General features: G+C 42.4%; 4 protein-coding genes across 10 annotated transcripts in view; 1 reads left to right on the forward strand and 3 right to left on the reverse strand.

Annotated features, from left to right (window-relative positions):
* Window positions 1–10,508: 10,508 nt before the first annotated feature.
* Window positions 10,509–21,001, reverse strand: tmem192 (transmembrane protein 192). The gene is made up of 6 exons (XM_030094609.1): window positions 20,869–21,001; window positions 19,619–19,774; window positions 18,726–18,987; window positions 18,490–18,612; window positions 12,835–12,940; window positions 10,509–11,157 (listed from the first exon to the last, which is right to left on the reverse strand). The coding sequence occupies exons 1-6, from the start codon at window positions 20,896–20,898 to the stop codon at window positions 11,043–11,045; spliced, it is 792 nt and encodes a 263-aa protein (XP_029950469.1). The 5' UTR covers window positions 20,899–21,001; the 3' UTR covers window positions 10,509–11,042.
* Window positions 21,002–21,519: 518 nt separating this feature from the next.
* On the reverse strand, window positions 21,520–48,943 carry LOC115389743 (LIM and calponin homology domains-containing protein 1-like). Of its 7 annotated transcripts, none has more exons than XM_030093291.1 (24): window positions 48,632–48,943; window positions 40,874–40,944; window positions 40,719–40,788; window positions 40,527–40,633; window positions 40,397–40,427; window positions 40,167–40,277; window positions 38,569–38,696; window positions 38,351–38,421; window positions 37,211–37,412; window positions 29,582–29,620; window positions 28,686–28,815; window positions 28,405–28,550; window positions 27,655–28,291; window positions 26,779–27,129; window positions 26,196–26,295; window positions 25,943–25,968; window positions 25,637–25,750; window positions 25,404–25,496; window positions 25,095–25,287; window positions 24,879–24,978; window positions 24,678–24,752; window positions 24,452–24,560; window positions 23,663–23,765; window positions 21,520–22,938 (listed from the first exon to the last, which is right to left on the reverse strand). In XM_030093291.1, exons 1-24 carry the CDS (start codon window positions 48,728–48,730, stop codon window positions 22,913–22,915), a joined length of 3,132 nt encoding a protein of 1,043 aa, XP_029949151.1. In that variant the 5' UTR covers window positions 48,731–48,943; the 3' UTR covers window positions 21,520–22,912. The 7 variants fall into 7 exon arrangements, with proteins under 7 accessions (XP_029949151.1, XP_029949152.1, XP_029949153.1 ...); XM_030093292.1 differs by having other exon boundaries at window positions 26,779–27,114; window positions 48,632–48,884; XM_030093293.1 differs by lacking the exon at window positions 29,582–29,620.
* Window positions 48,944–51,812: 2,869 nt separating this feature from the next.
* uchl1 (ubiquitin carboxyl-terminal esterase L1 (ubiquitin thiolesterase)) lies at window positions 51,813–56,521 on the reverse strand. Its single transcript, XM_030093295.1, has 9 exons — window positions 56,428–56,521; window positions 56,333–56,344; window positions 55,796–55,924; window positions 55,288–55,429; window positions 54,593–54,678; window positions 54,275–54,322; window positions 53,985–54,054; window positions 53,853–53,911; window positions 51,813–52,763 (listed from the first exon to the last, which is right to left on the reverse strand). Exons 1-9 carry the CDS (start codon window positions 56,458–56,460, stop codon window positions 52,680–52,682), a joined length of 663 nt encoding a protein of 220 aa, XP_029949155.1. The 5' UTR covers window positions 56,461–56,521; the 3' UTR covers window positions 51,813–52,679.
* An 8,748-nt stretch (window positions 56,522–65,269) lies between these two features.
* The window catches only part of anxa5b (annexin A5b), a 9,236-nt gene continuing 3,174 nt past the window's right edge, over window positions 65,270–71,331 (forward strand). Inside the window, exons 1-5 of the mRNA XM_030094581.1 lie at window positions 65,270–65,493; window positions 65,749–65,792; window positions 69,552–69,636; window positions 69,988–70,082; window positions 70,547–70,660. Coding sequence (XP_029950441.1) covers window positions 65,790–65,792; window positions 69,552–69,636; window positions 69,988–70,082; window positions 70,547–70,660 — 297 coding nt within the window. The 5' untranslated portion in view covers window positions 65,270–65,493; window positions 65,749–65,789. The remainder of the gene's footprint in view (window positions 65,494–65,748; window positions 65,793–69,551; window positions 69,637–69,987; window positions 70,083–70,546; window positions 70,661–71,331) is intronic.

The raw sequence follows: 71,331 nt of genomic DNA on the forward strand, positions 1-71,331 counted from the left end.
ATTTTTGAAGGTTTCACTGACTCACCAGTGGCTCCGAGGTTAGATTTTGGGTAGTACCGCTAGCGGCTAGCATAGTGTTTAGCATACTGTTTAACTTCCCTCCAAAGAGTTCAGATCAAGTGCAAAAGAAAAAAACTCGTTCATGCCGCACAGCCAATCAGCGCTGGCTTACAGCTCTGATGCATTCACGGACAGTCGTAATGTAAGAATTGGCAAATTGGAGGCCACAATCATATGCTTATACCTTCTCGCACACACTGCACATTTTATTATAATAATTTATTTACGAGTAAATGTGAACACATCACATGAAACGGGGCCCTATGACCTTGTGGGCCCTGGGGCGACCGCCCCCTTGCCCCCACTCTGGCTCTGCTACAGGGCACAAGTTTTATTTATGTAATGTCAAAAAAAAAAAAAAAAAATTCTCCAATATAACTGTATTCTTTCTAATAATTGTGCAATCTGTGTTTTCTCTGGTCTCTTATCAGCCACAGTGTGAGTTTAATGAGCAGTAGTAATGGATTTATTTTACAACCAATTGCCGCTCTGATTTTTAATTCCTACAGACCATAACAGAGATTAAAACACAATTTGATGCATTCAATAAACTTCTGAATTTGCTATCGTGTAAATACTTGAATAATAACTTGATAAGAAATAAAAAAATATGATGAAATTACACTGGTATCTGTGCTGCAGAAAGTGTGTCTCAACCTTTTTTAACACAGTAGGTGAGCAGAACACCTCTGTTACAATAAAGGTAGAGTTAGACTATAAAATGACCAAACTATAAAATACCTGAATAAGCCCTTCGAAGAGTCGACTCAGGAGCACAGGCCTTAGCTTGTAGCTGACACCAGCTTTTGAGAAGCTTTACCGCCACCTGCTGCTCTGGAGTGAGAGCCATAGTTCCCAAACCGACCAAACACAACAGATATATTCTTAATTCCCACCCTGATAACTCCTCATTACATTTAGTATTTTTTTTACATTTAGTCTCAGTCCTGAGAATGTGCTCCCTCCATGTCTACCTCTCATCGAGCCACACCCCCAAGAAGTTAAAAAACTTTAACTACATGGTTAACTGCCCTTCAATACCGATTTTCCTAGAAAAAACAGCACGTTGGTCTTTTCGACTGAAAGCCTAAACTCCGGTGACCAAGAACATTTTTCCACCATGTTATTTGCTTCTTACATTTTTGCCACCATGTGTTTAATGTTCCTTCTCCTTTTCCACAAAGCTGCATCATCAGCAAATGACAATTGACCAAAATTCCATTTAACTTATGAAAACACAACGTTAATCATTGTAGAAAACCATACAAGACTAATGACACTCCCCTGACGGCTACATTTTCCACTATATATCTTCTTGATAAACCTGTCCCAGTTTTAACTTGAAAATGTCCTTTAGATAAAAAGTCTTTCATCCAATTATACGTTCTACCTACTACCACTATAGTCTCCTCCCTCCTCTCAAAATATCCTGGATATTTTGCTCTTTCTCACTGTTCACTCAAATTATCAAAACTATGGATTTTTACAAGAGTTTTATCTAGACTTTCATCTTTCTCTTGATCAGAATCTGCTGTTACCTCTCCCATCTTTAACACTGGGTACATCCACTCCTTTCTAATTCCTCTCATGCTTCTAATCATATTCCAGACATCTCCTACCACTGTTAATCTCCCTCTTTTATTACAGAAGATTTACCAACTCTGCCTTTTCCCTTTACGTTGGTTGAAACCGGCCTTTTACAGGCACCAAGTCTCCTCCAGTTCTTCAAATTCTTACTTAAGGTGATGAAAGATTTTATTTTATTTTATTTTATTAAACAATAGCTACAGGAAACTAACCAGAAAACTCCCACTCACATTTCCCTACCAATACTGGTTCCACCCACAGTCCAAAACATGTGAATTTGTATGTGTCTCTGTGTGTGTTTCTGTCGCACCCTGAGCACCTTGGTGACCTGTCAGGTGCTCCCTGTCCATATTTAGCTGGAATCAAAAGTTCGAACGCTGAATCATTTGTCTCTTTAAGTGAAGTTGGTCTTGGTGTAACCACTTGCTCTGTGCTGTCAGGTGTGTAGATGGACCTTCCGTTCTCCAGCTTTGAGTTGACCTTCATCATCATTGCCTTTGTGGTCTTCTCCCTCTTCAGTGTGATTTCGGTCTGCATCCAGCCTCAAGCAGACGAGCCCGGTACGTAGACGTCCTCTACTGTCTCACACACACAAACACACACACACACACCGACACACCTCAGAGTTCTAATGCTGCCGGATGTTTGGTCTCTTCCAGGAGACAATATTAAGGAGAACAAGTGGAGACAGCGGTTCAAGAGGAAGCAGAGAGTGATCAACAGACAAGCCCGACAGGAGCCGTGAATGAAACAAGCGTCCATCTGCCCGATTTCACCAGTCTGAGACAATCCCACGTGTGAACTATTAGTAGTTTTCTACTACTTGATCTTCAGTAAGACTTTGGTGCCTGTGCTGCAAAGTGTTGACGATGCTTCCAACACTGCGTAGTTCGAATGCAATCAGAGCAACTACAAAATTGCTCCTTATGAACTATAAAGTCTCATGAACAACGTTAAAAAAATACCTTGACTGTTTAACGTGACACTTAAGTATTACTTCCTCTCAGACTGTAAAGATTACAAAATGAAGAAAGTGCAAAATAAACTTAATGCTGTAACTATGTACATAATTAGGAGATTTTTAGGTTTTTCTACTATGTAACTGTTTGCTACAGTTAGTTGAATTTACAACGGGGTTGACTGAGTTATTTTAGAATACAGTAAACTAAATGATAAAATGACTTTGCAATCCAAACTGGAATGGAAATCAATGAAGCTCAAACTCATTTCTCTCTGCATCTTCTCTGAATGTGTTGACTGATCCTCCGCACTCTCCACTTTAAAATAACAAACGGAAACTCAAACCTAAGAGGCCGTCACGTCTGAGTTGGGATTTACCAAACCAACTGACTTTTGGCCTTCGGAGACCCTGCCTGGTGACCCCCTGTGGGGAGGGGGCGGACGACCCTCCCGGTTGAGTTTGCCCCTTGACCCCTGAGCCCTCAGTCACTCCATCGCAGTCAGCTGTGTTGTTTTTCAAACAGATGATGGGAGCGGGAATAAAGATGAAGTCTGACTGAACCGGATTCTGACTTCTTTTGAGAGAAAAAAACACAAAAAGGCTCATTGGTGCCAAGACTCGGCTTCACGGTGACGGTCCATGCATGCCGTGTGTATTCAGAGCAAACCGCCGCTGGTGTGTATATGCGTCCACTGGAGTCTTGGGTAATTAGAAAGACGGGGTTTCAGCGGTCATTAAGATGCGAGCTGGCTGTAGTCCTCATTAACACTGATGACCTTGTGGCATGACAACAGGCCCCCTATCACTCTAACGATGGACGGCGGACTGACCCATCACATCACAATCAACACACAGACGACTACACCCCAGACATTTCAGACGCCACGGCACATTTCATCTCTGCCACCCGGGTGAGAGCCTGGGTTTTAAATTAGCTTCAGAAGTTATGTGAATTTATGTATTTGTAAAGGTGCCTATCAGAATTTGGAGCCGTGTTGCTTCCTTTGCTTCTGGGGGCATCAAATATGTCAAAATCCAATGCTTACTGAAGATAATTCAGGGATAAATGTGTCATCCAGTCTCAGCAGGATCAGGAGCCAAAGCAAACATTCAGCAAAACTACAAAAGGAGGGAACTAAACCTTTCCTGAAATCTGTCACTTCAGAGGAAACAGAGTGCAACAAACAAAATCAAATAACGGCTGCTGAAATCAACCATGCCATCAATTATGTTTTTGTTTTGAGGTGTCAGACACTGAGGACCTGCCAGACAACTCGGCTCTGTGCATCTTCTTCGTCTGCAGTGTTCTGGCCGACGCTGTTGAAGCTTTTCATTAGCATCTACGAGGGAGTGAGAATATTAGAAAACACATTTTTTCCAGCTCACCACTTAGTCAAACACTCAACTTTAAGCTGAAAATGTGTGTTTTTGTGAAGACAGAGTCTATTGCAGAATAATGTGAGTATTCTTTCCTGTGTGGATCTACGCTACAAGAATTTCTCGCTATGTGTAATGGAGTCTTTCTATTCTATTACATTTTATTTTTATTCTTTATGATCGGGAGTCGTACAAAGAAAGCAGCTGGGGGCCGCTGTTCATGCTCGCTGTAGACTGTTCCTGTGATCCCAAAGTGCAAGAGAATGTGCACGTCCCAAATGCATATTCACCTCAGTGGGAAAGAAGTCAGAGCTGATCTTCTGTTCTTCTTATCCAGTTTTACGACAGAGGAAGCTCCTTATCTGTAGATCCTGTTTGGATATGAAAAGCAAGGAGCAGGAGGAGGTGAAAATGTAAGAAAAGAGAAAGGGGGAGTGAAAAAACTCCGAGATACAAACGTGATCATACAGCAACATTTGCAACTCTATTGTGTTTGTTCAGGAAACAAAAGAAAGCAGGGAGTCGCTAAGTATTCTTCAGAACGATCTTCTCCACTCTGGAGTTGAATAAATGGGTTGTTATCAGACTCTCAAAAAGTTCAATGGAAAGATCCCATGGAGCTGGGTTGGGGAACATAACTTTAAGCACATCCTTCGAATAAAATATGATTATTATTATTGGTTGCTCGGCAGAAGATATCTTGAAAATCTCCAGGGAAGTAGGCATGAGTGGAGTTGTTATTCGGTTGTATTTCACAGAAATCATTAACTTCTGATTATTTAAAAAATTAATTTAAAAAGACACTAAATTAGTTCATTTAGTGTCTTAAAATGGTTAAATAAATAAATAAAATTAAAAAACGCTGAAAAGTAGACTCTCCTCACTGCTGCAACAGGAAAGGCTGGGATTCTAAGCTGCTTTAGATTCTAGAACGTTTCTTATGACTTTTTGGATATCTGTAGAACTAATTTTGAAAACTTCAGGGTAGTTGAAGACCAAAAAGACTCAAAACAGAGTCCTGTGCCACAAGTTAAAAGCCTCTTCTACGTGTAGAAGTATGAAGGAGAGGTCGTTTCTCTTGCTTTTAAAGGCATAAAGATGTGTTTCAAATGTTAAATGTCTGCAAACAGACATTTATGGCATTATGGCATTCAGATTGTATCGACCAAAAAGGTTGACTCAAATCTGAAACCTTCTGATAAAATAACACACTTCTGGGAGCCACTTGTCACAAAGTACAAGAGATGTGTGGCTGAGGTAATTAGGGAAAGAAAATCAACTGCAGGGAGTAAATTTCTTTGATTGGCTTTGCAGAGAGAAAACAATTATTTATATTTTGGAAAATTATCGCGATTGTTTAGGGCCAAATCTACACATGGAAACTTCCTTTTAATTAGTTGAGCAGAGTTGAAAAGGTCTGCAGCCCCACCGCCATGGCACTGAAGCAATTTATTAGGATGTTACCCTTTGTGTGTGTGTGTGTGTGTGTGTGTGTGTGTGTGTGTGTGTGTGTGTGTGTGTGTGTGTGTGTGTGTGTGTGTGTGTGTGTGTGTCTCCCTCGTAGGGGAGCATTTGAGGGCTGGGTAATCCTTGTAAAGACGTATAATCCCCAGGAAGAGCAAATATTACAACACGTTCCAATCAGCCACACAGCGGTGGGAGAATCCGGTCAGATTCCCTTGTTTCTGTGTGGAAAGGCAGAGAGAAGGAGACCCGGGGAAGCAGAGGTTTGGCCGCGGTGAGCAGGCCGCGGATACCAGGTGGCTCCGAATGACAATTGGTTTCAAATTAGCATATTCAAATTGGGAAAATAAAAGTTTTTTGAAAGACAATGGAGGCTGATATGCGAACGCAGCCCTCCACTGAAACAAACTGCCGACCTCAGCTGAGTGTTTGCAACAGAGTGAATGTGTGTGTGTGTGCGCGCACACACAGGCCAAATCCATGAGGAATCTCGGCCATTCCAAGCAGCATTTCTGCAAACACCATAAAGCAATAAAGGCAATACAGGGACATCCGTGCATGGGGACACAAACGTCTCTATAACAAAAAATAACCAGGACAAGCAGGAGCTGTGAATTCCTTTGTCTAGTTTTGAGTGCTCAAACTGAGCTGCCGGTCCAGGCGCTTGTTCAAAGTCTCTGTAACTATTTTGAGCCCTGCAGTCCATTAGTGTCCTGCTGCTTCTCTAATCCTCATTCACATGTAATGGCTGACATTTCATCTTAATGTGTCAATTCATTAGCCGCGTGCTGAATGGAGGGTCTCAGTCCTCAGAGACGACCGTAAGCAGACGCTCGCAGACTAATGAGTCCCCCACACGACAGAGCCGGACCCTGGAGAGGTGGCTACCTGCAGTTAGAAAAGCCCCCCGTATGCTGCCGGCCGGCCGGCATCCTGGAACAGCAGCACACCTCTGTATGGTGGACTACATTTTTGGGGGGATTTTAGAGCTGAAAAGACTTTTTCCTTTTTTAATATGTCCCTTTGAAGGGGTTTTCCTTCTACATCCTTTATTAAGAATTACAGATATGAAGGTATTGCAGCTAAAATCACTCATTTTATTTTTAAGGGATGGCTTCAATTTGCATATGAAAGTGTATGAATTTCACACACACCTCTCATTACACATCCATCGATCAGTTAATCCATGTAAACATATTTGATGTCAGTTTTATTCCTTTGTTGGAGGCTGGAGGCCGTCACCATCACATACTGATGTAAAAAAAGACAATCCAGAGGGAAAAAAGCTTCTGTTTTCTCTACTAGGTGGTCAAATAGTCTGTTTAAACACCTTCTTATGATATGTTTAAATATACTTTTTATTACATTAATATCTTTGAAAACTCCAGGCATAGTCAAATTCATTAACATATTTACATATTTGACACTAATGAGAAGAGCACACAGAAAACATCCAAACTAACAGAACTCTGTTTCTTGTTCTGCTTGTTTGTGAAACCATGTGAATATCTGCTCACACGAAACACAGAAACTTTGGATTTTTGGCACAAAACTGTCAATCAAGCAGCCGAAGTTCCACAAAACGAGCCCAGGCCTCATGCTTCCAGCCTGAGACAGCAGGCGACGTGTCTCCACCCAAAATCAGCTTTCTGGGACCACAAGTCCAACACATCACCATATTTCAATCAAGCCCACAAAACCTGACGCAAACAGTCACCCCTCCTTCTCCTTACAGCACAACCCCAAAGCCCAGCGTGTCTTCAGCGGTGCGGGGGCAGGGGGCGAGCAGGAGGAGGAGGGTCCAGGTCCTCAGAGGACCTGCTAGTCTCGGTTACAGCTTCTTAAATCTTGGCTCTAATGTTGTCGGTGATAAATCAGCTCTGGCTGCTTCTTCCGCTCTCTTTAAATGTGTCTGTCACTCATGCGTTGCACACACAGAGTGTAGCAGGAGCGTGTGTGTTCTAGGGGCATTTGGGGTGTATGTGGAGGGGGGGGGGGTTTCCTGCCATTTAAATTACCCTCTACATGTGGGGTCAATGTGCAATGCTTAAATGTGTGTGCGTGTGTGTGTCAGGGGTAAGGTGGAGACTGCATTGGGAGCAACACCCCCTCTTACCCCCCACCCACCAGAAGGGCCACATAAAAGAGGTGGGGGGAGAAGCATCTTTGTCACTTTGCTCTCAGACACAGAGACAATCACACTCTGACTGGACACACAAACACTGCGGACACACACATTCTTCTGGGACTCACTGGAAAAAAGGCACTTGTGTGTACTGGATTTTTTTCTTTTTTTCCTACAACTGGTGGCTCTTCTGGACTGAAAAGCTCAAAGGAGGAGGAGGAGACCTGGAACCCAGGTCAGCTGTGATCAGGGACGAGAGAGACCATCCAGACTTTTTGAGAAAGTATCAGTAGCCAAGCTCACCAGGAGAAAGCTGCTGCTGCTGCTGCTCAGCCATGAAGATCTTCAACCTGCTTTACCTGCTGCTGCTCCTGCTGCTGCTCACAGCTGCTGCAACATCTGTCAGAGTCAGACCGGGTAAGAATCAACACACTTTACCATAAAATACCAAAAAATCTCAAAATAATAATAAAACTACAAACTGAATTCAAATGTAATAGAAGAGTAGGAACAATTATTTTAACACATGTAAGACAATAGGCAAAATCTTCTTAAATAGAAAATAAAAATTGAAAAACTACAATTAGAAAAAAAAAAAATTGTTTGCATGTTCATGAAACAGTATAAGCAGGGTATATCTTACTTTGAAAAGTAAAGTTAATTGTATTACTGAGCCAGTTTGATCAATATAGTGACAAACGGTTAATGTAAAAAGCATCTGAGCTTATCTGAAATGTAATTGGGCGTGATGGCATATTTCTCTGTGGTACTGTAAAATCAAGCCTCTGTGAGGCTGAATAAAGCCGCGCAAGAAAAAAAAAGTAAATTAGTGTTGTAAATTCATCTAGCATGATAGATACACAAAATATCTCCTTCGTGGCCCATTGTCTGAGTTAACTTCCCTCCAAAAAAGTTCAGACTTTGAGCTGGAGTCGTGCGTCGTACAACAGGTGCGCGTTTTTGCGCAAATCCGCGCTGGTTTGCAGCCATGTTCTGCGCAAACAGCTGGCGTTACAGAAGGGGGCTTCGACTGGAGGTCGTGATCGGGGGGGTGGGGGGTGGTAATGGTGATGGAGAGGAGAGGATGAAGGGGAGGAGGTGCCGCCGCCGGGGATCGCACACAGGCCCCGGTGCGCGCCCTTTGTGCGCCTCGCTGGAAGCCGCTCCTTTGTTAATCACGGCGCTAAAACGCCATGCAAATACCCCGAGCTCTATTAACATGACATGGAGCAGCGGTGCCAAGAGTAAAGAAGCCTACCTTCAGGGGTGGGGGGCGATTTCTTTCAGAGGTGCTCCAGGAGAGGAGGAGGAGGAGGAGGAGGAGGAGGAGGAGGAGGAGGAGGAGGAGGAGAAGAAGGCCACCGGAGTCATAAAGTCATCTGGCAGTTTATCTCTTCCTGGGCTTGGCCGGCGGTCTGTGAACCACGGGAGTCAACGTGGATTTATTAGGGAGGTTTTAAAAGTAATCATGTGTTAGGTCCTGGTTTGTCCCAGCTGTTTGTAAAAAGGCCCCAGACAGTAAAACACAGGGGCGGTGGACAGGAGAGGCTTTGTTCGTTTCAGAATTCACACATAAATCCTTCTCTAAACTGTTGGCACAATATTAAGAAGAGATCATTGTTGTCCTAATACAATCCATCTTACCTTGAATATCTGCAAGTCTTCCACCTGTGCACATCTCATCATCATCATCATCAAATCATCTCATTTCAGATTTCTTGAACCTGAGGAGGAAATTCCACAGACACTACTGCCTGTACAGGCGCTGCCTGCCGCTCCACTCCAGAGTGCCCTTCCCCTGAGGTGAGCCGCCACAACACTCACATGTGGCCCCATGCCTCACAGGAAGGTTAGGAGGCCATAAGCAGGCAGGTGGCAGCCAGGAAAGTGTGTGTGATCGCTTGCAGGAGGTGTGTGTTCACACAAAACAGAGGCACACATATAAATCTCACTGATTAAAAGCTTTCATGTGAGTTTCATGCAGGATGATGGAGGACTTTACGGAGGTCCTGTGGCTCAAAATGACCATCTTTTAATGTGTTGTTGCTTTTTTCCTCATTACAGACAAGAGTCCAACAACAATGGAGGTGATCCAGAGAAAGAAACGCTAATGTGTGGCAGATGCACCATGGGAGCTCGAACCTGAGTGTTTGGATGGAGCCTGCGGCAGGAAGAGAACCTGGAGCACCATGAAACTGCCATTCAAATATTACCATGAAGCTGTTTCTGCACATTTTTCTGCAGACTCTGGTCAAAAGCAAACTCAGCAAAGGACTGAAGAAGACTGGAGTTTTTATTAGTGACTTAAATAATAATAATAATCATGAAATGTTTGTGAAGCTGATCTGGACTCAACCAGCTGCGAGCAGATTTTCACCTCCATGAAGACTGAGAGAAGCCGTGCTTTGACCTTTAATTATATTCAATGCAGAAAACCTGCAAAAAAAAAAAAAAAAAAAAAGGAGTTGAAAATGTCTTCATAACATTCCTATAAAGTGTTTATATTATGTGCACTTCAGATGTATATTACATTTTAAACTTTTTTTATTAAAATATGTAAAGGAGCTGGTCTGTCTTTGTGAGATTGTTTGACTGTGGCTCCATGAAGCCTGAAGCCCAGGGCTTACAGACATTACTGTGATTTTAAACACTGTATTTCAGATGTAGGCTGAAAGCAGGGATCTTCATTCCCGGTCGACTCTCGGCTGAAACCTCTTGGGGAAAGCCGTCGTAAATGCCCCACTCCCCGCGGAGTTACGGACGCGGGAGCGCAAAGGAATCACAAAAGGGAGCAAACGGCAAGGGCTCGAATGACGAGCCTGATATTTTGTTAACAGAGCGAAGGTGAGGTGGGAGCAGAAGGAAAGGTTAACGTGGCGGCGCTCCTGCTGTTCGGGTTGAATCTCTGACATGATACAGAACAGACGGTTGTTATAGAAAAAGGAAACTTTATTGGAATCTGATCACAAATGCACAAACGAAGAACAAACAGAGCAAATATAAATCACTGACATATTCAGGTCGATAAGTTTGCACTTTCCTCAGAGTGATTCCTGCTCCTCCTCTCTGTAGCTGGATCCAGATCATTGATCGCCTCTCCCTCCACGCTGCAGATGATCTCAGACGGTTTCGCCGTTCTGTCGCGCTCACAGTCACAAAAGCGGCGGCACACACGGGTCACCGGGGGTCGTAACACAGCGATAAAAACCCCTCACCTCTGATCTGTGACCCACGACTCCCCGGCTCCGCCCCCCACCACTTCGCCTCTAACGGTCCTCCTGCGTTATCTGTCCATCTCAGGTGAGGAGAACTCCCGGCTGCGGGGACGGGTGCATTTGTTTGCTCTGGGTCTTTCATCCAGCTTCGGTCCAGCTCTCTGAAACCCGCAGACCTTTCTCTCAGAGCGTTTAAAACTTCACTTTGTGGGATGAGGAGGAGGAGGAGGAGGAGGAAGAGGCCAGCCCACAGTTAGTGCTGTGCGGTGATGTTGAGCAGCCTCTTGCTCAGTGAGGTGTTGTGCTGTTTGAGGTACTCTATCAGGTCGGCCTGCTTCTCCACCACCTCCTCCAGGCCGGAGCCCCCCCTGCGGCACAAACAACACCGCGTCAGCACATTTCACTGAAACAAACGAAAAGGCTGCTGGACTGATGATCTTCAGTACGAATACATGCTTCAGAGGGATCAAAGTTTTTCTTTTTTGTGAAAAAGAAAAAAAAATAATCAGTATGATACTACATATACACACCATAATTAATGTTTAGCTACAAACATGCAGGGCAAGAAATATAAGTATCAATTTATATTGTAGGCATATTCAGTAGCTACCTACAATTTAAAAAGTATTAAAATAGCTTTTTTGGTAACACTTCACTTGAAGCACGAAGGACAACACATTATAAGTACATGTATAAAGCATTATAATGCCACTATAGCACGTGAAGTTATAGTTATAAACACTCATAAATGATCACAATGCCAGGGCCAAACCCTAACCCAATGCTGTATAGTGGGTTATAAAGTATTGTGATTATTTATAAGTGTTTATAACTACTTATAATGTGTTATACCGGGTGCTTCAAGTAAAGTGTTACCACTATTTTGTATAGTATCTATTATACTTGGAGAAAATAGTCAAAAACGTAAACAAAGTCAAAACTAGTAATGTGTTTTTATTTGTCGTCTCCACGTAGCTTTACTCTAATAAGGACAAGTGGAAATGTAATGTTTGTGTGTTTTAAAGAGGAGTGGTGGTGCTCACAGAGAAAGTGTCTTCTCAACACATATTTTGAAAGATCAATCAGAGGATTTTGATCTCGCCGAACCTCTTACAGTGCTGGCAGCAGGATTTTAACCCACAGGATCAGGACGGAGATTTCAGATTTCATTGGTGACAATATATTTGCACTGAAACCCAGTTACTGTGCCCCGTTTGTTTCAACATTCCCAAACTGCTGAGAGCTGATTTGTAAACGATACTATTCTTAAGGAGAAAGTTTATATTCCTTTAAGTTGGTTTGTCACTGATGTGTCCATAAATCAACATTCATCTCAGTTTTCTGCATAAAAACTAGAAGCGACTGACTTACTTGAGAGGTTTTAAAGGTACAAAGGTAAAAACATATCATCACAATTTGTTGTCTTTTACAAATAAAATCTGAAAAGCATAAAACTGACAATAATTGTAGATATTTCATGATTTACAGCTTTGAAGTTGGTCTATTTCTCACTGGATTTTTAAAACCATATCCTATACTGTATTCAGTTCTACGACCTAATGTTTGATATTTGTGATTACAACTATTAGAAACAGAGTGTCAGATTTTTAAATGAAAAGATAAATCAAGTGATCTTGTGGAGAAAGATGTGCTGAAGTCTTTAGAAGTGTTGTATAACTATTAATTCCTCTGTCTTCAGAGATTGCCTTGACCTCATCAGTGGTAGTTTGGAGGAAGCAGGATGACGATAGCAAGTTACCAAATCCTGATATAAACGGATTAGCTGGCAGCGTAACACCTGAATAACGAGGGAAAACAGGCACAGCTGGATCAAACACCAGACCTCTGACTGCTGAGAAACACAGATTAAGCACGAAGCTGGGGATACACTACAGCTCAATATTCGGGATATTAATCACTGAACTGAAGTAATTTGAGCTTTATTTTTTTCATTCACATTTCCCCTGGCAGTGCTGCACTGTTCGATCCAGCCCTGTTTTAGAGGATTCAGATGCTAACTCCTGCTGCGATGTGTGTGTGTGTACCTGAAGCCGATCTCGGTGGGAGAGTGTGTGACGTTGTAGCTGTGTGACAGGTCTTCCTGGTTCACGTCGGGTGCGGGTCGCTCTCGGTTGAACTGCATCACTTTGACTGGACACACAGAGAGAAACGTTGACTAAAGATTCCTGTACTGAAAAGGTCATAAATCAAATGTTAGGGTTACCAGCGGCACACACACACACACACACCAGGCAGACAGAGCTTCCTACGGATGTTGATCACTCAGGTGAGAAACGGCACACACCGGTTGTTTTTATGGTTCTCTGTCCCTTTCCCTCTCCTAAACACACAAGCTGTTATATCCTGCACTTAGTCCTTATGGGCTGCCATATCCTGCACTCAGGCCTCTAATCCTCACGCCCTAAACACACACCTGTACGAAGGGGGAGGAGCTTAGCAGTAAGCTGGGGGTGTGCCGAGTACAGTAGGTGGACGACGACCTGGACAATAAATTAATGCTGGAGCGGATTGATTTGAGATATGGCCATGGTGTGTGAGTGTGTGTGTGTGTGTGTGTGTGTGTCCTGAAGGGCAGGAGCAGGGGACGGCTCGGTATTGATAAGCCTCGGGTGTCATTAGCCAGAGGAAATTGTCAGGGAGGTTCTAAAGAGCGTTATCTTTGCTTTGCTACAGTGGAGCATCTCGGTATTCACATTCACACACAATCCAAAGAAATACTGCACATTCCTGCATAATGACGCCCACAATCTGTGTGTGTGTGTGTGTGTGTGTGTGTGTGTGTGTGTGTGTGTAAATAAAGCAATAGCAAGCATGTATGTGTGAGAGAAAATGACAAATAGGTGGTTGATAAGACAACAATGGCCACAACTGGAAAAACTGGAACATGTAGTTTCAGTATTAGAATAAATATAAAATATACCACTCTTTATTTACCTGCTTTCATATAGTTCTTTCTGTTCTAAAAAAAACTCTGAACATGCACTAAGATCTGCAGGTAGCGCCTTCTAATAGCAAAACTATAGAGTCACGAATTCACATTAAATATCCATATTAAACAACAGTGTTCCTGTTCATCCATTACACAGAAAAAAGTTATTTCACAGTCAACACTGAAAATATATGTAATGCACACATGACTGAAGCTTTGTCAAACAATATTCTGTTTAAAGAACACCCCCAATACAATAATGATCTGTTAGATTAGGAACAAGATGAATTTATTTATTGAAAGTGAGACGTTTCTTCAGGCTGCAGAGTTCAGAGTGTCACACCAGAGGGACAGAGGATGGATGGATGCAGCAGGTCTAAAGGAAGTGGCACATTTCACACACTCCTGCTAGAGGCCCTCACAGGGTTTGACAGACAGTCTCAGACCTGGCTCATTCCGTCCCTGAAGCTCCAATCACCGCGAAAGAAGTGCACATTTCCAGGTGATAACTGAGGAGCTGCAGAGGTGCAAACGGCTCATGGTGCCACACACAGAGCGGCGCAGCAGACGACCTTCAGGCCATGCAGAGCAACACTGCTACTGTGTGTCAAATGTAGTTTCAAAAAAACAATAATACAATAAGAGACCACAGTTTGAGCGAAAGCAGCTCCTGTTTTAGGTTCAAGAGATATTCAGTCTATCTTTATACACCAGGGATTGATCATGGTGGAGGCCACAAAAATGCCATCTCCTCTACCAAAAGACCAACTTGTATGAGAACTGGAGGTACTCACCCAAAATGAAGTTTGAACTGACCATCTGTAAAATAGGCTTATTGAATCAGAAGCCATGCATTCACACCTCAAAGTGCATGTGTTCTAATTTTCTTATTTGACCTATATAGGTCGGCTACATATTTTTAAGATCAGACTTAAAATCTCACAATTCTTTTCATAGTCTGCGCTGCCGGTTTAGAAAAGCCTGATCACTTGTGCATGTGTGCAGAATCTAGGCTGATCCCCTCTCCTCTGCTTTTCAGAACAATCTGTAGTTAGTAAGACATCTCTTTGACAGTTTACCCGTTTCCACTTTCTTTTTCTTTGTGCTTGGTATCCTCACACACCAGCGCTTAAAACAATGATCACATAAGTGATCAGAACTGTGTTAAAGGTCTGATGATGTCTGTGCAATGAATTCAGTGTGTGTATGTGTGTGTGTGTGTGTGTGTGTGTGTGTGTGTGTGTGTGTGTGTGTGTGTGTGTGTGTGTGTGTGTGTGTGTGTGTGTGTGTTGTGCCCTGCAGTGCTTACACTAACTTCTGACCAACCAGAGGAGAAAGATGTATTCTCGGTGAAGCCTTTGAAGGCCACGGCATCACTTTGATGTGCACGGAGGTCAATGGAGGAGAGTGTATTCATGTTAAAATGAGAGAGGCAGAAACATACAGAAAAACCTCAAAGACACACACCCGGGCACACACACACACAAACACTCACAATCAGCACGCACTTCAAAGACAGACAGAACGAGGCCTTCCTGTATGGACTCCGTAGCTGGAGGCATTATCTCTCTCCTTCCGTGTCTCCTCTGAAGGAACGACGGGGATTTTCTTTTCACCCGACTCCTCGGCTGGCGTCACCTTGACTCTGCGTCACTCGGCGCTGTGTGCATGCTGGGGCTGTACTGCGAGGCATGGCTCGGCTCGTGTCGTGCCTGACTGCACTGATCTGAGGAGGAATGCGAAGGGCAAAGAGAGGATCCCCTCCCCACACACACACACTCTGGATCTGCAGTACTGTAAACACAGGAACAATGTGTGTGAGGGTCTCCTTTACCCCCTGGCTATAGGTTAAATCCTAATGCCTCTTTCTTATCTTCCCTCCGCTGCCCGCCGCTATCTCTCCCTCTGATCTGTGCTCCTCAGCTGCCAAACACTCTTTTAACATGGATTTCCTTTCAATAAAGATTCAATATCTACATCCTCTCATTCAGCGTCTTCAGCTCCACACACACAGCGAAGTGCCTGCTGCCTCCGCCGAACTGCCAATCACCGCGGTAACAAGCCAATGACAAATATCAAGGAGTGCTTTCGTTGCCTAAATAATATATTGAAATTCAACATAAATTTGTCAGACGCCGTGGCACCCAGGTTGCTTTGGGGTTCAGACCCTGACCATAAACTACATTGTTCCCACATGGGCCGAAACCACAGGGGCCTTCATCATATGTCTCTCACCTCGTGCCTTTGTCACCAGGACACAGGAACGTCCCGGAAAAGTACATCAATCTAACACATCACACAGCAGTTTGATGTTATTGCTACACATGTGTGTTATTTATTTTGGGGTATCTGCTATATTCTTTATGAATGTACCTTTAGTAGTGTAATCATTTGGTATATATGTTGTGGAACTTCAGTAGGGGTATTTACATCTGTCGTGACTACGGGAAATCCACCCAAAATCAGTAGCTGCTTTATCTATGTCTACATGTGTTTCCACAGTGTTTTGCTTGAGGACATTGCCGGTAACACTTTGTTTCCACTCCTGTTCTTCAGTTAGAGTTTGATGAACCACTTAATGAAATGATTTCAACTTAAAAAAAGGATTAAGTGAGCTTTATGAGGCTGTACAGAACTGTAGTGGTTAGAGTTCTGATCTCATGATGGGATATCTCATTTTTCACTTGTCAAAATGCAGTTTTGATTAACAAACATCAAGCAGTAAACTGGGCTGATCCAACACTTAATGTTAGAATTTAATTTCTCCAATTGACAAGAAAATGTTAAGTTAAATATCACAATCAAAATTTAGTTCAGTTTTCTGAAAATTAGTTGGAAAAACAACTTTAGCTATTAGCTTAAGTGGGATATGAAACGTTTAACTGAATACAACTGTAAAAACATGTAAACGCTGAATGTCTGTAGTCCCATGTTAAGAAGCTGGTCAATAAACAAATTAGATATTTCAATTAGAAAATGGTGTAACTGTGTGAATTTCAGTTTAGAACCTACTTTTAGTTCTTTACTTTTCATCCTTTCACCCTGTTCTGCTCTTATGATAAATTTTATACTTGAAGATGCATTAAAAGTGCACAGGAATATAACTGTGTGCTGCTGTACAATGATCATGAAGAATGTTGACCCCATTCATGACTATGAAAAGATCATTCAGGCCCAAAGGCAGAGAGAAGAACCCACATTTAAAAGATAATAAGGTAAATAACTGTGAAACACTGCGCTCTGTGATCTAATTTGGACAACCCCTCGCGGTGGCTGCTCTCAGCATGTGAACATCTTCACACACGTTAAATTCAACAGCTGTTGGTTTCACACTGCACACACTCAGTTTGAATTACCTTCTGAAACTCTTTGAACTAATTCTAACATCTGCATTCAACCATTAACTTTAAAACTCTCCCAGACAGTCAAACTGGAATGATACATTCTAAATGTTTCATCACATTGAATAAATATTTCACTGCAATTTTTTTAATTGGACTTTAGAGTCAAGTTGAAATTAACTAATTCACTCTCGAGTTCCGAGGCGTTGGTAGTGAATAGCAACGGGTATCATCCACCAAAGTTTGCATGGTGGTTGTGTCAGAAGAGGAGATTCAGCAGATCAGCAGAGACACGGAGACAGAGGCAGGAGGACAAGGAGCTCAATGGCTGATTGTCATGCTGTCGAGTCTGAAAAGGGCAGGGCAGGTATTGTGATGCAGATGTACTGAGATTGCGAGTGGGGGGTAGTGTGTGTGTGCGTGTGTATATGTGTGTAAGTTATGTAATCTACAGGGTGTGCCCCTCCATTTATAATAACTGATAAAATAGCGTCCAACTACAGGAGAACAGAGCGCAGCAACATCTGAATAAAGCTACAACCGTTAAACCACTAAAGCAGGCCGATAGATGGAAATAAACTCTACAAAGCTTCCATTAAAAAACTTCTGTCCTGTGAGTCAAAAACTGCAAGTCAGTCCCAAAATAAACTCTGCTGGTTTCAATGAGCTTCAAGGCTGCTGTTTAGCAAGAAAGGTTCATTCTCTGGACCCTCTTCACTGTTTCTGTGTGAACTGTTTGCTCTTTGTCGCGTGTGCTGCTTCTGTTTATAATCTCTCCACTCTACTGCAGCTGAAAGTAGTGAAAAAGCTCGTTTGAAGATTGAAAGAATGCTGCCTGCCATGTTTGAATGTGCCAAACAAGCAAACCAAGAACTACTCGTCAGTGGACTTTGCTGAAGTGTGTCTAAAGTATGAATGCAGGCAGAGAATGACGTGCACACACTTACACTTGTTTGTTCGTTGTTGATATCGAAATGATCCCAATCATGCATTACACCCATCACACAGCAGAGCCATCGGGAGCTTAGAAAGTTGTGCCACTTATTTACATTCTTTGCTCTGATACTGTATTTTGAGTGAATTGTTTTTCCAGTTTGATGCAGACCGATAGATCTGCATCACAGGCATTGTATTCAAGGCACCCTTTAAAAAAGAAAGAAAAATAAACACCCACTTTTTTTTCTCCAGAAATACACTTAAATTTCGATTTTCTTTCTGACTGAGAAGTTTTGTCAACCATCCAAATTGGGAGGGTAGCTTATGACTTTGCACACATTTAAAAGCCGTCATTTTGAGGTGAAAGGAGAGGTAGGTGGAACTTGGGGGCATGTGGAAGGTAAGAGAATATGCTGTTATTTCAGGGTTGTTTATGGAAGTCTGACCAACCCAACCCAGTAAACATTGTTTACCTGCGTAGTAGATCAGGCACGGCACAGCCACGAGGACCTCCAACCCCAGAATGGTGAGCAGCAGGTAGATGTGCACAGGTGGCTGAAACTCTGCAGCCAGAACAACCAGCAGCACAACATTCCCTGCAAACACAGAAGCAGTAAAGCGCTCATGCTGCCACCTTGTGGAGGATTGTAACATCTGCATGCTGTGCAAACAAAGCATCCTGTCTTGGTGTGGCGAGTCTGCTCTGTACCTGTGGAGTGCACGATGAATGGCAGGTGTTTCACATTCTCCATCTGTCTGTAGAACTGCAGGTATCCTCTGCTCTGGGCGCGACTGTGGTGGCGCCTCACGCAGGCAGTAAACAGCAGCACCAGAGCCCACAAACACACCTTCCCGTACACGATGACGCTGCCGCCCTGCACGCTGTCTAAAATCTTCTTGCACACCTCCTCTTGGCCAAATTTCAGCACACACAGCACGCCCAGGCACACGGACAGCACAACATAGATCACCTAAAGCAGAAAACAAGCAGAGGAAGCGAAACGGAGGAGTCATATGACTGCTGCAGCACAGAGGTAGTAAAAAGACTCAATGACTCTTACGGGAAAGAACACAGACACATTCAAATGTTCTAAAGTGCATAAGTGACATCATAAGACACAACTGTAAAGTTGATCAACCAACTATTAATTCTTCTATTATTTCCTTGAGAAAATGTTGGGTTTATCAGTTAAATGCCAGTACAAACAAAAAAAAAGCTTCACTTAACTGGAATCTGATAGTGTTGTGTAGGATTTTTCTGACTCAGACCACAAAAAGTCAAAATAATGAGCATTATACATAAAAATTCAACAAAGGCAGAAAATGGGCTGGCATTCTTCCTTGAAAAGCTGCTTAAACAGCTCATTGGTAAACTGCTATGATTACTTTTTCGAGTGACTCATGAATAGTGCACTGCAAATTGCTCACTTGTTAAGTTGATGGGTCAAAATACAACAAAAACTATCAAGAAGAACATATTACAAGGTATTATTCATACAGTTAGCAAATAGAGAAAATGATATCAATAATTTGAATCTGCGTATTGTTGATCTGGTATTTTAAAATCACCAATTTAATTTTGATGCAGTGTGTGCCTCATACATGTAGGACAGACAGAAAGCTGGCGTGGTAGGAAGTCGGTACAGTCTGAAACTCCCTCCTGATGGCAGAGTGAAGGGCATCAGCGGAGATCAGCGGTCCGTCCACCAAGGAATCGTCTTCCAAACTCCGTGACATGTCTGCTGAAGAGCCCCCTTGCTGAAATGTAAAGTAGAAACTGAAGCCGGTAGAGCTAAACACACATCTCACACCCTTGCAATCGAGTAACACAGACAAGAGCAGCAACAGAAAACAATAAATACATTTAAAATAAACAAATAAATAATACTAAAACCATATCAGGAAGCATTCGTCACATGGCCTTGATTCACTGTTCTTAGTCACCCATATCCAACAGTCTCGACCTCAGCCCCAGGGCCTGATCTGGCTCCAGTCTTTGCTCTTGCTGTGTGAGCTACGTGAGTCACGTGAAACAGCAAAGACGATCACAAATGAAAATTAGACAATAAAAAGCAGTGACTCATAAAAGACTATCAAAACGAAACCATGAACAGGTATTTAGAAAATAAAGAGGGCAAAGATACACATCATTCCCATTATTATTCAACAGGAATCAGCGTCTTTCTAATATCAAACTATTTTAATGACTTCTTCTGAACTGTATGCCGTCACTACACCACCGGTCTGGTTTCTAATGTTTTGGGGCGATTTGCGGGATCTTTGAGCCGCGCAAATGATGGATCTGTTATTTGCGCAAAGATCCGAAGACCGCATTTTAACAACACAAATTACAATGCAATGCTCGCAATCTATCGATCGCACAAGTTTATACTTGTGCATTTTAACGATATTGCATTAATTCTACACACACATTATGTAGACGTAAATAGTCCCAAATCAAAATATTCTCAGGACATTCAACCCCAACCAAGGATCTATTACTTGCGCAGCGCAAATGGTAGTCGAGCACATCACTGCTAAAGACACAGACATTTGTCACGGAGGCTCTACGTTAGATCACTGCCACAGTGGTATGGTGGTATGAACATGCCACCACATGTCCCGTCTTGTGAGCATCCAGGAGGATAGTTATGGGAAATTCAAATTCAAATAGTGTTGCCCTTCAACTGACAACTGCTGTGATTTAAAAACCTCAAAACTCGTCATGTGACCAAATTAAAACCATCTAAAACACAAGTGAATATTGTCACCATTACAGGTGTGTAAGTAGCTTTAGCAGAGCTAGCTCTCAGGCTAACACGACATGGTAACCGGTTAAAATGTTTACATACAGCGTACGGCGGAGGTCCTTTTGAGTCCATTTGTGGCGATGTTTGATGTTTCGAAGAGGGAAATTATACAAAAAGCAGCGGATTACATTCTGTAACAGACCTCAGTCAGCTTCCTCTTCCTGCTCTTGTTGTTGTTGTTTTAATGGTCCCGTTGAAAATTGATTCCTACCTCAATCGTTCCGGCAGTCAAAGTGCTTCCTTTTTTAGAGGGGTGGCGCTATCACTTGTGTGGATTGCAGCCTTCCAACCACACAATATGAACAGCAATCTCATTTTAGGAAGTGATCAACCACAGTTAGGTGATCATAGGGACTTTTTCTTTGTTTAAAGTCATTGCATTATATAAAATCCTTGAGCATCAAGATTCTGAAATTAAAATGTAGAAACGTCCTATCAGCCATGATTAGGGTATGCAATTCCTTCCTGAAATATGGCATGTTCAGTCTTCATTTTAGAATCTTTCTAAAGAATACCCAGTAGTTTTTTTTTTTTTTTTTTTTTTTTTTTTTTAATATCAGTTTTAGATCTAATCATTTTATGCCTTCTATCCAAATCAGGGTCACAGGGTGCTAGAGCCAATCCCAGCCATGGGACAACCTGTCCAGTCCAACACAGCAATGGCAAACATTTGACAAGTTCAAGGTAAATGAAAACACACAGACATGCCATTAAAATATTTTATTGATAAACATACAGTTGCTATAAAAGACACAGACTGAGCTCTATTCCTCTGAGAAATGAAGATGCTGTCAGCTGTCTAGATGGAGGTGCAGCGGAGAGGAAAAGTTTATTCTTGAGAGGCAACACTTGTAATAGACACAGACAGGGAAAAGTTTCAGGATATGTGAATTACGATCAGTTTGATGGGAAATTACCAGGGAAGCAGCAAATAACTTTGTCTCATTGGTTTAGTTCAGTGGAAGAAGCTGAAGAACAGCCGGTGATTGGGGGAAGCTGATCCATTTAATTCGCTTTTTTGCTGGTATGGAACTGTGCTTCAAGTCGAATCACACACGCATGCACGCACGCACGCACGCACGCACGCACGCACGCACGCACACACACACACACACACACACACACACACACACACACACACACACACACACACACACACACACACACACACACAATGTGCTGAGACCCAGAGGTCACTGTGAGTGTGAAATCCTCCTGCACGTAACAGTACGCTCCCCCTCACATTCGTTACATAAGGCACTGACTGATGCAGTTTTGGAGAAGAAACAATGGCTAAAACATCCTATAGGGAAAATATTTAAAATCCAAACAATTATTATGTAAAAACATGCACTCTTATTCCTGTAAAACATTGTTTGAGGAAAAAACCTTTTGTAAGTTAGCAGGCGCCACAAAAAAATAAAATAAGCAAGATGATGTACAACATATGGGAAGATATCATTTCACCTTGGAGAAAATAAGTCACTATCCATCTGAGCAATACTCACAATAACTTATATATGCTCTTTTTTTCATGCAAAACTGTAAACACAAAAACCCAAAATGAAAGAGAAGGTATGAGTAAGGCATTGTAATGGTCAAGCTACTTCAGGTAATCCAACCCGACCCTCTTTGCATCACATGATCAGTGCAGAAGCAGGAGTTAATGAGTCAAAACAAGGAAATTAATGTGTTAAAAATATTGTTTAGCTTTGTAGCATATTTAGTTAGAGAGAACAGACCCTTGTTTAAGCATATTGTATAGATGTGCAAAGCCCTAAACATACATAGTTGTTTTTTATTACATCCATGCTACACATATAAAAAGATGTGTATACATGTGAACAGTTTACAGAGTACATCAATAGTACTGTATGTGCATGTTGTTGTGCTGCTCAGTTCACAAACTCCAGTTTCTCAGTTTTGAACATCCACTGCAGCTGTTTGTGCATTTCAAGAAAATAGACGACATCATTCCAAAGTTTCCAGGACTTTTCCAGAAAGTGATGAATCGAGGTTCAAGAATAGTTTTCTGCCCAGTCACTGACGGTCATGACAGTGACGATCCAGAGATAAAATAAGGTCATCATAGAGTGGTGGGCTGGCCTCTGCCTGCAACAAACACATGCGCTTGGCTCATTAATCTCAGAACTGATGTAACTGGAAGATGCTAAAGTGTATGCAGAGATCATTTTAGGCATGTTTTGCTGAGGGATAAAGTTGACAAAATACCCTTGAAGAAAATGATTATTTTAGTAAATAAGTAAGCTAAAATGTGTCAAGTGGGATTGTACTTATGAAGCAGAACTCCTGTAGCTGAAAAAAGTGAAAACTGTGCAAAACTGAAGACAAAAGTCACCCCAATTTAGCTTCTTTTCCTCTAAAGAATCTGCTGAATCACAATTCCTATGCCAAATCGTATCCAGATAAGCATCAGGAAGAGCACAACCATAATCAGGAGGACTGTTTGTTTGGACAGGTGTAAACTCTGTCAAACTTTAACTTTAGAAGACCAACAGTCTCAGTGTCAATTGATAAACAATCATGTTTAAATGCAATGAAATAACTAAAGGGCTGGGATATTCAACTATGTGGAGATGCACAGCCTTAAAGAATCTTGTTTGTTTAATTTTTTATTGTTTTAATACGGTACATATGGTACTTTTTCGAAGGTATCTCTACATTTTTGTCTATTATCTATCCTAGTAGTTAAGGTAGAATTTCTGCTCAGTTTGTGCTCAGTGTGTGCTCAGTGTGTGTGTGTGTGTGTGTGTGTGTGTGTGTGTGTGTGTGTGTGTGTGTGTGTGTGTGTGTGTGCGTGCGTGCGTTTTCTCACCACGGGATGCAATGTAACACTCATGACAGCTCAGCAGTCCGTTGCGGATCCTGACGTCCGTCCCTGCAGTAGCATCACCCAGCTGCCCGTGACAAACTCCACACTGCAGCAAGCAAAACCAGACAGAGATAAATAATATACATCAAAATGCTGCACAGAATCCTTAACTGTTGTATTCAATTTACTTGTTAGCTTGCATATCATCACAGTTTTTTTTAATATTTGAGTGCTGGAGCAGTGTTCACTCTTTTGGCAACTAACTTTACTATTTAGTGATTGCCGACACAGGGACTGTATGAAGGACCAGAATAGTTGTTGTTGTACAGCAGCTGTCCTCTGTCCTGAACATTTGCAAAAAGTGCAGGTTCTTAAATCTGACACACTGTTTAAATTTAACATCTTTACAGTATAACCCAGTTCACTTGTACTGCAACTAAAATGTTTTTATCACTTGTTTCTGGTGAAAAATGTGTGTCCTTGCACATTGGCAAGCTGTTTTACATAAAACATGAAAACATAACAGCTGATTGTTGAATCTGAGCACAAACAAAACAGTTCCTAATTTGATACACATTGTTGGATAATCCTTTTTACCAGACAAACACACATGCAGAAAACTGACACATAACACCCTCTGAGGTTCCTGAAAATTTTAGTAATGGTACAAAATTAATGACTTTTTAATACCATTGTGCATCATTTTGGGGGTGTTTTTGTATTGCCACCACCTAGATAATGATGAAGACATTGTACCTTGTATTAATATTATGTAGGAAATTAAAAAAATACCTTGAAGCATTGTATGTGGAAAAACAGCCCCAGCGTATCAATAATCATCGCCGCCCCTTTTCCCAGCGGCTGGGAACAACCGGAGCAGAGCCGCTTCCCACTAACACACCTACAGAGACAAAGAGGAAAACAGGCAGTTAGTTAGACTTTGAGCTGGTGATCGTCTTTGCTTCATTAACGTCTGATATCCTCTGACTCGATCCCTCCTTCGTGCTGGGATCATTACCTGCTGGGTGAGGGCGGCTGAGGCGTCGAGGGAGACGACTGCTGTTTATTCGTTACAATATCGTGTGATCCAGATCTGTGGAGGAAGGACGGAAACACGAAAAAAAGCAGATGTGTATTTATAAATGGACGATTTCCATATTTCTAGTTTATTGGTGGTTCCGTGGCAGTCCTATTTGATTTGCACTTCACATGCCCGAACCTTTTAACATTCGGCCCCTGGTTCTGCTGGGTGTTGCGGTCCAGAGAGGCTGTTTTCCACAGCTCCTGCTTCTTTGAAGGTTCCCCATCACATGCAGAATCTACATAAATAAAATATGAGACCATTTTTACTTCCTGAAGAATGACTGAGTGAGCCGTGCACACACGTGGTCACCTCCTGCATATCAGAGAGCGGTTCTTCAAGCTTCATGCTCACCCTGGAAAAAATGGAGCTTGGATGCATGCTGGTCTTCACCACTTGTGGAGATTTTTTGCCCGTTGCTTAACGGGGGAACAGTTTTTCCTGCTGTGGTGTTGTTTTCTGGAGGTGGAGAAGTCGTTACTGGCTGCTGGTTCAATAAGCCGGTGGGATTAAGGGGCGTGACAGTCTCCTCCAAAATCCGTCTTTCCTGGAAAATTAGGATATAGGGAGACAAAAAAAAAAAAAAAAAAAAAAAAATGAAAATGTTAGACACACAAAATGAGGAAAAAGTGTGTTTTATTCAAAGATTCATATTTAATTCACCTCTTCATTGTGTTTCCTTTCCTCCTCCTCTACCTCCAGCTGGGCTTTCTCCCACTCCTTCTTCAGCTTCTCCTGTTCTTTCTCGTATTGCTCCTGCAGAGAGGCAGCTCTTGCTTTAAAAAGTGTACTAACAACAACACGTACACACAGGCAGTACACGTACAAAACACAGTGCAGCGTGTGGTGAACATTCATGGAGCCATGCACGTTCGCAGCATCACACACCACCGTACCTGTAGGCGGCGCTCCTGCTCCTGCTGCCACCTTTCCAAGCGTTTACGCTCCTCATTGGGGTCCCAGACCCAGTGATTAACACGTTTAGCCAAGTTCAACATGGGGGTCTCAATCTAACCAGACCCACCCCACAACCAGACACACATAGACACATATATACGGAGCAAAAGGACAGAAAGAGAGGAAAGGTGAGAAGGACAAGTCTGACTACAGCGACCACTGGAGACGAAGGGTCAGGACAGGATCAAATATACGAACGCAGGAGGAACGGGAAGAGCAAGCTGGAGTTGAAGAGGAATACTCACAGTCACACTGCTCTCCTCCAGTCCTTCTGTGAAGCACAACAACATATAATTAGATGAAAATACAGGAAATGCAGATGAATCAGTGATGTAACTGGTGGTAGATTTAAAGACTCAGCTCTCACACTGCACATGGCTTTGGTCACTTCTGGCTAAATCATATGTCAGACCTAATTCATATTCTCCTCCTTGCTTTTCTTCCACATTCTCTCTATATGTCTTGATAATAACTGTTGTCTGTTTGTCTGAGGTTTACCTGTGACGGTGGGAGAATAGTCCTGACTACTGACGGGTGATGCCGCTGGCTGCGCAGTTTTTTCCTCCGTTGACTTTCCAAACAAAAAACCAGCACCGATCTGAAGGTTGAATATTTCAATGCAAGAATAAGAATAAGAATTTCAACAAGTCGTGCAGGCATCTCAGTCAGTGAATTAATAAAAGGTTAACAGCAAACAAAATCCAGGGGATAAACCACCCATCCGTCTCCGTTCTATATTACTTTATGTGTCCTAGTGGTGCAGGATGCAGGAGTCAAGCTGTGGGAGAAAACAGGGTCCAGTCTGAGCACCTCTCCAGTCCCTCACAGGACCAAGTCACACACACTCATGTTCAGTCGAGAGTCTGACTGACCGCAGCCTGCCTCGTCTTGTTATGTAAATGAACCTTCTGCTAAACGTAATTTCAATAATCATTTACATGAACACAAACTAGAGGCTCGCCGGAGTTTCCCGAAAGAGACTCAGCAGAGTGGGCTGTGCTGTGTAATTTCTTTAAAACTGGGTTTTAAAGTCTTGTGACTCAACAGAGAGTATACACACATATATAGCTGGAGGTCGTACCTGTCCGTTGCTTTGGACGTCCAGGTGAAGCGGCTCCACATGAGTCTGAGTGAGTTCAGTCACTATGGTGGTTGTTGTGATGCAGTTCCGGCCTCCGAGCAGGGAGCTGATGGTGGAGCCTGAGGATGGGGCGGGTTTCTCCATCTGTGGAGGCGGCGGCCGCTCCTCTGCCGTCCCTGCAGGACTTTCTGCAACCGCCTCTGGCGGACGTTCGTCCTCTGTTTGTTTGGAGGAAACTTCTTTGGTGTCCTGCAGCGACTGGCTCAGGGACGTGGGTGGAGTTGAAACGGGTAACTCCTCAGTCGTCTCTCCGTTCACCCGCACCAGCCCGTCCATCTGAGGGGACACAACCTGCACAGTTAACATCCACAACACAGCTTTAATGAATGGTCTCTTACAGACTGTGAAGTCACCATACATAACATTAACTACAATTGATCGCACATTGTAATCTATTATCTTATTTTATTTTTGTATCCACTCCTGAGGTAAATTTACTGTCTGAATAGATTAAGAAACACCCGGGTATAAATAAGTCAAATCAATTATTTATCCACAATGTGCTCACCTTCGCTTCTTATAAATTCAAACGTTATAATTGCGTGTCAATAACTTGATGGGTCTGTTCCTCGCTGCTGTCTCGATGTAGCTTCCTGTCAGATCTCTGACGGTGAAACTGGAAGTTTGTGATGTCTGCCTCCTGTACCCATCAAGTCTCAAGCTTGTGGATTGGTTTTATGTATGAAGTCTAAGTTTATTCATTAAAAACATTCTCTAACAACCTAAAACAGGTAAATAAAATGGAGCTATCCATAAACTGAGATATCTCTGTTTTCACATTTCATACTTCTCAGATGGGCAGAGTGAGGCTCTTACCTTGATGGGTTTGTGACTGGCGGCCGTGCTCTTGGGCTGGCAGTAGGGTTTGGCTGCCAGCAGGGGGACGGGCCTGGAGGTCACGGATGAAGGGGAGGGGAGTGTGTGTGCAGGCGGCGTGGGGGTCGTCCGGGTCTCGGCCTGAGTGTGTTTGGTCTGAAGCTGTGCGTCGTCTGTAATCAGCTCTTTCTGATGTGTGCTGGGAAAGTCTGTCTGCTGAGTCTGCGGCTCACTGAGCTGCAGAGACTGAGGTGGCACGTTCTGGGAGTTTGTGACTGCTGAGATGGGACTGTTTGGTGTCGGAGGGATGAAGGAGTTGACGTGTGAAATCTCTTTATTATCTGTTGTGTCCATCTTCTCAGGTTTGGCGCCCTCCTGGTCTGGACTAACAGCTGATTCTGACGTGTGATGAAGGTCTGCCGTCTCACAGTTAATGACAGGAGATGTGACTTTGTGCTCCTGGACCACCGGACTCAGGTCCTGTTTGGGTTTTGAGGTGGATCTGGGCAGCTTCAGGCTGTCCAGTGTTGCATCGCTGATGGTGAAGCGGAGGGCATAACGCTGCAAAACCAAGGCAGCCTCCTCTGGAGTCGCTGCATTTCTGTAGGCTTCACACAGCTCTGCTTCTCTACGCTCCCTAGAAAAGAGGATTTTTGTCCAGATACATTTAAAATAAGTAGCATTTTTTTAAGCTGAAAGGCTTAATAAATCAATGATATACTTGATTTGTGTTGATAATCCCATCCTTACTTTTCCTCCACGATCTCTTTGTAGGTCTTGATGCTTTTCCTCTTCTCTTCCTCCTTCATTCTTTTCTCTATTCTTTTCCTCTCCTCTTCTTTTTTGATCAACTCCTGTGACGCGCTTCTGCGCCGATTCTTCCAGCGAGCCAAATCCTGTCAGAAGTTCACATCATTAATTCAAGATTTATTTCAAATCAACATGACACCGATGAGCTGGAAATAACACGTTCACTCATGTTTTTAAACTGAGCTATGTCTTGATTGAGTTTGATATGAAAGGTTTCTTACATCCTGCCAGTGGTCCTCTTCTTCCTTGAAGCTGTTGTACTGCTCGTGCATGCGCTCATATCGCGACTGGCTCAGCGGCGGTAGGTGACCCACCTCGTCCTCATTCAGGATGTCGCTCATACTCACACTCCTGCAGAGGACAATCACAGAAAAGGTTAGAATGCAACGCTGAGAAATCAGCAATTTCAACACTGGAAAAACAACAAATTCAGTTAGTTCTTTAATTTGGACTCCCCGAAATAAAACAAAACTGCAAAATGAAAAAAATGCAATTAAAATAATCATTAAAAAAACTTTTACAATATAATTTCAAACATAGCAGGACATAAACAGCCAGCAACAGTTCGATCAGTTCCACCTCTTTATTTTTCTGAGTGTGACAACTTTGCATATTACACATAACTACGTTAGTATTCTGGACCAATGGACTATTCACGTTCACCCAGCATCAGCTGGAACTGGCCCAGACCCTCGAATCTTAAATGATTTAACCAGGTACAGAGGATGGATTGATGGATGCGTTTGTGTTGCGTACATGCTGTCCCAAGACTTTACGTTGTTTCCTGTGTGAACGGAGTTCAAACTGATTAAACAACCGAACCAAAGTTTCTTTTAGGCAAGGCAAGCAGATGGACGCAGCCTGGCAAGCTGGTGTTTATTAGCACTATTAAATAAAACAGAAATATAGTATGAAAAACAAAACCATGAGCAAAAGATAACAAAAAAGTAAAGAATGATTAAAGGCATATCAAGGCGCAGCGATGAAAACAAAGACAGCATGACTGTACTGCTGTATACAGTGATATATTTGCATTGTGCTGTTGAAATGCCACGTGCACGGCCTGTAGACGCTGTTAACATGCAGAGGTTCATCCAGATTCACATGAAAGACTTACTCAGTGTCCTCAGACAAAAAAGCAACTCGCCGGCTCATCCTAAAACAACAACAGAACGGAGTGAACGAGAGGGAAGAGTAGGCGACTGTAATATGGCAACAGGGAGCTCTGTAGGAGTCGTAATGAAACATTTCATATCCATTTCACGAAAGAAATAAACGATGTGCTGAACGGCTGTAGAACTCATCAGGTCGTCACAACTGAGAAACAACGCAGGCAAAAGGAGTTTGATCAACATCTCACATCATGGGAGGCAGTTCGTCGTGCTCCAGCCAGACGGGCCTCTTTCCTGCGTTTTCATTTACATCCTTTTTCCTTTCTTTCACCTCATCTTTCTCTTCCTTTCTCTGATCTTTCACATCTGCCCCCACCGTACAGAAGGAGGCAGAAGGAGAGCAGGGTGGAGGGTTGAGAGAGGAAGAAGGCAGAGGTTCAGTGGCATCAGGGATTCTCATGACGGGCTTTTCTCGCTCTTCCTCCTTCACTTCCTCCTGCTTCGCTCTCGGCTCTCCACGCGTCGGGCTAAGCGGGGCTTTGGGGGGCAGGGATGGAGGCTCTGCTGTCACCTTGACATGGCTGCTGAAACATCGATCCAGTGACAAGGCCTTGATTAACACGCTCAAAAGCTCAAAGAGGAACTCAAATCTGGGACACAGAGGACTGCAGCTCATCAGTTCTGAGTTTGCTTGTTTTTTTAACTTCTAACTTGCTGCAAAAACACTGCAAAACAAGCTTAAAGAATTCATACACCCAAATCAAAGAACAAATCTTCTACAGGTACCTTTGTAAATGGTAAATGGCAAATGGACTACACTTATATAGCGCTTTTTCATCTGCATTAGCAGAGACCAAAGCACTGTACACTGCAATATCACATTCACCCATTCACACCATACTGGGTGAGCTCATGCACATGGTTTTAGCCATTCACTGCAATAAACATTTATTTTGAGCCATGCTTCTTTTCATTTGAGGCCATTTTATGAGTGCATTTGGTATAAAAAGTCCCGGGGGAAACATACATCTATGAAAATGCTAACCGTGCAATATGTTCACTTGTAACTGTGCGTGTGTGATTTGATACTGAGGAGGTTTTCCAATTACAATGAATAATTTACAAATACGTAAGAGCATGAAAAATTGGAAAAGTAAGATCACCAAACACTACAAGTTGATCAAACGTGTAGCCCTAAACTGGCCCGTAATATTGTCCAATCAGGACCACAGGCTGATTTGTTGGAGGGACTGAGGAGGTGAGTGAAGAGAGCAAGAGCTGGAGAGCGTAGTGGGAGCTGGCAGCGAGGCAGCCTCGTTGTTTTTTGTTCCAGCATGGTTACAGCCAACAGTAGCCATTTACTTTAATGAAACACCAGTTTGCAAACTAATTACTGGTCTTTTCCAGCACATCCCAGTGGAGGCTAGAATACTGCAGAAACTCAGTGTCCTGATGAGCTTTAAGCTTTAGTCTGGTTGGATTTTGGATTTGACTTCTTTCAGGTTGTTCAACATATCGTTAGTTTTAGGTGCACTGAATATTAATATTTTCAGAACTCCTGGGCTAAAATGAGACCGGTGTAATAAGATGTGAGTCATTTTAAAACCCTAAGCCAAACTGCAGCTCAAACTCGGGGAGATTCTTGTTTCAGACTGCTTCCAAATAGGAAACCAGGACTATTCAGCTGAGTAGCCTAGAATCTTGTATTTAGTGCAGCTGCCTCCATGCAAAACATGCAAAAATGTGAATCTTATCTTCAGGCATTTCAGAATGTGTGGAGAATATTTATTCTGGATTTTCCTAAGAAATTTTATACAGCACAAAATTAAACAGAAAACATACAAAGCCGTCATTGAATTCCAGATCCATTCAGTTTTGATCTCTGGGTGTAATTTGGGTGAACCAGCACTTAAAATACATTGAAAACAGCTGAAAATTCAAGATTCAACCTGAACCAATCAACCAAAGCCATTCCAAATGAAGCCAACATCAAATGTTACTAGTATAATAAAAATACCAGTTTAGTCCAAATGAGACACTGCAGAAATGCAAAAACAGCACTGAATCTGTGCTGACTAGAAACGCACATCAGGCATCCGGCTGCAGGTGAACAGACATGCCAACATAAAACCAAACATCAAAACGCTTCAAGTCAGGATCAGGATCGACATGACGTCTTGTTAGTCTGAGATAAACCCACAGAAACCTTCATCTTTGCTTAGTTTGATGCAGTAGTCGATCCACACCACCACAGCCTCATCCCCACACGGAAAATACCTTTCATTGCTCATCTTTTCTGCGAGTTTAGGTCTGTTGTGAAGCGGCTTCATCGGAGACACTGGGCTGATGGAATATTTTACTGATCCGGGAACAGGAAGGAACTGATTCGCTCTGGGCGCACTGGCTTTCTGGGACAGTCTGGCCCTCCGAGCCATCATATCGTCCTTCTCCAGGTCAGGCACAGGCTCGTTCTCACCATACTCATCCTCATTTTCACTGTAATCAGGGTCGCTGTGAGTCGTTCCTCGGATCACTGTCGTCTGAAGCTGCTGCTGCTGCTGCTGAGGTGTTTCCATGGAAAATCGAGGTTGCTGCTGCTGATCCCGTCTGCAGCACAAAGTTCTTTCATTGAGTTAACCAAACAAAAAGCTGGACGGCGCAAACACCAGCAAGACTGTTAGTTGCTCTGCACACCGTGAGAAAGAGTCAACATCTGATCTCGGCCCACCTGATGTCCACTTTCTTGCTCTTGTCTGCCTGCACTTCCTTTTTGTAGCACGGAGGAGCGTCTGTGACCACGTCGCCCCGCTGGGAGGCGGGCAGAGGCAGGAAACGGTTGTAAGTCACTGTGGCCGTGTTTTGTTTATGGAAAACTCCAGTTCTCCTGGCCATCATGTCGTCTTTCTGGAGATCTGGGATTCTCTCCTCGTCCTCCTCCTCTTCCTCCTCTGTCCTCTGCACATACTGAGCCAGGCGAGCATCTATCTCAGCGGGGGTGGGTGTGGCCTCGGGGGTCCACGGAGGGGCAGTTTGGCTTGTGTCAGCTCCATCTACCTGGCTGTTAGAGTGTATTATGAAGCTCAATGTACATCTGCAAAGATGGATCATCTTTCTGCATATTCCTGACTACTGCGGCAAATTCCAAGCATGAACATGCATGAAAACAGGCCAGCAGAACGACTGAATCCAGACTGCAGTGGGAAACGTTTTCAAAAATGGTGTTCATGTGTTCAAGTAAAGCACACAAAAGCAGCACTTCTCAAAAAAAAAGCCTGTTTTAAATCTTCAAGAACAAGATTTAAACAAAGATCACTGAGGTCCAAAAATAATGAAGTGTGGTCAGCTCTGCTCAAATAGTAATTTTCAAGGCCAAACACTAAATATCAGAGCCTTTCAACACCTGACTAATCAGTAGAGAAATAAGTTAACAGAGTCAGAAAGGCTGTATGTAAGCTGTGGGTTCACAGCTGAAATAATTCCAAAATGAGATCACTATTAACTTAATTTTTACACACATTTCAACATACATTTTGTGATGAAGGTTCAATATGGTGTGCTGGTCATTTTTGTTGCTGCGTATCATAAACCTGATCTAAAATTGGGTCATGTTTATTTTTTTTACCTTTGCACATTTATCTCAATTCAGATAAATCTGCTAGAGGCCAGTTATCAAAGTCATGAATCAGCTACCAAGCAGATTGATCAGATGGAGATAAATCTCTGCACTCTTTACATGCAACTGCAACTGCAACTGCGCTGTCGATTAAAACAACAAGCAAATCAGAGGAGCTTTGAAACTGCCTTATATGCGAATTTAAAATGTCTTTGAGTGAAAAAGAATTTTCAAAATAACATAAACAAGCAGTTCAATTCAGCAATTTATGACTTAATGCAGCAGAAAGGGAAGTGTTGTTCCTCAGCACAGGCCATACGAATGCAGGCAGGATTTGAGCCAGTGGAGCCTAAATGATCTTGTACTTGGCCTCGTCCGTACCTGCCTTCCCGCTCTGAAAGCTGGGAGCCCAGGCCAATGGTAGGCATGGCTACAGTTGCCTTGGAAAGGAGCCGTCTAAGCAACTTTGTCTCCTCCCCTTCACTCGACATGACTGCCTCTACCGGGTGCTCGATCTCAGTCACGCCCCCAAAGGTCACTACTCTGCCGTGACCCCGTCCAGCCTTTGCTGATCCGCTGAAAGGCCTCCCATAACTTTTCTCCCGACAAGCCTGACACACGGGGGCCGGGCTAGCCTCACTGTACATACAGTCTCACAGATGAAGACAGGTCCACGGACAAAACACGCCATTCACAAACGTACAGGACGACGACAGCCAGTGAAAGAGCAGGGGGGGGGGGAAAGAAATGGTGAGCAACTACTGACAGGATCAGGAAGGCACGAGAAGGATGAGGTGGAAATGTTGAATCAGGCAGGAAGTGTGGATGAACAAGAAAAAAAAGCACAAAGTAAGGGGTTTTGTAATTGAATTGCTTGAACACACATGTACGCTCTTGCACACACACACACGCAATCTATCTGTTTTAGGTAGCCACATTTTTCCTGCTCGCTGCTGCTCCTCGGGGAAGACAAAAAACTCTTTATCCCGTCTAATGACTTCAGCGTGGAGAGAAAGACAAAGGCGGAGCGGAGCTGCTGCCAGCCAACAGTCGCCTCTTTTTTTGGGTACGTGCACAGATTCTCACACACCGGCCAGTTCTCTGTCCTGTTTCAAAGCCTGTCAAAGAGGGCTGGAGAGCACTGAAGTGCACAATAATGAGGAGGATAGACGAGCAGATGAGAACTCGGGCAGCAGCAGAAAAAAAGAAACTAATGTTTCAAGAAAAGTATTTCTCATTACAAAGCAGGTATATGTTTGACAGATATCCAGTAGACTAATGACCTAAAGTTTGAGTTCTTAATTATTATCAGTATTTAATGTGTAATGGAAAATTGAATTTTGAGTTCCAAAACCTTAAAAAGATATCCTCCTATTGAATATAGCCAGCGATAGCACAGATTCTGACGTTGTTTACCTTCATTGAGATTTAAAAACCGTTTGAAATGAGTGACGTAAAATGAGCTTTGTCTGGAAAGCTGCAGAGCGCTTTGTGAACAGACTCAGGTCGTTCATGGCTTCTAGTTGTGCAACTCTATGTTTCTCTGAATCTCAATGGAACTAATGAAAGCCAAAGCTGGCATGACACTCAGAGCTAAAAATATACTCAGAAATGGGGGAATACATCATGTTGACATAAAGAAAGGTATTCTCTTTTGGTAGTTTATTTACAGCATCGTTTGTTATTGTTTGTTGCACGAAAAGGTCAATACAACTCTCGCCTCTTGCCTATTGAGATTAACCCGTTTATATTTGGTCTGCACAAACAGTTTGCTTGATTTCATTTGTTGGGAACTAAATCTGTGTATTAATTTGCAAAAACCTGAAATGCATTAACAAAATTACATAGTAGTTAACACTCTTGCCTTATGGATAGAGTAGATTAGCATAGATTAACATAATCTATTATCATAGATTAGCATAATCATAATTGTTCTGTACCAAAATAATGTTTCTGCCAGTAACCGCCTAAACTATGTGGATGTGGCGTTGCTTTTTTTTGCTAGTGTCCTGTCATTATACTAGCTTTTATTTTTGTAAACTCTGCTGTAGATACTTGTGAATCTCCTTTTAGCTCAACAACAGCTATAAAAATTGCAAATGTTGTATTTGTCACATTTATGACAAATATTACAGGGTTTTTAAAGAGTCTGAAACAGAAGGAATTAAGATATCAGACATTATTCGAAAAGAGGAATTTAATCCCTCGCTTACTAAACTGATTGCATAATAGAAATTTGCATTAAATCTAGTGAGTCTAGTGGGCTGTGAGCAGATTAACGACCCTCATATGCCTGCAATTATAAGCTTAAGGCTGAAGGCAAATACTCAAACACACCCATACACACACTCTCAACTGCTGCTCAGATTGTCATCTATAAAGCAAACAGCCGACACACAACTTCCGCTGGTGGTGATGTACGGTGTGTGTGCTGAATTGAAAGAGTGTTTGCTGGGCACCTTGGTTCTGTCATCTTCAGCCTCTCCCACTTCTGCATATCTGCCTGGCTTATGGGCGGGGAGACAAAGTTTGCGGGACCGTCCCTGTGAGGGAGGGGCCTGCTCTGACCCCGCCTGTGAGCCAGGTCGTCCTTCTGCTTATTAGGCACCGCCTTCATCTTTCCTTCTTCTCCCTCTTCCTCTTCATCGTCCTCTTCCTCACGGCGAGAGGGAGAGTTTAGGAAGGGATTGTCTCTGCGGGTAATGATGTCGGGGACTGCGGCCTTCTCACTGTTCAACAGCCGACATCGCGGCGGCATCACAAATCGCCCACACACACCACGGGCCGAACCACAGGGGACAACGACACCCACAGAGGGAAAGAGCAGGAGAACAAGAGCGAGAATTTAGGAGGAAGTCCGAGCGATGTGAGGAAAAAGACGTCTCCACACACGCTAACCTGGTCTCCTTCTCTTGAGCGTGCTGTGAGGCCCGCCTGATGCCCTCCCAGCGCTCACGGTCTCTGGTGGTACACGCAGGAGGAGGAACAAACTGATGCGCCTTGGGAGCGACGGGGCCACGACAGGCCCGTCTGGACGCCAGGTCATCTTTCCGGACATCTGGAAGTTTCCGTGCCTCCGCTTCCTCCTCCCCGTCGGAGGGGGAATCCCACGCCGATTTATTGGCGCTCAGAAAGTCGTTGTCGCGGCGAAGAATGATGTTTGGGGACGGTGACCGCACTTCCTTTTCCTCCACTGCGGGAGGGCTGAGGTTGGAGCAAGGTCATTTCAGAGATGATTGAACAGTCCATTGTGCCTTATTTTGAGCAGAAATTGATAACGTGCACATTTTCATCCACATGCATCCAAAAGCATGTTTTGCAAATCCCATTGGTTAGTCGGAGTTTACTGTCAGATTGAGGAACGTTTCATGGTTTTTAGTTATTCCTCCAAAGCAGGAGTCCGGTCAGGTGGCATTCCCATTCACTGAAACCTCCATAAAAACGCCAAGTGTCTCTTCCAAACACGCCAGCAACAAGTAGTTTCTCAACAAGTTAGTGTACCGTCACACTAGCATCATCACGGACACACAGCTCTTCTGCAAACAATTCCCAGCAGCAAACCAGAAACACACCCCAAGCACAAATACCTTAATACCTTTTTGTTAGTGGACGCAAACAAAACCGTTTCGCTGCTCGTGCATCCTGACCTGCTGTAGCGAACTGCAGCAGGAAGAACTTTAATTCCTGCCTTTTCCAACTTCTTCAGCTTTCTTTGCTCCGCCGCGTCTTGAGTGACGGTCTCCTCTTCTTCTTTAATGCTCTCCTCATTGTTGTCAGGGGCCCAAGTCACAGTTTTGGGAGTTTTGTGGGGTTGTCCAGGTTTTTTGCTTCGCTCTGAAGCTGCTTGCGGGTGACTGAGGAATAGTTGGTTACGGTAGGGAAAGGTAAAGTTTTGAGGAACTCTGTGTATCATTGAATTCATGTTTGTGTTTCCACCTCTTTGCTCAATTCTTATTTTTTTTCTGCAGCACAACACAACTTCTCTTGTACGTACAAATGATTTAAATGTTTTTGTATTTACCTCCGCTGCTCCACCTCCTCTGTGTGAGGTTTTCGCCGTGGAGCTGGGACGTAGGAGCTGGCGTTGGTCCGGTTAGGAAGGAACTGGTTAAAGGGGACGGAGCTCCTTGATTCACTGCTGGCAGTGCGCCTGGCCAACATGTCGTCCTTCCGCACATCTGGCTTCCTGCTGGGGGCGTCGGCCTCCGAGTCGCTGCCTCGCCCTGAGCGACAAAGAGCGATGAAGCTTAATGAAAACATGACCAATGAAGGTCAGAAGCTCATTTTAAATTACTCGCTGTGCCATAACTCCAACAAACCGCCGCAGACGTAGTGAACTTAATTACACCTGACACTAACATGCAGAATGCATCTTGGACAGCGGCTCTGAGCTTGAGGGCCAGGAACTCCTTGACATGAGGTGTCAGATTTCACAGAGGAGGCTCAAAAGGCTTTGCCTACCACGACCATAGCAAGACACTTTCCAACGGAAGAATCAGTGAAGTCCACAAGCTTTGGCTTCACTGTGTTTGCTACATTTAAATGCGGTCCATATGTAAAACTACAGTCTTTATGGCGAAAAATAGCCTGTTGCAATAGTTTCCTGTCCAACCAATGGGGAAACTGAACTACCTCACATTTTGTTCAGAGGACAGCTGACTGTTTTCTTTGTGACCTGCAGGGAATGTAGAGAATGGTGCTATTCCTGGCTGCAGGACAGTGTTTTTCTTGTCACCCTGTTACACAAATATTACATCGTCAACATAAAAAACACAAACAGGATCCTTATGATAGCCCCAATCACACACATGCGTGCATGCACATGCGCGCGCGCACACACACACACACACACACACACACACACACACACACACACACACACACACACACACACACACACAAACGTAGAAGAGATATTCAGCTGTTGTCCACAACCACACTGACCAGTCATATTATACCTCGGTCTGAACACCAACATATCAGAGAACAGTATTAATTCTATTTATGGACAACTGGTTTTGGAATTAATTTAATAGCAGGAACACTTTGTACCTCCTAGAACAACAGTGGCGGTATTACCATGTTTGTTCCAGAGCTAATTAGGTCTGTATTGCATAAAGGTTGGAGGAGACTAACAATCTGACACTTTATGAGAACGGACCATCACTGTTTCCTCGATTCACAACGTCAGGTGAGGGGCTGTGCTGAGAGCGGGAGCCAAAAGAATCCAGACTACAAAAGAAAACAGAGGAAATAAAATACCAATATTCAGGTTAGAGTCAGATGCAAATCTGAAATTTGCACCAACACTTGTATTGAAGCTCTTACGAGCCGTGTTCTATACATTTCTGAGTGCACGCATCAAAAGATGTCCCTCACCTGTCCAGGGAGTTGTCTCGAGTGTGTCGCGGTGGAGAGAGGGACTCGCTCCTCTCTGAGTCCCAGCAGTCGTAGCCGCTGTCCCTGACACTGCGCTTCTGTGAACTGTCCCCGCCTTCCTCGCTCTCCTGCACACACAGGAACACAGGTTCAAACACAGAGACCTTCAGAGGACGTACTGGGGTGCCTCATTGTTCACACAAAAACACAATAAAGAGCACGTTTTTGGGGGACTTCCAGCTGAGGCGAGATTAATCCTATAAATGTGTATCCTGTTTAGAGAAGATGAGTTGTAACATGAGCAAGTGTTTGTCTCCTGTTACTCTTTTACACCCCAACAAAGACAGGAAACAAAGTAAACCATCCCCCACCTCATCCAGACCACTATCTGTCTCATCTATCAGCCTCCCACTCCTCCTGCTCTGCACTCCTGTTATCATACCTGCTCTCCACCAGCGTGGCCCTACTCACCCACTCCTGCCGGTTTGCAGTTGGATTAAATTTATCCTGTTTCTCAGGCTTTAGGCATGATGCACACAGCCAAGTTACACTGCGTTTCACTGACTAATAATAGTATATTGTGAACTCCTGTATTGCAACACAGTGCAAGAGCAACAAAGCTTGTCTCCTGCATAGAGAACAGGTGGTGTTCTTAGTCTTTTCTTGGTCTTAAAATCCCCGCTGAAGCTTTGAAGCTTTTAAAACAGAGGGGACAGCAAAGTTTGAGCTTGGTACTTTAATATTGAAAGGTGGTATTGAAGTACACACTGCTGTAGAAAAAGTGGTAGCAACACTGTTTTATATGAAGGGATTGTTACTTTCAGCAGATCTCACTCTTTAGTTATTCATAGAGTCAAGTTCGAGCCTCCTGCAACATGATTTATTACAGAGAGTCAGTTTGTAGCAATACAGAGGTATAAATATAAGGTATTTTAGGATTTATGTTGTATATAAAGTTAGATATTTTCTTCCTTTCAATTTCTATTATTATTGTTGTTAAGATCTGCACTGTTCTTATTCTTATTTGCACATTTCATAACTTTTTTGCACCCTTCTGTATGTTCTACGGGCCTCTGTAACTGTAAATTTCTACGTGGTGAAATAAATAATGTCTATTCTATTCTAGTCTAACATGCAACTCATCAAAGTCTGTGTCTAGCACCTGGCCGCAAATGTAATGCATGAGTGCCATTGCCAGCCAAAATGAAAAAATATTATTTGAGCCAGTTAAAAGTCAAAGGGAGTGAGTGTGAGTTTGGATTTAATATTTTAAAGAGATTTATTTAATGCGTAAAACATGTTCTGCCCATGCAGTAGCTTTAGAAAGTGAATAAGGAGAAGGAGCCTACATCAAACAATCTTTTTATGTTGGACTGGTCACGCATTTTTTTGAGTTAGTTTTTGTTTCTTGTAGACATTTGCTTGGATAATCAATGAATGTTAATGAAAGGAATAAATATACTCTGCCGCCACTGGCGCTGAGATGTAATAGAGGTGGAACAACATCAATCGCGCCCCCCCACCCCCCACCCCCCAGTCCACACCTGTGCTATTCATGCAGAAAGCTAGAAGAGTAATGAGTCGATGGATCCACTCACCACCTTCATTTGAGCGAGAAGCCCTTCAAACTCCTTGAGGTTTAGAGTCGGGCCGCTGTAGGAGGCACAGCCGGAGGCAGCTTTTCCCAGCCAGAACACTGTATTCAGCACCTGAAAGCCACAGAGACAAGGTTTACTAAATAATTATTCAACACTTCATTTAGTTCATTATAAAAAAAAAAAACACACACACACACACACATACACACAGTGGGGCAAAATAAACTCACATTTTTTAGCTTGCGGTTGCAGTCGGAATCCCTAAAGAGAAGAGAAGAAGGCGTTATGATGCGATTCTATGCATACAGCAATAAAAAGCCACACACACCTCAACAAATTCACACGTTTGGACTCATTTACCTGAGGTTGGCTCGTATGGAAGTATCTTGCAGGTCCCCTGGATCAAACAGCTGCGAGCCCTTCAGGCCCAACTCCTCGCAGCCTCGCAGGAAGACTGAAAGGTTGTCCTGAAGAAAACAGGAGTCAACTCATCACTTGGATGAACACTGAGGTTTGTGGAGCCGAATGTCACAGTGGAGAGTGTCCTCTTACCAGCCCGGCGATGGGGGTGGGCAGTCTGTTGATCTTCTTGACTAGCCCTGGTTTGATTACACTCAGCAGCCTGTGAGGAGGAGGGAGAAGCAGGGATTGATGGGAGTTTATGAGCTACCACGCACAACATACACTGAAAATGAAGCAACGCTTACTCGCATAACAGGATGCCGTTTTCCAACGCACTGCGGAAGTCTTTGTCTCCAAAGCTTTTTCCAGTGACTGCCTATGTAAGGAGGACAGGAAGAGACAGATGTGAAGGATGTGGCAAACATCTGGACTATTAACATACTGCCTGGCTTTTAATAGCTTTGTCTATAGAACACAAGAGAAAAATGTAAAATCACACTTCGTAGATATTATGGAATATTTTGCTTCAGTGAAATCACTTACAGCTGTTTGTACCCCTCTATTTATTGTCCTCTGAAAACATTCAAAATAATGTTACAATACTATGCTTGGAAAATTACAGTGGCATGATTTGATATGATTTGCCAATTAAACTCACAATTCTGAATATCTCTATAAGTTCTTTTGCGGCTCCAACGTCTAACATGCGAGAATTTTGACTTGCATCTGAGTTAGTAATTTCCCAAATTTAATATCTTGGATATTTTGTCCTTTTCTACTGGATTAAACAACACGTGTCCACTCCACTCAGTGTTTTTCTTTCATCAGTGGTTGAAGTCCATTTAAGTAGCCTTTCTATCACGAAATTTCCTATGTTGAGGTTCTAGAAATGTGCCTCTGTGCTCTGACCAGGGATCCTACAGCGCTCCACTCCACCCATCCCCCAACAATTTGCTTCAGTCGGAACCAAATTAGAGTGACACCGGGTCAGAGAGAAACTGCACCGTGTCCTCAATTAATTTCATACAAAATGTGTCCGCATGTCACACTGATAACCTCAAACCTCTGAACTGCACTCCAATTTGGAAGATATCCTGCGCAGGCAGGAGAGGATGAGAGACAGGAAACTCAGGGCAATACAATGCCATAACACACACACACACAGGGCTCACCAACACACACACACACACTTACAGCTTTTTAGAACTGTTGTGTAACCGCTGACCATAGATGAATGGAAAGGGAGAGTAGTTTGACCAACGCCGTTTCGTCTAATCCAGATTAGTAAAGATTACAGTTAGCACCCAGACTGTTAACTGCAGACACACACGCCCTTTGATTCTGCTGCTCATATGTACGCTGCCTTCGCAAACAGACACACTGAAAACAATCTGAACGCACACACACACACACACACACACACACACACACACAAAATCAGTGCATCTCAAGATGAAAAAAATACATAGTTTTTGGTTACATAAGTCATGTGCAGATGTTTCCCATTGGCACACTCTTCTTTTTCTTGTCTTTCATTAGTGTGTTTCTCTCTTACAAACACATACAAAGTTTGGACATCTATCTGTGCGAGGTCTGCGTTAGTACACTCCTTGCAATATTAATATTTTCCAAAATTAGGCAAAGTGCATGTATCCACTGCATCTATACCAACATTCATTTATTTTCAACCTAACAGATCTCGACCAACTGAAAGTAAAGATTTCACTCCAAAGACCCAAAACTCAAGCTGTTTCTCTTCCAAGGCCCCTGAAACATTTACAGCAGGGCCATGCATAATTTACTCACAGAGGACAGTACTGTACCGAGGTAAGACCGGGACTACTGTTTGTGTTTTGTGTAGGTAGTGTGTATGGAGGAGGGAGCACACAGACAGTGGGCACAGAGTGGAGGTGGTTAACGATTGGGTACGCTGCTGAAACCGAAATGTGGCAATTACAACACAGTGACTCCGACTCTGCTGAGAGAATTCACCATTTTCAAACAGATTTTCATTTTTTTTTTGAAGGTTGAGGGAAAAAAAAGATTGCCCTGAGTGTGTGTTAGTAGGACAGACGGGGTGTTCAAGGCAGACAAAAAAGCCAAGCTGAAAGCCTTGGGGGTATTTCAGTGCCAGTAATGGTAATTTGACCCTCCTGAGCTCATTCTCAGTGCTCATGCCGGATTGCTCTGCTCGGCCGGGGTGAATGGCAGCAGCAGCTACCATCGAAAACCCGAGGTGGAAGAGTGTGTGTGTGTGCATGTAGGACAGTGCTTGAGAAGCACACGAAACCCAAAGAGCACTTTTTTTGAACAAATACGCAGTACATCATTGTGGCAAAACTATAACAAACACATGAGCTTTAACCTATTCAGTGACAGAGAACCAGCATCTTTCAAGACTGTATAAAGTTGATCATGAGATTGTTGGGAAGTGCTTAATTAATCCAATTTCCTTCTAGCTTTATTCAACTGGTGTGGTGAGACACTCGGCTGACGAGAGTACATCCTGGACAGATCACCAGTAAACCAGAGGGAACACACAGACACATAATTATACACTCTCACACCTACAGACAGTTTCCAGACACTAGTTAATCTCAAACACATGTTTTTGGACTGTGGGAGGAAACTGGAGAACCCCAAGAAAAACCCACACACATGAAGAACGTGCAAACTCCAAACAGTAAAGTCCTCAAGCCAAGTCAGCTTTGAAGCAAGGACATTCTCAAAGATCAACTCTAAAAACTCTGGCAAAGCCAAATGTCTTTTTTAAGGAGTTATCACAAGAGTTGGCACTTAATTTTCATAACTGATCCACATTAAAAAAAAAAAAACACCATTAGTTGAACTCAATTTTGCTCAGAAAAAATAGTAATATATCTCCATTAAAAAATAACAGTTTTGAAAATGCTGTGTGTGCACCCTGGGCCATACCATCCCTCGGTTTTTGTTATGGGGAATCAAGAAGTCTGTTGGTTTAAAAAAAGTCTCCAGGGCATAAGAAAAAAATGTCACATCACATCAGTTACAGTCAGAAGAAATTAAACTTTATATTAATGATCTTACATGACACCAAAATCCAGAGTCAAGCATGAACATGATCGTTGACACTAACATCTGGAGATGGGATTAATAGTCCTTCATAGAGAGGATGATTCTCCCCTCCCTCCATCATCCAGAGGCTTAGTTCTCTGGTTGTGATGAAGAGCAAGAGGAAAAATTACATTTTTGCAAAACTCTTTGAAAACGAGAGATTGAAATTCAAAATTTTGGTTTCAGAATCTTCAGTGAGTCTCATATTTTAGAATTTTGCATTTCAGGTTCAAAATGATGCAATAAGCTCAGAGAGACAGATGCTTAGATGGTTTGTAGTTACATAAACATGAGTCTGGTTATAATATTATAATGCTCTTTAAGGTCAGGAAGCATACAAAGTAGACAACGAACAGGAAAAAAACAAACAAAGATATAAAGGCAAAGACAGAGAGCTCCCATCATAATCCAGATGAACTGTGGATTAATCTGGATGAGATTAATTACCCAGAGTGAGCCAACACTAGACAGAAATAGACTCCTCGATTTATATCATTTCAGTACATCACAGACTTTTTAAAGGGCGTCTACATTTAACACACTAAGTGTTTTTCCATTAATTACAGAGACAGTGGGAGGCCGCATCCATCCTACTGATGCCACAACAGTTTCTTAACCTCATTCTGACATAAACAGTGTTGTGGTTTCCTTCGTTGGTTCGACTAAACATCTTCTGCTCCTGGTCAGAATAACATGACATAGGATTGATGCATTCACCTCTAAAATAAACAATTTCTTTTCTTTCATGAATCAGTATTGTCTTAGCTCTGGCACTTCTTGCAGCAGCATTCTTTTGGAATGATTTTGGCCTTAAATCTACAGTGATACACTGTTACAGAATTGTTGCTGCACTTCAGTTAGTCATTTTCATCCATCCATCCTTCTTCTATACTGGCTTCATGTCACTTGGAGAGCTGGAGCGGATCACCAGTACACAGGAAGGCACAAAGATACACAATTACCATCAATCCAGAGTTATCTGTCAACCTGGCAACGTTGTCTTAGTTTCAAGTTGTCTATTTTGAAAGAGTTTTGACCACACCACTGTGCCATTTATTGGGAAAGACTGATATTCTGAGGATTTTTGACACAGTCAGTCGTATCTTATCTCCCGCCCGGGGGCACATTCAGCTAAGTCTTGACCTTGAGTATGTGAGACGAGAGGGATTTGAGTCTATGTTGCAAGTCCACAAGCTGCTGAGTTGCTGCTGTAAAAAGGGAGCGGCTGATTGGAATATCTCTTTATGCTACAGCTGAAAACATACTTGATGATACACAGAGATACATTTGTTTATTTTAGGATCCTTTAAAATGTACATGCTTCACAGAGGATGACACTGAGGATTCACTTTGCGCCTCATAGTGTGTATCTTCACTCGAAAACATAACTGGAGCATGAAATGCATTTCAACCAAAAGCAAAGTCCATGCCATCATTCATTCAGCGTTGGTTGCGTGGAAATTTAGTGAGTCCCTGTTCTCACACTGGCTGTCTCGTGCCGACACAGCTGTCTGTCTGAGACTACTGGATTTAATCTGCTGAGGACATCTGCCACATCTGGCACATCCGCGCACGCTTTACTCGCTCACACGCATTTGTCTTTCCACCCTCAGTCCTGTAATGTCCTCTACTTCAGAGACGGCAGACATGAGCTGATGTCTCTGAAGTCTGTGTTTTCACCTGCGTAGGTTGGAAGTTCATTGTCCTGTCAGACAGTTCAAAGCACCTTGGACAGAGTTCATCAGCTCCACAGGAGTCTAATCCTGCCCTGTCTCGTCTATAAACAGGCAGGGAGCTTTTTTGTCGGTGCCAGTCCAGTTTCCTGCTTGGGTCATCCGGTGATATATAGCCTACTGCTCTACTGCCCCCCTAGAAACAGCGACACCTGAGAGCCCGTCTGTGTTATGTTCCCATAGCGACTGCTGTCACACAACCGGGGCGTGTTCAAGGAGCGTGCGCGGCCGCGAGCTGTATCATGCATAGCTGATTGGCATGCGTGAGTGTGCATACACTTTGCATACTTGACAAACGCACACACACAAACACACACACACACGCGCGCGCGCGCACACACTGAAAATGCTTTCCGGAGCGCAGGGCAGCTAACCCTGCATCGTCTCCACCTGTGAGAGCATATAAATACACCTCTAGAAATAGGGTCAGTCTGACCTGCCTGAAAATAACTGGAGAATTAGAAGGCAGGAAGAAGACAAAGTGAGAGGAACACCAAACAAAGACACGATGAGGGAGATTAAGATTAAAGGCCAGCATTAACCGAGACTAAACTGTTTTCACTAGTGAAGTACAGGCTTGTTCATCATGCTGAGTTAAAAGGTGCCACGCAGTTCACATCGAGAACCAGGACTGAACAATGTGGACTGTAGTAACTAGATAAACAAATGAATACATTTGATGGGTTAAAAAAAATAAATTCATTAATTTCTTACATTGATGGTGAATTTTATGAAGCAAAGATACTGGATAATATTTGGTTTACTGAAAAAATATGTCACTTTGCATGTTAAAAGCATACATCTGTTACACTTCAATATCACATGAAAAATTTAGGTTTGGGATAAAATAACTGGGAAATAAGTTACCAGATGTTACTCATTCATCACTTTAATTCACCCTCATCAAAACAGTTGATATGACATAAACCTGCAGTCCTTTATTTTCAGTAATTATGGTCCTCTATACTGTACTCAGTTTATATCCATTTTGAAGCTACTTAGAGCTATTATATATGTGGCTTTCCATCCATCCAATACACTTTCACGCCCACATGATCCAGACAATGGTTACAGTGGGCTGAATCATATCATAGCAAACACAGGTAAAGAAGCACGATACGCTGAAGAGGTAAACAGTCTGTCCTATCGGGCCATATCTGCAGATCCAGATCCAAATGTAGCTCATTTTAGACTTTTTAGTCTTGTGCTGTAAAAAGATTATGTATTTCCTGTATCAGTCTATCAATAATGGTTTGAAGAAAGCATAAAAGAATTGTGTTCTCATCTGTAAAGATGTATTGTAAATCTAAGTTTATATAAGCCGTCAAAGTAATATAAGATGATGTGTGGGTGGGGAGTGGGAGATGACTGATGTACTTCTGAGGATCATAAGCAATCATAGTCGGTGGAAGTCATTTTAGAGAGCAGAGAACTAGTAGAGAACACCAGTAATATAAGTGATATTATGAGAGTGTTTAACTTTCTATGCTGGTGATTATTATGCAACCCTTCTGACTAACCCGCTGAACACAGGAGAGGTTCTGACACCCACATGAGTGACTACATTACTAAACTGAATATTTTAAAGACGCATACTCTCTGGTTAATCTTGGATTGCATTCCAGTCTCTGTAAGCACTAATTTAAGGCCTGAGTGCACATTGTTAGCACTGTCACCACACAGCGACCAGGTTCATGGGGGGAATGCTGTGTGATGTTTGTGTTCTGATTGAAAACAGGAAATGGACTTGAATTATATAGCGTAGTTCAGCTTCAGAAGTCAATGCCTCATTTTGTCACCCTTTACAATCCTCGTCAAACGTTGTGGAGAGACAAGAAACACACATAGACACACACACGCCAGTGGTGACAGCTTGGATAAACTTGGGGTTCACTGTCTTCCCCAGAGAAACTCTGGCACCTGAACAAGTGAAGATGGCAACCGGACCACCACTTCTGAGATTAGAAGATGACCAGCTGAGTCGCACTGTGTGAGCATGGGGTGTTTTCTGGCTATTCTTGCTTTCCCTCACAATTAAAAGACATGCTAGTTAGATTTAGGGGCTCTAAATTGGCATAGTTGTGATATGGAATTGTGACAGTCTGTCTTTGTTATCAGCCTGTCTGAGGAGCATCTCGTCTTTCACCTTAGGGTGAGGGTTAGGGTTTTATACTGACGTAAAGAGAGGTCACACAGTGGTATAATGGTTGGCAATCTCACTTCAGCTGAAGGCTTGGATCCTTCCTGTGGAGTTTGTGTGGTTTAATTGCAGGGTTAGTGGTTGATTGGTGATTCCGGCAGAACTGAATGTGATTGTCTAATTGTGTGTGGTTCCCTGTAATGGACCTGTGGTTAGCAAGGATGGACTGATGAATGTTAAATTTCACCAAGTACAAAGTATAAAAATAAAGTGGCACTGCCTTGTGGTTTGCAGTCTTATTCATCCATGTTTTCCTTCATCTTCTCGACCACTGTTTGTTGTAAGCTGCCAGTACAATCAGTGGGAGTCCTGTGAAAACACAGTCATCCTCTACGGTGTGATTCTAAAGCCAGATCTTTCAAACACAGCTAAATTATTTTTGTACCACAGGCCTTTTGCATCCTCGGAGTGGGGATTTTGTTGGTAGGTACTTGGGCTAAAAGCAGGGACAGTATGAAACAAATAAAACAAAAATAGGTCATAACGCAGCTCCACGGGCAAATCATGATTCACCGCTCAGGCTTATGCGGAGGGAGAGGCGTTTTCTGGATGATGGCGGTGGTGCTGGGATGATAATCTCATCCGATGCGATCAAATGTTGGTACAGTGTGGCATCTCATCTCGTGCGTGAACGCTGGCCCGGTTTCATAACCATGGCAACCGGAATCCCCTCGCGCCTGAATGGAGGGGGCGTTCCTGCTCCCAGTCCATCCAAACAAACACACACCGTTAACTTATTTTTCTAACATGGATCCAAGGTCTCTCCTCCCTGCCACCGTCTGCCAGGCTGAGGTGGAAACTTTCACACGCGCACGGCTGTGACTGACCGCACGCAGCGGGGCCGTCTGTCCCGCACGGTAACCCGACACCGCAGAGTCACCCCCAACAGGTGACGATGCACCGGAGCTGCTGCTGCCGCTGCTGCGGGGATGTGTATTTATATCCCCGGGATCAGCGTGTAGCGGGGTGACCCATTTCTGTCCCCGGGGTGCAGAGGCAGCAGGCCCCGCAGAGGATCGGGACGGACGGCCGCTTACCTCGATCCATTTCTGCGCCTCCAGGCAGGCCGGTTCGGGATGGTGGTGCTGCTGCTCCGGCTGCTCCGGCTCCCCTCGACTTGCTGCGGGGCTGGCCATGTCCCGGCGGGCCCTGCGTGTGCGCCGCAAACACCACAAAGTGGGTCGGTGCTGATGCGGAGAAATGTGATGGAGCTCCCCGCAGATGTCCTCTGCTGCTCCGCTCCCGGTGCTCCGTGTCTCTACTGTCCCGCGGCTCCACGCTCGGTCCCGTGCGGTGCGGTGCGGTGCGGTGCGTGGCCCTGTCGTCGCCGGGCTCTGACTGTCCCTCTCTCTGTGGCACGGATATGGAGAACGAGCCCCTTTCCCTGGCGCTAAAAATACCAATTCTTGTTCGCCGGACTGCGTGAGGCTGACGCCGCTAGTCCTCTGTCGCCACTGCTGCCGCGCATTTCAGGAGACGTGAACGCGCAGGCAGGAATCTCTGCGGGGGAGGTCGAGAGACACAGAGAGAGAGCGAGAGAGAGAGCGAGATGCGCCCTCTTGATTTGATTCAGAGCATGCATTGGCCAGCTCCACTCATGGTTACTTAAGACTCTCAGGGCCCCCAGGCGAGATACAGGGGCCATCATTATGTTTCATAGAGCTGAGAACAATGAAATTAAACCACAGGCACTGGGGGTTTTCTCATTCTGAGACTGCGGGCCTCCCCTCAAGGAGGTGCTCCCTTTCCCTGTTTGTGTTATTTGCTTAGTGTCACACAAGGGGCCCATGGCATTTAGATGAAAAGCTTTATTGTAGTTGCAAGAGATGCAATTGGCAGCAGTCTTTTGTAGCAGCTACTGTCAAGTCGGTATAAAAATCAAAGTAATGACAGAAGTGCAGAAGCTGTTCCTACTGCTGTAGAGGAGGAGGAATGCTGCTGAAGAGGGAATGGGGAGTTTAATAATTAACATATTTTCAGCAAGTTAGTGAAAACCAATTTACAATATTTGTACAATTATTTACTTATTTGCATGTTAAATTATTTTCAAAAGTATTTTTTTCAAAAAGTGAACTAGTTGGTTGAGTCTGGCTCTTTAGTTACAACAGTCTCCCTGTGCCTGGCTGAGTTTCCTCCAACAGTCAAAAGACATCCACCCAGTCCTCCTTTCTTTTTTCATCCTCATGTCTCATTCCAAACTTATCAATAAATCTAAGTGAGCCCTATAAGTTGTCTCAGCATCAATGGTGACTTTATTAGTGCTCAATATATCGTGTTCATGCATTCAGATCATTTTTCTCATTGATGTTAAATCTTTGATTTACTTCTTGAGTACTTCATTATGAATGATGGCTTAAACTCTAACAAACTATTTTCTGTAATACGGTATAATAGTATAACTGTAATCTTTGAGTATTTGAGTGATAATAGTTCCATGACACCGGATCCTGAGTTTTGTTTGGATTCTTCGGTTGCAGCAGAGCTATATCTGTCCTTCGGAGGCTGGCTGCCGTCACATTATGTCATCATTATATTCCTGTTGCTGGAGCTCAGTGATTGATTGCACATTTGCTTCAGCACCTGTCCAAGTCAAATACATCCGGCGACGTGACTGACAAGGTCGAGCCGCTGGGTCACAGAGATGTCGACTGACTTGAGTTGCTGCACGCCGAAAGAAGGGAGTCAACTGCCTATTCATCAAATCATAGCTTGACGTTACACTAGAGATTTAAAAAATAAACATAAAAAATATAGTGAAAATAGACTGCGAGTTTCTTTGGTGAACGTACAATATGTCAATTATTCAAAGTTCCCGATTGTTGAAATGAAATTAGATACAATACCTTTTATATATGCATATGCTATATAAACTAGAATATACATGCCAGAATAGCTATTAAATTTATTTCTTTATAGTTGCTCGTATACCTCATTAATATTCACACCAACCCATTAGAATATCGGACATAACTTGGAAGAAATCACTAAATGTGAGCAACTAGTATTTATTACCTCACTTCAAAAAGGCATGTATGCACCATGCTACATCTTTTTTTTTTTTTTGAAGTGAACAAGAAAATGTACTTTAAGTTTTGTAATAACACTTTGTACCAACTTTGTCTGATCTTTCCAAGAAGTGGCAGCAGGTGAACAGTTTATATTTACCTCAAAGCTCCTGCAACTGCTGATATAAAGAGAATCCCTGGAATTTTTAAGAACCACACGAGGAACAACCACCTAAACACGTGAAGTGGCATCAGTTTCCTGGTTCATCTTTGACCGTTTAAAAAACAAATGTTCAACAGAAGCATCTAGCACGAGAAGTCCTGTAAAAAAACATTCAAATAACCTCAAAGTAACATTTGTTCTGGAATATTCATGACACACTCATTTGAAATTGTTAATATTACTCATTTTAGCTGATAATGCACATTAGATGCCCTGATCGATAAATGGAACTATGTCAAATGTATGAATGCTCAACAGCAACACAATGTCAGAAGAAGTGAAAAATGATTTTCTTGAACCGTTCAGTATCTGTATGCAATAAAATTGCCTTTGTAGCTTTTAAGCAGGTTATTCTGGCTCTGCTTCTCTAGACTGTCCCATACTTCAGATATACTTATACTTGAAAATAAGCATGTAGGATTAAACTAGTATCCAACAGGCTGTAGAAAGGATCGCAGTGGTGAAAATAGCAACAGCTGCCAAGTTTAAGAATTTCTCGAAAGTGAGCTTTAGAAAATCAATACATTAATATTTGAACTGCTTTCACTCACTGAACAAGCAATTGAGTAACAGTGGGCAGAGAGTAATAGGCCTTGAATGATGGTTTACTAGTTGGAAATAAAATTTCAGATGACTCACCAAATCAATCTTTATGTTAATCTTACATCTCATTTCTTTTAGTTGTGTCAAAATAAGCCTCAGAAAGCCTTTGGAAAAAGCAGAACATGTCCTTCGTTTACAATTTTCAAACACAATAGACATGCATTTAAAGCTGCCAATAGATATTCAACAAATTGAATAACCAAAGGAAAATTTGCAGATGGTCAAATTGGCAAACTTAAAAACACTGGACACCTCAGAAGCACTATTTGAGTTTGAAGTTGTTCAAAAACTGACCAAGGGAGTCATACGGACTTGTTTTCTGGTCTCATCTGCAATTGTAAAAGTAGCGATGCCACTGTGTAACAGAAACCCACCAGAAGTCACGTACAGGTTAGATGGTCGCTTTATTGAATTCCCACAGCTGAATCACCAGCAGAACTACAGCAACACAGGATTTTGAAAGTGCAGAAAGGTAAACAACTTGAACATAGCCTAGACGTACAATCACCCTGCATTGCATGACAACCATAACGTACAGTAGCACTTGTGTGGATGGTCTATTTCTTGACAGCTCTGTTGAACACACAGTTGTGCACGTCAACGTTAACAGGTTATATGCTGAAAAGTTGTGTGAAGTGCATTGTTTGTTTAATAGCTTTCAACCATCACTGAAAATTTCAGTTACTCTGAATGTCAGTAACGGCAAAGAATGCCACTCAAAAGGTTACAGACATGCTCTGAACAATGGGTATTATGCCTACAGACAGATTTGGCCAACTCTGAGGAATGTCAGACACTTATAAATTCAAACAAGGCATTCAGAGAGGGGGAAAAAAGATTGAACAACTTTGTCTTTTGTCTCATGCTTATTGGCACTAAAGGTATGTAAACATCAGTCTAAGTGTGACACAGACCAGTGTTGCATACAAAACAAAACAAAAAAAAAAGTCTACCTGCAAAGCAGTGATGAGACCCGACATGTTTTACAGTTTTCACAGCTGAACCATCACAGAAACTAGTTTGAAAAAGCGTGTATCAGTTTAGTGTCAGCAGAACCAAAATTTGAGATTGTGTTTGTGTGTAAATGCTGAAAAATGCTTTCTTGAGTGATGTGTGGAAACAGAATGTGCTTTATAGTGCATAGTGTCTGCAGATGTATATGTGCGCACAGGTCAGTCTCGGTGCCTGTTGATTGTGTTGTCATGTGAGTGTTCCAGAAGATTTTGGTTTACGATTTGGTGTCCCACTGGTCTTTTAACTTTGACAAAGAGCCACAGCTGAGAAGCGGACTTCACCTTGCTCCCTTTCCACGAACTCACGGCACACTTTGGCTGCATCCTGGACGGGATTCATGCAAAAAGGGAAGAACAAAAACGCTTCAAACTAAGGTTTACACCACAATTTTAACACATAAATTTCAAATATAATGAAGTTGCAGGTCATTAGAAAAAAAGGAATTGCACACAGATTCGATCTCATTTATTTGGTTTTAACTAAATTCACAGACAGCCATCATTTCAGTCTCTTCAGTAATGGAAGTGAGCCCTCTTGTGGTCATTTACTGCAACAACATACAATCCTAAATCAAGTATTCCAATAATCCAGGAGGTGTATCTACAGAAAATTACATGAGCAGCAGGCAGGGCCATTCTGTAGGTTTAAACCAGGGGTCTCACTCAGATCCTGTAGGGCTGCAGCTCTGAATGGTCTCAGTATCTCCCTGCTCCAACACAGCTGAGTGCAATAAGTGGCTCGCTATCAGGCTTTCTCATGAACTCTGTCACGGCACCTTCATAACATTCAGGTGTATTGAAACAGACATGTGGAAAACATGCAGGGCTGCAGCCCTCCAGGATCAGCGTTTTGAGACTCTTGATTTAAAGCACGACTGCACTGCCTGGATTGTTTTTGCCTTCAGTTCTGCAATTTTTTAGTCATTACCAGGAACATTTTTCAGCACTAGAGTCATCGGGTCATGTTCTCATGTAGTGATTAGTGCAAACACAATTTAAACACTAACCACTCAAGACATTTAGAGTCGTTTACAGCTTTAGACAACTATTTTAACCAATTAGGCTACACACATGCAAAAGCAAATTTAATTTTAGTGCCTTTACTGAGCTAAAAAGTAAATGAGTCAAGATCAATTTCAAACAATGGAAAATTACATTCCTCAAAACAGCTTCCGTCTCTTCACTTCAGTTTTTTTCCCCAGAGTCACTCTAGCAGACATATGAGTATGTTATCTAGCTCCACTTATTGATTGAATCCAGACATTCAGGCGGGCCACTTCCTTTGCCAGTTAGACATGAAAAGTTATCACTGATAATGCACATGATGTAATTTTCAAAGCCAGCATTCATATATACAGCTTCTTGTTCGAACATTCATGCACGTTTAAGGTTGAATTCCAATGGTTTTAATTACCGTGACAAAGGAGTCATCCTTAGTCGGTCCATGGTTCACAGCTCCATTCATTTTCCCATCTTAAAATGAAAAAACATCATGAACAGAGTGCAAAACGGCAACGAGGAGCATAAATGATAAGACAAGTCTTACCAAATTCCAAGAGCTGTCCATTTACATTGACAAAGGCAATAAAGTGGAAGTGGACCTGGTCGGCTTCTGGCTGCAAGATGTAATATTTGATAAATGGAAAAAAATAAATAGTTCAAAAATGCAACAAAACCTTGACTAAACCTGTTTAACATTTAAACTAGTCCACGGATTAAGTAAGAGTTCAGTAAAAAGTGTGATGATTGGCTTAAAATTGTACAAGTGACTTTTAATGATGGGCACTGTTGTAAATAACCATCCTGAAGTGTTGATATGGTGCGGCAGAGTCTTACCCGACACTGGCCCTGCATCGCAACCTCATTGTGAGCTGCAAAAATAGCCTAAAGGACAAGAATAAATAAAAACACGGTTAAGCACGGGTGAAAAGCATGGGTGAAAAATTAATGTAGCAATTCAAAATGTAATTTCAATGCTTTTGTGAAAGCAATCTCTGAAGTTAAGCCAAACTGCCTTTCAGAAATATGGACCGAGGCAGTACGGCACCCACCAGTGGTTACAAAACCATATGCTAGATTTGTAACCACTTCAGTTTAAGATGAAAATAACCTTTTAATGAACACATCTCCAACTACATGCATGTTAGTATTAACCTGGTTCTGCTCCAGATGTTTGGCACGCTCATCTGGAGACATGGCCGCAGTCTCATCTATAAATTTCTTGAGGGCAGACCCGTTCTCTGAAAACACCACAAGAGATCGAACAATACATCTCAGTCACAACATCAATTACTGTCCTGAACTGGTCAAATGCCTAAAACGATTTACTAAATAGTCAAACCCAATATTTGTGGCTAAAGAAAAATATAAAATTGTGCTGCTCATTTTGTTGAGATTTTGGCAGTGTGGACTGGTCTTGTATCCATCAAGGTTATTCATTTCTTCACACTTTGCTTCATGACACATTTATGTGCGCAAACTCAAGCTGAATGAGCAGTTGGCACACTCAATTCAATTACAAAACCAATCATGTTGACAAGCACTTGTCAACAGAAAATGCAATCTTGAATGACACAGCAGGAAATGCTGAACAGGTAAAATATAAAGAAAATGAGAATTTTGATGCAAGGTATACAAAACAAAAATGGAATCAAAGTGCATGAAAGACAGCCTACTCAAGGAAGTTCAGTGGGAATTTTAAATTCAAGTTTCCTCACCAGAATTGCATATAATTTGATTTGACAGAATTACCTGATTCACTGGTACTGGCAAGCAATAATAGAGGTCTTAAACTTTACTAGTAAATGTTGCACTCCTAGTTGTAATCCTTGCAAGAGTGCAGCACTCACCAAAAGTCACTTTGTCTTTGTTGTTGGCCACAGCATGCAGCAGAGCAATGGTGCCACAGGAATTGTCTGCCTTCTGCTTCAGGAAGTAAGCCTCAGAACCTGCTACAATCTTGTCTGCCACCTGTCCTCTGAAAGACTCGTGCTACAAGACACACCAAATGTATAGTTCTGATTAGATTTAAAAAAATGATATGAACAAAATCTATCAACAGGTTAAGGACAAGTATAGGTGTGACAGGGTGTCTGTATGTGTGGGGTGTTAAGAAATACAATATCTGGAAAAAAAATGACCTGAAAAAATGTTTGTGCCTTACGACTGGCAGATTAATCTTGGGAATCCACCGATTTGTTTCCTCTCTGCCACCCTAAACCCACCCATTCAGAGAACATCACAGCCTCTGAATCATATGATCACCCCACCTCAGACAGCCTGTCTGCCACTGGCTCATCCCCACCCTCGGCCCCTCCCCTTCCAGGAAGTAGTCGACACCGAAATCCCGTTAAATACCTGTTGAGTGAGGGGGAACAGCAGCATCATGGCACAGCATGGCTTGGGGACGGCGGAGAGTTGATCGCCCTCCAGCCCCAGCACGTCCACGAAGCGCCAGCTCTCACCCACACCCAGGTTGTTCATCAGCTGAAACGCACATTAAAGAAGAGGAAGGAGACGGGATAGTGTGGGTGGATAGCACAGACAGCGTCTTGTGAGGATGCTCAGGGATGCTGCGTTGTGAACAGCAGACCACACCCTTTAGCCCAGACACTGTGGGCAGTGCCGGAAAGATGCTGTCGTCCGTTAATTCACGCGACAATGGTTATTTTTGCCGCCTCATTACATTCAATTGTTTTTTTTTTCCGGTGTTTTTTCCCCCCACATTTAGATCTACACAATTGTAAATATCACTGCACGTGTGGCGAGTATGCAGCGCTCGTTGCTTTTTAACTGCTCTCTAAACCAACCAGCTACAGCGAAACTTACCCGATGGTTAAATTAAACCGAAACTGAAAGTCCGCCATTACTTGTCGGTTAACGTTTAATACTCACCTTGTTCAGCATCTGAAATGACACAAACAGAGACAAGACATCAGCCTGCTGTTCAGGAAATCGTTCAGATAAGGCTGAAGCACGAATTTCCCCACCTCTGGGTTAATTTCCATCGGGGTCCACTCCATTTTTGCAGTTTTTGGCAGTGCAGTCGTAGACTTGAAACTAACAGGTTCGGTTCGGCAGCTGTACGGATAGAAATTACGGCGTGTACCCGCTGTTTTATAGCGCCGGGATCGTACCACTTACCTGCAGACGCGGGGGTGGGCACTGACTCAGTAACTGTTGGTGAAACGATTTCACTGACTTTCTGAATATTATAAGTTAATTCGAAGCTAATTGTGTATGTTTAAAGCATTACGTAAACATATGAAAATTTGAAAAGTAACGAGATCTCCTGCTTATTAAATATACAGACAGAATAACACCACCAACTGCGAGATGGTCGTGGATAAATCATGTTCTTTCCAGAAGAGAGTGTGACGCATTTATCATTCATATTAACAATGCCTCTGGTCAAACAGATGATGATCACAAAGTGTGTGAGCTTTAAACAGGGCCTCTTTCATGCATAACCCGCCTTTTTGCTATCTGCGATCCTTTCACTGCACAATTAATTCTTTCTCTCAGTAAAATAGTGTTATATATGCGTTTAATGGAAGGTAAGGTGTTATTTACTGAGGGTAGGTACTGGTCTGCAAATCTAGTCCTGGAGGCCCAGTGTCTTGCAGAGCCGTTGCCAGACATTCGTCTCAAGGGGGGGGGGGGAGACAACATTTATTTGAGGGGGGCCAGGCCCCCTCTTTCCCCTGCATTGACCAGGCCCTGGTGTCTTGCATGTTTTAGATCTCCCCTTTGCAACCCATCTGATTGCAATGAGGGACTCTGATCAGACTTTCTGCAGCTTGGTGATGATATAGCCAATCGCTTCAAGTTGAAAGAGGGAGAGATCTAAACTGCGCAGACTACTGGGGATCCATATTCATGAGTGGAGGCCTCATATTAAGGGTCATAATTTGGTTATTTGATATGCAGGCATGTCCAAACTGGGTCCTCAATGGCTGCTGTCCTGCATCTTTCAGGTCTCTCTCAGTTGCAGACAAGCCTGTTTGCAATGAGGGCTCGTTTTTAGGCTTCCTTACAAGCTTAAGCATTATGTCAACATAAGATGGAGGCATGATAAAGCAGAAAGACAGATAAAACATGCAGGACACCAGCCCAGAATCAAATCACCCTAGAGCAATTGCACCTTTGACACCTCCCGCATTTCTGAAAAAATGCTATAAGCAAATGTATTCTTTCTAGAGTGGGAGAAATTTATCCCATCCTTTCACATTTTGGAATATTTTTCAACAATGTAGGCATCTAAAAATTACTGGTGTGTTTTGTTTTTATCGGAATCAAAATATGCAATATCCAAGTGCAAACCTATGTTTTAAAATGTTTCCACCCACATCTAGTCAATGGTTCCTATAACTTCAGAGAAGATCTCACCTGTCAACATTTATTTTAAAAATTGTATGAAGGTAAGACTGTTTCCACTCATCTTTAATGATGTATGTGCATTTCTGTCCAATATCTAAAGTGAATGAAATGTACATTTCACAAACTTCAATGTCCGAATATATGAAAAGTTGTGTGTGTACTTGGAAGAACCTGTCCGCTCTTGACAATCCCTGTTATGCACTTGAAGCACCTGCTTGTTTATCGAAACTTAGAATGAAGAGTTGACAGCCCATTTTGTTTTTCCAGTTTTGCTGGCATGTTTGCTTATGTTGGTACAAACGTTTCGTTTAGCAAATCACCTTGTATGCGTGTCCGAGTCTTTTCCATTTTTAATTTCAAGTGGTGTGTGGACTTTCTGATAGTGTAAGTTTTAAGTGTCTTGTCTCACAGGGTAAAATTCCTACTCCAGTTCAAGTCCAGGCTGAGTTTTTTTCTCTGTTAACTGTGTGTGTCACTGTGTCTGCATAGTTTTTTCAATAAAAAAGTCATGTGTGTTGGGTTTATTGCATGTGGAGGAGTTTGTATAAATGTCCATGTCTGTGTTAACCCTGAGGACCTGTTCAGGGTGTGCTCTGCTTCATGATCACAGTCAGCTGGACTCAGCTCAGCTCCACGAGGCCTAATCTTGAATTAAGTGTGATAGGTTGCAGCTGAGGGGCTGAAAAGTGGTTAACACTTTCATTTCATCCCCTAAATATAGCTGGATCACATCCAGTTTGGAATCTTTTCATGTGGACTTGGCACACTGTCTCTGAGCTTTGGTTTTCTATAGGTAATTGTGTGATTTTCTGGATTTTCTGTTTGCCTGTGTCAGTTATCACAGGTGTATAATATATTTTCCATTGTCAGCTGGACATGGTTACCTACCATGTTGATCCTGAACTGGATTGAGCTGTAACAAAAAAGGACGTGTTGATGTAGGTGTGGCTGTCCATTACCCTGTCCACCAGATGGCACTGTAGCCCATTCTGAAAGTAACCTTCGCCACTGCATTTTGTGTAACTTACAGTTTTTCTCTTCCACTTTGGTGCATTTCTCACATCACTATCAACATCTGCATAACAGTTAGTTCACCCTCCACAACATTTAGTCATTCGTGTATATCATAACTTGTCATTTCTTTCAACAAATTGTAAATGACGTTGGACATGCATCAGTTGCTTTCATGCAATTCTGCTGTTTTTAAACATGATCATTTGCTTCTGTCACGTCAGTCGAAATGAACTATACTTGTGAATGCTGAATACTCATTCTGTATAAAACTAATAGCCCTTATTTCATTGCTTGAGTCATTAGATACTAAAATGTTGAACTAGTTGTCAAAATCTGTCAAGCAGAGTCCTGCAGAGTGGGGATTACTCACTCCAGGAGATACTTTCCTCTTTGTATTGTGAAATGAAAATCTCTGTGATGTAGGGGAAAATATGTGTCCAGATGGACAGGAGCAGAGGTGGAGTGTGGGTCTCAGTACAGAGGGGGCGGAGCATTCTCGATGGGCCCTTACGATAGTAATTTTACCATTCAAACAATACCTCATACCATCAAACAACACACTAATGCTCACTTTTATTGAGCCAAGCAAACCTATATGCATCAGAAAGCAGAATAAAGTCACAAACCAGTTCACAATCTTGTTCTGAAGAACAAATACACTTACGCAGGCACACAGACACAAATGCAGCCTAACAGCTGTCAATCTCAGAGCGTCCGCTGTCCATGGTGCTGAAACGTCAGATAAAAACTCACTGGCTAAATCTGTACCATCTTTGATACAGCTTAAATATAAAATGAACACAGCTGGTCTAAAATTACACAATCTATTCAGATAGATATAGACACAGCTATCTTTATCTTTTGGAATTCATAGAGGCCTATATTAGAAAAAAAATAGACTCAGCGGTCTCTTATAGTTGAGAGCAACACAAGGCACATTCAAATAGTCAGGTGTTTAAGACCACAGCATTCTGATAAAGATAATATTTTTGAAGGTTTCACTGACTCACCAGTGGCTCCGATGTTAGGTTTTGGGTAGTACCGCTAGCGGCTATCATAGTGTTTAGCATACTGTTTAACTTCCCTCCAAAGAGTTCAGATCAAGTGCAAAAGAAAAAACTCGTTCATGCCGCACAGCCAATCAGCGCTGCTTACAGCTCTGATGCATTCATGGACAGTCGTAATGTAAGAATTGGCAAATTGGAGCCCACAATCATATGCGTATACCTTCTCGCACACACTGCACATTTTATTATAATAATTTGTTTATGAGTAAATGTGAACACATCACATGAAACGGGGCCCGATTACCTTGTGGGCCCTGGGGCGACCCTTGCCCCCACTCTGGTTCCGCGACAGGACAGGAGTGTCTGGAGGCGCATAAGTGATGTATGTTCAATTCCAATACTCACTGCAATGTTGTATATTTGTTTGCACAGCTCTACCAAAGGGGAGTTCATGTTTGTTGTAAAATAAGGGTTTTGTTTTTTTACACAATCCTGTGAACAAATGCGAATTGCAAAGAGTATCGGCAATAAAATTGTGAAATATACATCTTGGACTCAGCTAAATACAAAAATATGTAACTTTACTGGAGCTGTGGGTGTGTAAATTGTATATAGTGCTGTAAGATGTTACAATCTTTATTTATTTGTTGTTTTTTATGTTTTGTTGCACACAGGCTTCACCGTTTGCCTGTTTTTCTAAGTGAAGATGCATGTGAATGACCGTGTCTGTTGGTGTTAGTTACTGGTTTAAATGCCATTGTGTTGGCACTTCAGCATGTTTTATTTATGAAGGAGGGCTTACGATGTTTAATCAGAAGTGGAGACGGATGACTCCAGGGATATTGACAGCTGCAGGCTGTGTATGGAAGGAAAGGAGGGATCGCATGTGGCTTGATTTGTCCACAGGTCAGACCAGTATGGGGAGGTGGTGATTTATTCTGGATATTTCTTCAATCGTCTGTTCTTCTCAAAGGGTGCAGCTATACTTTAAAAGTGGGGGACAACAGTCAGACACATTTCCTCTGAAAATCCTGCAAAAGAGAAGAACAGAGAAGAACTTGTTGGTTTTCTTCTTGCTTGGAGAAAGAATTTTTCTTCTGTTACAAAATTGGACCTACTTTCTTCAACATCCTTCCAGCTATAGTTTAATCATAAAGAGACTTTAAAGCATTTCAAACATCCAGTAGAGAGCAGTGTATGCTGATCACTGGTTCTCAGGATGAGTATGGTTCTCAGAGAATAAGGAAAACTAAGTTCTCAGCTGGAGGAATTGGAGAGATTTGTTGCACATCACCATTTATCCTGGAGGTGATTTGCTCTCAAACTCAATCAAACTCAAACATCTCAGACCTGTGAAACTTGAACAGCAGCATGCCCGTTCCAGGACAACCACTGGAGATGACCGGAGTGCCGCCGTTACCAGCAGGATGGGGATGGAGCACAGCTGTGTATTTTTGTCTCTTTTCCTGGCTCGGGACTCTGTTGGCTCTGCTGCTCTGCTTTCTACTTCAAGAATCACATCACTACAGACGCAGGAAGTGACTGTGACTGACGATGTTCAAAACCAGTCCCTCAGTTAACCAGTGTGTGAGTCTGTTAGTTGATATCTTGATTTGCATGCCAGAGGGCTTCAATGGAGGCAAACAGCTGCAGGGAAAATCTGGTGGTCTGGTGGACGACTTTTCTCACATTTACATCATGAAAGCCCTTTCATGGACTGATGTGTACCTCTATTCCTCAAGCACACTTTGTCGAACATCATTATAATGTGTGGAATTTACGGAGTTGTTGCAAAATATTGTGTAGTGAAAAAAACTGTTGAGTATTAATAACTCCTTGCAAAGTAAAAAAAGACAAAGAAAAAGATCTGCAATGAAGATTCTGCGTGTTGTTACATTCCTGGAAAGCAGATTCTCTGCAGCAGTCTTCAACTGTCCTTAACAAGCAGCTCACAAGTTGCAAGTTGCATGAATAAATGTTAAGACTAAATCTGTCTTTGTCATAAATTCTAAGTTTGTGTTCAAGCTGTATTGTGCAGTGATACACGTGTACATTTTCAAATGAATGGGGGTTTTTACCACAATGACGAGGCAACACAAGCAACACACAGACACACACACACACACACACACACACACACACACACACACACACACACACACACACACACACACAACATTGCATGTTTGACCGAGGACACACTGTCTCGCTCTGTGATTAGTTTCTATTCAAATTGATGCCTTGCTCTCCAGTTAACTTGGTGATTCAATTCGGTGGCATGGCATGAAAATTCCCAACATGCCAAAGTAGAAGAAAACAATGAAAAGGTTTAGGATTTGACAAATGGAACACATTGATTCAAATGAAATATAGACTTTTATACTATTTCATCTTTAATGAGTAAAATTTGTCAGTGATAATATTTGCGATGTTTGTATTGTTTTATTAAATCCTGGGATCTTCCATATTTTTTTCTCATTTATTCACTAGTGTAAAGTAATCACTTTTTTTATTGTATTTTATTTTAAACATGATTATGCTTCACAATAACTCAGAGTCATAGTTTGGCACTTGAATAGATGTCAAATGCAGTTTAGTAATTGCATTTTTTTTAACTTTTCACCCATTTTCTAAACTCACTTTATCCATTGTAACAGCTTCGAGAACCATTGACCCAAACAATGGCATTCCCAGCAAAACAAGGAAAGAACTCACTCCGTCATACCAGTCAGCGCCATGTGATCGTGACCTCTACACTCTTTATCAATAAATAACAAATCTTCCTCCAAAAGGTCAAATGTATCTTCTCCAAATGACAATGTTTTGTTGGACTGACTGATAATCAACACTTTTAATTAAAAAAGAGAAAGAACATTCACCTGGAGTCAGTGTGAAGTCAATCCCAGCTGAAAAAGACCAAGAACATGCAAACTCCTGAGTCCAGAGAGTTTCACAGTTCACTAACATGCTTCATACAAAAATCTAACAACTATAATCAAAAATCTGTAAAATCTGTCACATACTGTATCCTATTAATCACTTCATCTATCAATTTTCTATGCAGCTTTACGGCCAGCCAGTCACGCATCGCTATTTTCACAGCCTGTTCAAATTCTTCAACATTGGATTATGTGTGCCTAAACTTGGAAGTATTTTCTGCTCACTGCCTTGAGGCTTCCCTTGTGTACAGGTTATCAGGTGCAATCCGAATCCACACCAAGCCAGTTGTGAAAACTTTGCAATGCTCAGATGAAATTCTCACAACTGATGCACGTACTGAAACACAGTTCCAAACAGCAGGTAAAATACAACAGATTAAGTCAATAAAACTTCTGAAGTGTCGTGACATATGCCAGACGAAAAGTCTCAAATAAAAAAAACTGAAATACTGTAATTAGATAATGTGAGTGCATTTAAGCCACGAGAGTCTCTGATTTAGACATTGATATGTATGAAATTTCCAGTTTCATGTGCTTTAAGTATGTTAATTCAACATGATGTACCAGACACCCCTTCATACTTCATGTCCCTGACATTTAAAGCAGCACTAATCAATTTCAAAAGATTATTAATGCATTGGATGTCTGTCTTTTCTGCTCTCCCAGTTCAGAAAAGTGGAAAAGTGCTATAGTGTCTTTTCAGTTGGGGTTTCATTTACAGCACCAAGCAGCACAGGCAAACAAATAGAGGAACTATAATGCTCTGGCCCCTGTTCCATTAATTTTGCAGGATTCTCAACACACCCTGCAACATGAGATTGCCTTCACTCAATGGTTCATTGAAAGAAACATGCAAACAAAAAACATGGAACATGTCTGCTGAGCTCAACACTTAAAAATCCATTTCTAGAAAGAGTCCATCCAATCCATTTGTAGAAAAAGTCTCTTGATTGTGAAAGAATTTGGACAAAGGCAAATGCACATGTCAAAAATACCTGTAATATTATTAAAAAAAAATCCTTTTCAAATTAATTAATACTTTATATTGGCTAAATTAAATCTGCATAAGAAGCAAAATATCAATCTGCTGAGGAAAGCGCTTCCATGTCCATCGCCATATGTCGGCCAGATAAGACATCAGAGAATTTATGGGGTTTTAGTGTGTTTTATAGCCATCACAGATTCATGCAGGGAAGGAGTTAATTGTTAATTTTTCTTTTATGTTAGCTAAATTAGTTGTTTATCTTTGTTACCATGGTACATATCTCCCACTGTCAACATTATTAATAGCTGGGATTTATCTACCTGGCTATGTTTCCCTCTTCAACATCTGTTCCTTCAGTACAATTACTAACCTACAGTATTCATCACAACTGAGAGCAGGTAAAGTGGTACGAACAAGAACATTTTGTTTGGCACCACATAATGTAAAATCTTCCTTATTTCAATCAAGTTCTTGCTGCACGAATCAGTTTTCTTTGTAATTAATTTCACTTTTTTGTATAACACTAATAATCTCAAGATACTTTTACAGACAGAAATCCAGCAAATCCACTTGAAGAAGCAGTGAAATGGCGAAGTCCCTTTAAACATGAAGAAACCTTTTACAGAACCAGACTTCTGATGTGGAAATTTTGAGTTTGGTTCCTTTTTGTGATATAAGGATGGAGGCAGGCTGTACGGTGGTTACCATTCTCAACACAGCAACATGATCACTGGTTCATGTATCCGATCCCTGTGCATGCAAGTGTTTCCTTCAAGTCCTCAGGTTTCCTCCCACTGTCTAAAGACATGGGTGTGAGGTTAACTGGTCTCCCTCTGGTTTAATGTGTGTGTATGTGGGGTGTATCCTAATGTAGCCATTATTAGCACAGGAAGAAGCAGGTATAGAAGATGGATGGATGCCTGAAGGTAACAGGTAGGACGAAACTGCAGCGAGGACTACAACACTGGACCTTTTTCACTCCTGGTCTGGAAATTTTGAAGTTTGATGTCAATTATTTTTTATAATACAAAGATGGAGGAAAGTAAACCATGACTGACTTCACTTAAAGCCAATGAAAACCATGAGAGGGACAACTGGGGGGCACTGATCCGAGTGATAATCAATCCTATACACCTGTTCTTTAAGAGAGAAAGAAGAAGAAAAGGAATAAGAAGAAAGAAAGATCAACAGATCTCCCAGCGTCTGTCAATTAAAAACAAATGAAATGCTGGAACAATGTCTGCAATCCAGAAATACAGACCAAGACTGAGTGAAACTGTTGTTGTAGCTGAACCGGATGTGTGGGTCTCCTCTTAATTGTAAAGTCAATATTTTGCTTCTAATTAGTTCTTCAAAACAAAACAAGAAACACCAATCAGGAAGGTTTTGATCGAAGAGGAAGGAGCATTTTTACACATTTAACTGAAAGCTGAACAGATCAAACCTGTGTCTCCTCTGATCCGAGGAAAAAGATGAATCTATAAAATAATGATGATAAAGGTCCTGCTTTAAGGGAAAGGGGACGGACATCATTTCCCAGCGTTCACAGGGAGCGCGGCGGGGCAGAGCCTCGGCTGTTGCGCACCGGGGTGTGGTCAGGGCGCGCGCCCTCACGCGCGCACCGAGGACTTTTTCCGAGCGGATTTGTACTTTCCGTCCTTCTTGTGCTCTTCAGCTCCCTGTCAGCCGGCTCTCCCTGGTCTGCTCTCCTCTCCTCTCCGCTCAGCAGCGGTAAGTTCCTCCTCTTCCTCCCCGGCAGGTGAGGTGGAGACAGCGCGCGCCTCCACCTGAGGACTGAACATCTGGTCCCGCACCGTTTGACAGCTAAAAGTAACAAGAGAGCAGGAAGAGCAGGGAACTTTAGACAAGACTGAAGATAAGAGTAAGATAAAGCAAAATAGTAGAAATGTTTGCCACCATCAGGGAAAAAAAAAGTTTGCTTTGTCTTCTCCTGCTTCCGGATAACATTTTGTTTGTTTCACACAGATCTGTTTCTCTCTCTTGAGACTCCATCCAAACCCGTCAAAATGGTGAGTCACTTTCATTTCTCCAGATGTCCAACTATCAGGTAACACTGGATCGTTTATATTAAACAGATTTTATGTTTAAGTTCAGGAAAGTCTGGAAAAATCCGTTATTTATGCAAATGTGTGACTCATTGGTATTTACTCTCTGAACTCTGAGTTGACGCCCACTTCATCTAACATTATATAATCCTCTGGTTGTATCTCCTGTGCACTGAAGGCTTTTCTCATTCACTGTCCTTCTACGCTTTCATTTTGGATTTTTATTATCTGTAAATGATGAAAAGTGAGATCAGAGCGGATATTAAGAGTTCACTGCAGGAAATGCAGTGTTACTCAGTCTGTTACTCATTCTTTGGCTCTACAACGATGTTGTAACAAGACAGACGTGTTGTGCCTTTACAAAAGAAAATGAAAATTTCGAAAGTGTGTGTGCGTGCGTGTGTGTGTGTGTGTGCGCGCGCGCGTGTGTTTGCCTGTAAAGAAGATTCATTTGGGGAAGTTTAAAAGTTTGTTGTATGACTCATGTGGGCTCTGTTCCATCCGGGTGGGTCTCTCTCTCTCTCTCTCTCTCTCTCTCTCTCTCTCTCTCTCTCTCTCTCTCTCTCTCTCTCTCTCTCTCTCTCTCTCTCTCACGCACACACACACACACACACACACACACACACACACATTTCCACGTCGAGGCTGCGGTTTAAAGCCAGCGCTCCTCCTCTCTTAAAGGGGAAATGTGGTCTTTCTCCTAAACTGGGTGGAGTTAGGTTTGGAACCATTCAAATAGCAGGATCACAGTTCTGATAAGAATCAGATGTGAATGTACATTTTATTGACGGTCCAGCCTGGGGACATCAGCTGAGGCTCTGTCTGGTAATATCTATGTATTCATAGGTCTCCGTTACAAAAGGGATTAAAGTACTGTGTGTGTCCTTCATTGTCCAAACAGTAAACACATCAGTGAAGCAGATCACCTTTGCTCAGGGCAACACGTCTTGTCGACGCCTTGTCTCTGCCCCTTTTTGCTGTTTAAGTGTAAATTAAGAGTGCCAATAGATCTTCAGTTTCAACTTTGAACCTGTAGCGATGGTGATTTTAATGCATTTGTCATCAAATATTTCATTTGGATTATTGAACAGTGTTGCACCTGAATAAAGAATATTATTATTATATGGAGTTAGCTGAATGTTGTGCTGTAATTAATGTGACTAAGTGTGTTTCGAAGCAAGACTCCACCTCAAAAAATGTTGACAAATGAATTCAGAAGGGTTTTTTTAGGGGGGAAATTTCAATATTAGGGATAAAAGATTCAGATTTCTTTTATTTTTCAATTAAAAAGATGAAATATAGTTCCAAATATGTGCTAGAAAGGTAGACATTGAAAGGAGAAGATTCACTATTTTCAGTTGCTTTTATGGTCAGAAATCGCGTGGGACAAGCAGCATTTGAACAATTTGAACATAAATCATAAATATGTGGAAAAAGACAGCAAACCTCAAGGAAATAGAATAATCATGCATATAAATTAAGACTTTAATGGTCACCTGCCCTCTCAGTATCAGAGTTTATTATTGCCAATCTAACAGGTAGGTTGTAGTGCAAAAAGCATAATTTTCACACATATTTAAGAAAAAAAACAGACAAGTAACAGCAGAAGATTGAGGTGTTTTGTTATGCAGGGCAAGCAGCATTAGAACAATATGAACATGACGTTACTTTCACATGACATGACAACTGTGAGTCAAATTAATGTTAAACAATTTGTTGTGGTCAAACATACACAGACAAGAAGACAAAAAAATATGTTTTCTATCATTAAAGGCTCAGTTTTTTCAGTGGGGCGCTGTTCAAAAACACAGAAATCAAAAAGTTAGGAAAATGCCAAATTCTGTCAGTAATGTGTTTATTCAGATGATACAGATAGATAGATAGATAGATAGATAGATAGATAGATAGATAGATAGAGAGAGAGACAGACATTTCTTTAGTTCATGAAGGGAAATCATGTGGAAACATGTATTGACTGATTGGCAGTGTATGATGCAGCGTGTTGAATCACTGCCTCATGAGACTGATGAAAATGAATAATGGATCTCCACAGAAGTGTCAGTCAGTCAGCAGTTGATGATGAACTGTGTTTTATGGTTATATGATGTGATGCTTCCCTCTTTTTGAGTTCGACCACGCTGACTGTTTATCATACCCATGGCGACCACAGTCGTGTTGACCTTGTAAAGATGGCCGCAGCCGACCCTGCTGATATGCAGGGGGTCGGCATGCCTGTCCTCAGCTGTGCCTGGATCTCCAGGTCATGTCTGAGCTCGCTCTGAGCGCTCTGCTCACGACTCGCCGTCGATGCCGAGCTGATTTCAAACATTCCAGTGGAAACGAGCCGCATTGTGTCGCTGTTAAACATTCCTTGTTGCTCGATCTGCACACTATGATTCGAATGTGGTCAGCTCGTGGGGATGACTGTTGGTGTGAACAGGTGAATGGATGTTCTGCCGTTCCCACGCCCTACCTTTCTTTTCTTCACGTTCAAGGTTTTCAGGGTCAGAATTCCAGAAACATTCCAGTGGTTTTCCTTTTCCAAACATCTTTCTTCTCTCATCTGAGGAGCTGTTTACTGTTTGACAGTGTGCAGGGCGTGTCTGGAACAAGGGGTTCATTGTGAAAGCAATGACCAGTTTTATTAAAATCAATATGGAAGTTAGTGAATGTTTGTCCACTGTTATCACATTCCTACTGTCTTAAGTATAGATTAGTCTGCCATTTTGATTGATTGCTTCTGCACCTAATAACACATTAACCCAGTTTTCACACTGAGTCTTTGTTTCTTTTTCTTTCTTTTAATCCAAGTCTTTTTAGTTGTTTATGAAATCAGATTTTGATCAGGAAAAGATTAATACAATATGTTTTGTGTCTTAATGAAGAAATGAATTGGGAAACTGAGGTTATGAAACAACCAGAGGAACGTCTGGTACATCTTGTCCTGATTATCCAAGTATAAAACTTGAAATCACGGAAAGCCAGACAGCACCTGACAAGGTTACGCACATATTTTGAGATTTGGTCTGTTACACAGTGTGTTAACAAAACTCAGTAGATCACCATGTACTGACAAAATGAAGCAGAAAAAGGCAGATCATGTTTACTGCTGCTCGTCACACAACATATCAAAGATACACAGATTTATACACATTTATACATTTAATGCTAAGTTCTATATTAAGCTGAAAGTGTTCTTTCATAGACATTATGGCCAAATGTAATCTGAGATGTTATAGTCAGGTATGCATGAAACAAATGATGAGAACCGATTGAATGTCCTGTGACATTCCTTCATCGACGCAACTTAAGAAACCACAAACAACACACAGATGAACTTCTTCCTCCGTACATTTTAGAAAACAGTTAAATCAATGCAGCTTACAGTATCATACAGAAACGGAGTTTGACACAGTTTACATCTGTGTCCTGAATATACGGCCGTTACTTATTCATGAGATTCTACCATGAAAGCAGTGACTGTGACACAGAAAACCTTCATCTTCGTGCATATATAATTATTATGTCTGCAGAGGAGTTACCTGTAAATTGATGTTATGGACTTTGTTTGTTATTATCTGCTGTTGGAGGAACATTTAGACGTATTTATGTATATGCAGAATATGGAAGAAGTATTTACAGGATGTTCGCATCCAGGAGTCAGATTCCCAGGAGGAGAAGCACTCACAACAAAAGGATGATCCTTCTGTTTACCTCTTCCAGGCCAGCAGGGGAACCGTTAAACCCAATGGAAACTTCAACGCCAGTGCAGATGCGGAGGCCCTGCACAAGGCCATGAAGGGGTTGGGTAAGTCGCATATCTGTTATCGCCGCAGTGTCATCTGATACGTCTGAGGCGTGCCGCCTGCTACTACAACTCTAATAGGCCAATGGGAGAAAGATTTTTGTCAGGACTTCCTCTTTGAACAGTTTACAGTAGTAATCCCTGCCGTCTGAGCGGCGCTCCACCCAGACGGCGGTGAGTCACACACATGTGAAGCAGGCGATGCGTCACGCTTGTTGACCTCGATCGGAGGCTGTAATTTTGTGGGTTAAATTGATGTAATCAAGGAGCTGCCCACAGTGCGTGCTCATTCTAGGTGGATCACGTGGAAAACAGTGAAAACAAACTGGGTGACCATGGTTTCTGTTGCCATAGGGACTGACGAGGACGCCATCTTGCAGCTGCTGACAGCTCGAAGCAACGCCCAGAGGCAGGAGATCAAAACCACCTACAAAACTCTGTTTGGAAAGGTGCGACTGCTTCTTTAACAGTCGATAGTTCACCGTCTCACACACCGTCAGAGCTCCAGACCACTTTCTCTCTGGCTCTGGTCTATGTTTTTCTCTCTTCCTGTCCTCTTAACCACAAACGGAACAAAAAGTCCCCCCATCTCTGAGCCTGGCTCTGCAGTCGTTTCTTCATGAAAAAAGTAAATTTAGCCCCTCTCTTTTGACCTTTACTTTTTCATGCACAATAGTTGGATTGATCTCTGTAAAAGTGTGATGTTACTGATACAATATCAGTAAAACTGAACTGAATTGAATTAAAGACAAAATATTCAGACTGCAAACTGAAAAAAACGAAGAAGTGGCTGCTTATAAATACTTTTGAACCCGGTGATCACAGACAGTGTCACAGCTTCAGCCTGATGTCCAGACAGAGTAAATTGCCATTTCACATCTAATCAAAGGGCTGTGCTTTATCTTTGTGTCAGGATCTGGTGAGCGACCTGAAAGGAGAGCTGGGCGGCAAATTTGAGACGCTGATCGTGGCTCTGATGACGCCTCCCCTCGCCTACGATGTGACTTCACTCCGCAATGCCATCAAGGTACGACCTGCCCACTCTCATTAAGAAAGAAACGCTCCATGGTTAACTTTTCAGTTAACTAGTCAGTTTCATGGTAGTTTTATGCTGAAATTGTAATCTGATGTGAGATTATGTTTGGGAGAGGAGCTCATCAGGTTTAAAAGACCGCTTACTGACAAATCAGATAGACTAATATGAAGATCAAACCTTTGATTCCTCTATTAAAGAAATAAGTTTTTTGCAGTTTAATTGTAATGTGCAGGAGCATCACGGCTCTGTATGGAAACATGTACATTTACATGATAATTTTACTGTGTTCTTACTCATATTTTTTTTTTATTGGCTTCCAGGTTTTTTATGTTCTACAAAATAGTCAATATGCCATCACAATAATTTTCAGAGACACATGAAGTCAGATGTGATATACTGTCTTTTTCAATAATATTCATTAAATGTGGCATGGCAATAAAAAAAACACACACTAGTGGTAAAGTTTAAATTAGATTTGAAAGAAGTGACAGTTTTCAGCTACAGAAAGTAGATGTGCTGTGTTGTTGCAGGACTTTGAGGCAGGATGCCAGTCTGTGTGGTTTGGCATCGTTATTAACCACACCTCTGGAGAGGAAAAGACACATACATGAAAATGCTACAGCCAGTTTCATCGATATTTACATGTCTTTGTTACTGCTTCT

This window comes from Salarias fasciatus, chromosome 6 (genome assembly GCF_902148845.1).
Source record: "Salarias fasciatus chromosome 6, fSalaFa1.1, whole genome shotgun sequence".
Lineage (NCBI taxonomy): Eukaryota > Metazoa > Chordata > Actinopteri > Blenniiformes > Blenniidae > Salarias > Salarias fasciatus.

Bases quoted from the DNA above. Each gene is read 5' to 3' on its own strand.
- tmem192 (XM_030094609.1), bottom strand. From the start codon at position 20,898: ATGGACTCAAAAGGACCTCCGCCGTACGCT. The intron at 18,988-19,618 runs GTATGAGGCACA...TTTCTGCTTTAG, and splicing joins GCTTTCTGTCTGTCCTACAT to GTGATCTATGTTGTGCTGTC. The intron at 12,941-18,489 runs GTAAACAATGTT...CTGTGTGTCCAG, and splicing joins GTGCCTGATCTACTACGCAG to TCAAAGTGATGCAGTTCAAC.
- LOC115389743 (XM_030093288.1), bottom strand. From the start codon at position 33,836: ATGTACAGTGAGGCTAGCCCGGCCCCCGTGTGTCAGGCTTGTCGGGAG. The intron at 25,751-25,942 runs GTGAGTATTCCT...GGGTCTGGTTAG, and splicing joins TGGAGGAGAGCAGTGTGACT to ATTGAGACCCCCATGTTGAA. The intron at 25,288-25,403 runs GTGAATTAAATA...CTAATTTTCCAG, and splicing joins AAAGGAAACACAATGAAGAG to GAAAGACGGATTTTGGAGGA.
- uchl1 (XM_030093295.1), bottom strand. From the start codon at position 56,460: ATGGAGTGGACCCCGATGGAAATTAACCCAGAG. The intron at 54,679-55,287 runs GTGAGTGCTGCA...TGGTGTTTTCAG, and splicing joins CAAAGACAAAGTGACTTTTG to AGAACGGGTCTGCCCTCAAG. The intron at 53,912-53,984 runs GTAAGACTTGTC...TTTCATTTTAAG, and splicing joins TGGACAGCTCTTGGAATTTG to ATGGGAAAATGAATGGAGCT.